Source organism: Salarias fasciatus, chromosome 10 (genome assembly GCF_902148845.1).
Source record: "Salarias fasciatus chromosome 10, fSalaFa1.1, whole genome shotgun sequence".
Taxonomy (NCBI): domain Eukaryota; kingdom Metazoa; phylum Chordata; class Actinopteri; order Blenniiformes; family Blenniidae; genus Salarias; species Salarias fasciatus.
In genome coordinates this window covers 3,158,702-3,229,158 of record NC_043754.1, presented here as the reverse complement: position 1 = coordinate 3,229,158, position 70,457 = coordinate 3,158,702, and the positions used below count along the sequence as shown (strand labels likewise).

Here is a 70,457-nt window from a genome sequence, read left to right as displayed (position 1 = left end):
AAGCTTCCCCAGACGGCAGAGACGAGTCTGTCTCACGTACCGTCCTCAGCAGCTCTTATTTCTGTCTGGAGCTGAAAGTAACCCGGAGCGCTGAATTTAAAGTGGGGGTGACCCCCCTTTGGGCGGAGGTGCCTGGGATCACAGGGGTGGCCCGGAGCCCTGCCTGCTCGGAGGACGTCAAAATTAGACGTGAACGTGTCAAAATAAGAGACTTTATGGAGTCTAGACTTTCTGTTTAGTCACGGCTGTCATGTAAATTCTTGCAGAAGTAACTGGATTTTAACCAAACTGCACTTTGTCTGTGATGAATACCGAGTTCTGTTTCAGATTTAGAACCTTCGTCTCCCTTAACGCCGCATTTTGAGTCATTACACAATAAATGTCCTCCGAATCAAGCCAGGGGCGTTTTTCATATGAATAAAGAGCTATTCTTCCTCTGAAGGATCTGGGTTTGACTTAGCTTTGTAAGCCTGATTAAAGCTGACGTGTGGTTTATTACTGGAGGGATCCGGGCGCCGCTGATTGGCGAGCGCCCGGCGTTATACGTCTTGCTGGAATAGACACCTTGAAAACGGCTGAGAGCCTTAAAAACAATGATCTTGTCAGGATGCCCTACATCGAGTCGCGACAGGGTTTAACTACTTCATTCTTTACCCTGTCGTAAAATCAATGCTCATATTGCACTCGGTGGTAGGAAAACACAGCAAATCGGGCGGCGCTTAGAACGGAATGAACTTTGTGCCATCACGACTCCATGATGTGTGTGTTGAGATTTCTATCACACGTCAGCATCTGCAACACGCGTGTGTTTTATATTAAATATTACAATCGGCTGCTGGGATCTCTGCGCGGGGCTGCAATTTCCCCTGAAGAGGCCTTATCCGGCTGATCTGCAGCGCAGGACCTGGTCTCTGGTCCCACGTCTGGGTCTGCAGGAAAGCGCTTTCACGTCACCCTTCACCTCCGACGCTCACATATTGAAACACAGATAAATATCCTGTTGGGAGGCGGCGAAATAAAGCAGATTTTAACAATGGCTGGATTGACTCGTAACACCTGCGAGAACTGCGGCGTCTAAAATGTCACCGTGGTGTCTTTTTCATTTCCTGCTCAAGTGAAGGCGTTGCCTTGACCCGAGGGGTCAAAGGTCGCGCCTGTTCAGCCATTTCATATTTATCCTCCAGAGAAAAACAGTGATGTGAGGTGACATTATGTAATGTGGCTTCAACATTTTGAATTTCTGTAAAACAGTCTGATAAATCAAGGTTAGCTCAGTTTTATTCCATGTTTACACTTAAAACTGCAGTTTTTCAACTTTTTAGAAATTACTTATTATCATTATTATTATTATTATTATTACCATTTAAAAAATTAATCTATAAAATCTGGATGAGTCTGATACATGCAAATGTTTTCAAGAGAAAATCGGAAACTTTCTTGTGTTTTTGGTGTGCGTTTACATGACAACAGTACCCGGAGTCACTGAAAACACTTCGTCTCCATGGAAACGCAGGGAAAACATTTTTACCAAACATATTCTGCACCACAACAAACCAAAACTTTGCACTATTTGCCCATTCCGAACTGGTCAGAATGTGATCTGAGCTGAAATGTGTTTCTTCTTTCCTGAATCAGATGGATTTAACTTTCAATAACTCATCAAAAGAGGAAACAATGACGTTCAGCACTATAAAGATAAAAACTGAGAGCATCTCTTGTGTATCCCCATCATTTTAATCTGAAGTTGTTTCTCGTCTTGTGCTTGTTTTTCTCATCAATCACACAAGATTTTAAAAATTAAACAGATGTCATTTTTTTTTTGGAGTTAATCAAAATGACCAGTTTAAACTGAAGGTGGATCTGAAATTGGCTTTCTTCAGAGCCTGTCTCTGCTTTTAGACATTCATTTATTCCTTTGTGGGTGTGGTGTGTGTGTGTGTGCGTGTGTATGTGTTAACGCCACAGAGTCTGAAGTGTTCGGCATTGAAGTCCAGCTTGTGCAGAAACTCCCCGGCGAGGAGAAGCCCAGCAAAGCGAGCTGAAGCAAACCTGGCAGGAGCGCAGACGGACTCCAGAGGGCAGCACACGGGAGAGCGCCGTGGACCCGGATCAACGCTCTGTATCCAAAACACTGCTGCGATATAGTGTGTGTACACACACACACACGCGGCGAGCCGGGAGCCAGCTCGGCCCTGGAAGAGGCTTCGCTTCAGCCACATGGCCGCCGTCGTTGAAACGTGGGAGAAAAGGCCTCGTCTCCAACTGCTGTCACCTCGCTGCTCGTGCGCACGGAGCTGAAACGTCTCCAAAGCTCTCATCAGAACAAAAACACAGTTTAAAATAGACAAGAAAGACACAACGCTCCTCTGATCCGCTCTGTAATGCAGCGCTGCTCGGTTTTTATCCGGCGTGGCTTCACATGTGACAGCGGTGCCCACGGGGTGAGAACATATCCTGGGGCTCCGGATCGTCAGGCAGGTACAGGGCGTGAATTTTAACGAGTGCATGTCTAAACAGGAAGTAGCATTAAAAATCAGGAGTTTAAGCAGAGTGTGAGGGCAGGAACGGGCTGCATTGGGCTGTGGGTGGGGCTTCTGGGGGCACTTAAGGACCGCGGCCTCCTTTCACAGGGCCGCTCGGAGCTCTAAAGCTCCCGATACCTGTAAATATATGAGTGAACGCAGCCTCAGTCAGGGCTGGAGACTCTTCTTATGATCTGAAAAAAACATTCAGTTTAATTCAGATCTCTTACATGAGTATGAGAATAGATTAGAGCAGAATCCCAGAGGGTGGTTGATTTTTCTTTTGCAGTAGATCCTCCCTGAACTTGTACTTTTACTTTGAAAATTTTTAATAACCTCCGTTTGATGATAAAATGACACCTGATCAGTGGGTTGATTTTCATACGTGTTCACCTAAATCACCTTACCCACAGATCTGAGGATTTTATTAACTGTTCACTTTGATGTCTTAATATATTTGAAAAAATCTTGGAACTAACTTCATTGTCCCTTTATATTTTAGTCCACAAGTTTTGCGTTTTTATTTATTACGGAAAAAAAAAACTCTTCAAAATGTGTTTTACACAGTCAGAAAACACCCAGTGTGTCACTCCCACTGTCTCCTGTTGTATAATTTGGGAGTAAATTAAGGTTATAATATATTTTGAATCCTATTTGTTCTGTTTTCTGTGTGAAACTTGCATTTTGAATGTGGAGAATTCAAGGTTTTTCCATCCAGTCGAGCTTATTGCCTTCAGAAGTGTCTTTTTATTTCATAGATGTTAATTTTAAACTTCCATTTCTCCTGATTGTTTGTGTGAACAAACAGAACCAGGTCATTTTAGTTGATTTGTTGTTCAAATGTGGCTAAAATGAGCCTCATCGCCTGTTTTTTTTTTCGCTGCCCCAATTTGACAGAGATCAGTCTGTTTCATTTGGTTCTTAATTCATTCTCACCCTCCTATAATAGATGTTCTTTTTCTTTCTCATGTTTTCACGCTCAGGCGGAGCTGTGTTGTGCACGCTCTGTCCTCGTGTTTATTACCGGACCAGACGATGTGAAAGGCGGATTTGAAATGTCCTTTTCACCAAACGGCCCCCGGGCTCACTTTCAGGATCCGTGTTGAGGTCGAGGACGTGCACGGACCGCGGTGCACGGCGGCGTCCCTCAGAGGTCAGAGTGCCGTGGACCCAGGCCTCCTTCACCCCTGTTTGGTGTGTGAGTGAACCTCTGTTATGCTCTGCTGGTCAGTCAATATTTCAGCGCGCCGCACACAGAAGTATGAAATATTAATTTAAGGCACGGGGCTGGAAATTGAAAACAGGCCTTGTGATTTATAATGCTACTTGATTTACCAAGTGGAATCGTTTTCATGATTCATTTCCTGCTGCTGGTGTGGGCTCTGCCGCTCCAGGAAGGAGGATGTTGCCATCTGCTGGAGTTCAACATCCCTGCACGGCTCAGCAGCGCTCGCCCTCCATCCTGTAAACACAACATGAAATCACACGGAGCACGATTCCACTTGCCGTTTCTCGAACGCGGGGCGTCTTTCTCACGGCGCCCCGTCCCTGAATCTTCCTCCCAGCCTCGCCACAAACTTCCTGCCATCAATATTCATCTGCACCAGTTAGATGACACAGTTCATGTTCACAAAGCCGCCGACTGCATCACTTCCAACTGCTACAACAATGCTATTCCTGAACATCTGAAGGGTGACCCACTTCTCCGTCTCTTCCATCTTGAGCTGAATTAATAGCAGCTGACAGATTTGAGGGCCCGGTGTTTTGGGTTTGGCGCTGTTATTTTCTCTGTCGGAATAATTAGGACAGAAACACGGACAGGCGGATCCGAGGGAACTTCGACACGCAACGGGACGAAACCTGCAGCGCTCAGACACGATGCGAAGCAGGTCGAGGTCAAGCGAGCAGGAGCGTTTGTTCCCATGCAGGGCCGGAGCTGAGGTGGTGGAGAGGGGGCCCACGTCCCCGTCTGGTCCTGATCTGAGAGCGAACCGTCCACTGACTGACGACAGGCATGGAGGAGGACTCCGGTCTGATGGAGGAAGGAATTGATGCAGCGCGTTTATTTTGATATAAAACAGTGTTTGACTGGAATATTATTGCACAAAAAACAGACATATTTGAAAAGGAGTCAGAAGAGGCATAAACTCATTTAATCCGGTCCCTGCTGCTGCTGCTGCTGCAAAAAAAAACAAAAACCTTCACTACCACGTGTTACAGAAGGAAAATCAGTATTATTTTAAACAGAATTCATATAGAGACCTCTGTGTGAGATATTTTGACATTTTTCACCAGAAAAACGTACAAACGATAGAAGTAAAAAATAGATCCATTTGTGGAACTTAAAGGGGCTGTATCATGCAAAATTCACTTTTTGTATGTTTCATCCTTGTTATATAGTTTTATACTCATCAAAAACACCCCCAAAGCGGGGTTTTCCTTCGTGTCCGTGTGTTTGAGCTTTCCTTATTTTTCTCCTGAGAGGCAGCCCCTCCCGTACCGTGAAAACGGTCTGTCTGATGTCATACGGGGAGGAACCCCCCTCCCTGCAGGCCCTCGGTCCTGAAAAGGCTGAGCCAATCAGCGTTGCCACTTTTTGTATCTCCGATCGTCTGAAAGCAACAATCAAGCAAGAGTCTGAAGGGTCTGCGCTTGGTGAGTTTCTAACAGGAAAAGACGTTTTCGCGTGTCTTTGCGTGTAGAGAAGCTAAAGCTAAAGAGTTAAGGCTAACCCTTGGAGAAGCTAACGCATGACGTGTTTGTTTTGAAGCGCTGATTGGCTGAAGCACGCTGTCAGTCAAAGTCCACAGGGGGAGAGGCGGGATTTTCATTGAAACAGAGCGTTTTCTCTTCCGGGTTTCAGAATTGGCCCCAGAAAATCTTTTATTTCACACAAAATGACTTTTCTTTAGTGCCAAAAATAAACTATTACCACGTGAATGCCTATACTAGGGTTTGGACTAGCTAAAAAAAGCTTGATACAGCCCCTTTAATGTCAAAAATCCCTGCAAACACAAAATTAACGAGACCCTGCTGTTTGAGAATCATATCTTTAAATGTGAAATTAAGCTCCAACCTGAAAGCAATATGAACTCATAAAATGTGATATTTAACAGATAATCTACCAGGTGACTGTAAATAAATCAATAAACCAATAAATAAATTGATCATATCAATATGGCACAGGATCTGATCATTAATTATATTAATACCAGTACCGATGCTCATCTTAATAATCATGGGTAGGAAATACATAAGTCACATGTGAACAGCTTTTGCCAGGGAGCCAGAGCGATGATCTCTTTTATCGAGATTTAAACCCAAAACCCCAGTTTCACACCGACCTGGACCACTGCTGCATGACCTGCTAACTGCACGGAGAAGCACAATGTACCCAAGAAATGTCCAACTCAATATCAGGGTCGACAGTGAAAATGAAGAGGTCCTCTTCACATATAGGCAGAATTACGGTAAATGAGCAAAACCGAGTGACATGAAAGCCTTTCTTCTTCCGCCATATTTAATTATTCATTCTCATTCACCCTTAATTGTGTGTAAAAGTTAACTTCAGTCATCTTCTACGACCAGCAGATCATTAAAATCATTTCTCTCTGGTTTATTGTTCCACAGGTTTCATGTTCTTCTCACTTAGAGGCCTTCATTTCGCACGTATTCCTACAGCTGCAGTACAACACCGAGTCCAGGCAAGTAAGATAAAACGCACTGTAAATCAATAAAACAATTAAAATTCCTTTAACCAGAATGAAAAACATGCATTCTTCATCGTCCATGATGAAGACTATTTGAGGCTTTTGTTTCATAAAACAAGAGAATGAAACAGCAAATAAAATCCATGGAGCTTAATTTCATCTTTCTACATTTCAGATGCTCCCATTCCTCCACTTTGTGCCACACATACAAACTGCGGATGAAATAAGGGCTGATATTTCACAGAATATGAGACTTTAAGAGTGTATCAAAGACTCACTTACTAATTAGTCGTCATTTTATCGTCCATCCATGTTTAAGGTATCAAAATGACTGCATACAAACACTGAAAACATGTCATCTCTGATGTATTGAATGTCTGCTGGAAGCAAAGACACAACAGGCTCAAATAGAAAAATTAATGTTTGGATTTCACTTTATTATTGTCGATCACATATCTGGAGGAGGAGAGCAGCACTAAGTACTCACATTACCAATAACAGATAGTACTGAAAAAAGAAATATTTTTAAATACTTTTAAAAGTACAATTATGCATGACCAGGCATCCCTTAATTAATAATGTTTAATTAAATGGAAAAACAAAGAAAGTGACTAAAGAAAAAACAGTGAACCTAACGGCTGTAATAGCAACCATATAATGAAAAGGAAAAATTAAAAACAGCTTGAACAAATACAGACGGTCCCCCAGACATACTGCAGTTACATACGGACTACAGCACCGGTTGGAGCTTTTTTTTCCTCATTAACGTCCATTTTACGTCTCCATCACTGCTTCAAACACTAACAACCCCAGAGCGACTTGCAGAGTTTTAAAAACACCAAGGACAGTCCTGTTAAAAGCTTCTTTCCATCATGTGAAGGAAGGGTGGGACTAAATAAACCCTGCATACGAGGATAAACTGTGAGATTCAGCAGATCTTCCAATGAATGGCCAATGTCAGCTTTGTATTTACTATTTAACCTTGGAATTGATCAATATGTTGATTCACTTTGCTGCTGTTGCCTTGAATAGATCATGTATTGTTAAAGTTTTTTTTTTAAGTTTCCCATCCCTGCACTGCCAGAGATGAAGAGATGAGCGAGCTCTCCGGGCTGCAGCCCACCGATCTGAACCACCACAGAACCCTGGAAGAGCGGGTCACACAGAGGGTCAAAGGTCAGAGTGGCACAGCCTTCTGCTTCAGTGTTAAAAATCTCAAAACACATTTGCTTCGTTCGAATGTGATATTTCACAGCCTGACATGCTGACATGTTTTCTTTTGAAATGTATTAAGTGCTGAACTATTAGAATAAACTGAATCCTGATCCCTGGGCACTCATTTTTGGAAATAAACTACTCTTAGCATTAAATATTAACATTTGAACATTTATTCTGAGAAAAAATGATGGAGAAACCAGATGAAACAGGATTTGTTTTTTTTCAGGTATATTTTAACAAAGTTTTTTTTTTTTTAAATAATTCAGTTCACACAGTCTTTTGTTATTTGATAAAAACTACAAAACGTACATTTGACTGAATCATCTATGCAAAGTATGGACGATTCAATCAGTGTGGTAGAAGTTCCACTTTTCCACTTTTCAGTTTGCACTTAGTGACACCAAACAGCGGGGCAGGATGATCAATAGATGATCGATAATAAAAGGCACATAGAAAGTTGTTCAGCAAAACAATGCTGGTTGAATGTCTTATCAACAGTGCGGCTATCCAATCAACTATATGTAAAATAAAGTCCATCCAGCTGATTAAGTCAGTGATGATCCAGATCTCGTCTTGTTATCAAGCTTTCACAAGCAAGAGAAAAATGTGTTCCCCAAACTATGAGTCTGCTTGTTAAAAAGACGGCATGATTATCAGAGGGATAAAGATCAGACAAATACTGACGTGCTCTGAATGTTCGTCATCATGTCTCCTCTGCTGATGGAGACCTCTCGTCCCGGCGGCTGCTCCGCCCTGCTCAGCTCACATGGAGGACGTTCGCTGCTTGAGCAGCAGCTGTCAGAGCTGTCAGAGGATGTGTTACACATCTATAGACAAAGTCTCTTGACTTTTAAAATGACCAGCTTGAAATCAGTGACGACAAACTGTAACATGAATCACATATTAGAACTCTGAGTCAAACAGGTTGGACTGACTATTTCTGTTGTATCACTTTTATTAGTGACCATTTGACATTCATCTTTGCTTGGAAACTATGGAGTTCCCATGAGCATTTCTGCAGTGATGCATCCTAACGACCACACGTCAATGGCTGGTCTAAAGGAAGTCCCTGCAGAATCTTTGGAGATCTGGAAAAGTTGATTGTTACACAACTGAAGTTAATGACTTTGATTTAAAGTGGCTCCTGAATACGGTGGACCAGCATGATGTTATCTGGCTTTAAGACTGTGTGAACCACTCCTGTGACCTCCAGGAAACCCAGAGCTACAGCCAGCTGAAGCTGAAGAGACAACTCTAAAAATTAAATGCATAGATTTAATACCTTCTGTTTTATCAGAGTTTAGGAGTTCAGGTTCTGCTGTTTCGTGACTGACATGAAAAGGGTCTGTTGTCCATTAGTGTAATCTTTACATTGATGGACTTCCATCCCAATTTTTGAACTTGGCCGTCAAATTTAATTTCCCAAACGCCTATAAGTTTTGTTATTTCCAGATTATTCATTACATTCAGAAACAGTACTCTCAATTACTTAACCAGCCCCCAAACTCTAGTTTAGACTCCTTTCTATCTCTGGAGACAGACTCCTAAGAAATTTATTTCCATCATTTATGATTAGATCTCTGCAGTAAATCCAACATGACAGGACACCCTTCCAGCTGCATGGAGTCAGGACCTTGGGACTGATTTTACTGATGATGAGCAATGAAAATATGCATCAACTGTGATTCACACAGCCTCTTTAAGTGCAAGACACTGTATATGTCAGTGTGACGTGTTGCCTAGCAGTCACCATACCAATGCAAAGCTAGAAGAGTGCTATGTTATGTTCATGTTCAAAGCTGTCTCTGTTGTGGTCAGAGAATGGAAAGATCTTGGGTAGCATGACTGATCCTGACCCCTAATAGCCCTCTTGGAGTCCCACAAAACACACTGCGGTCAAAACACTGACATGCCAAACACCTTGAAAAGTCGTAGCCTTTACTATTCCACTTGCCAGAAGGCTCATCCTTCTCAACTGGATCCATCTTCTCTCTCCTGCACTAGCTGAGAATACCATAAGCTACCCCTCTCAAAAACACGTTTGTTAAATGCTTTATATTTAACTATATTCACTAAATCTTTAGAGAAAATGAGCTCTAAAGATGGATGAATTTGAATTCTGAGTTTTGTTTTTTACATTCTTCATGCTGGATTCTCACATATAAATGGGGCATTTTTCTTTAAATCTGTAAAAGCACAATATTTAAGAATAAAACTCATAGTTTCGATGTCTCGCGTGAGCCTAGTTACGTCAATATTGATATTTTCTTTAATGAAGCATTCTGGATTGAGAGGCGCGGGCCGTGACGTCAGCACGCCAACAGACACGAGCCATCGATCCCAGCTGCGTGGAGCAATGTTTTCATGCGTACGCAGGGCTCGCGCTCCGTCCGCTCGTCACAGTGCCATGGCGCCCGTGATGTGTGTGGTGAAGGAGGGCTCGTCGTAGCTGCAACCCGCCCGGTGTGAAGAGCATCCAGCCGCGGTCCGTTCCAGTCCTGCCCTGAATCGGAACCCTCTCCGGACCGGCCATGACCGTGGAGCAGAATGTCCTCCAGCAGCACTCTCAGAAGGTAGGCGTACAACTTACAGGCTAGCGTTAGCATTAGCCTAGCTGCATAGTTGTTTTAAGGCTCGGGGAAGTCGCCCACTCTGATAAAATGCTGCATTTGGTGAGTTGGATTGACACAAACTGTCCGCTTTCTAGAGCAGTTGTCCCACTTCCTACCGATAATCATTGGTATACCCTACGCTCAGTGTGTACAGTGTGTGCAAGGCCTAGCGTAACCTCGGCTCATTATTTTGCTAGCTAGCTACACCGAGTTAACGGGAGCGCGTGAAGTTGAGTTTGTGTGGGTCGGTTGACGTTAACCAGTCTACTTGTTAACCGGTGATCTGGTTAGCGACGTGTACGCAACACGGTGCTAACGCTAGCAGCCGATGCTAACTGTGTCGTCAGTGGAAATAAACAAGGCCAAAGTGACAGTGCGTCGCTAACTTGGCACAAAGTGAATCTTTTTTACGCTCATGGGAGGCTTGGTTACATCCTCGGGGGTCCTTAAGGACGCAGATCTTTGATTTGAAGAGGCGGCCAGTGCGCCTTTACGTACGCAGATGTTTCTGAGGTTACTCATCACATAACTGAGCTGTTTGTTTACAAAGCGTGGCCAGCGGCGGAGGTGGGAACACACACCGAGCCGCCGCGGTGCGCTCCAGGCTCCAAGGCGGGGGGAATTCACATAACAGCACTGGATCTCTCACTCCTGCTTCAATACTCCGTTACTCCTCCGGACTGGATTACCACCACTGTGGCCAGCATCAACTCTCCCGTTAGTTATGTAACCAGCTGACCGATATTACATATCTGCTTGGCTAGTTAAACTGAAAACAAGTAAATAAATCTACATGGGTGTTATGCAATCTCAGTGCTTTCAGCTTCTTCTGCAGAGGAGGAATGCTCTGCTAAAACTAAAAAAAAAACCAGAAAAACAAACCATCATCCAGCAAGACATTCCTCTTATGATAGAAGCCACATGATTCTGGAGATGAGTCGGTCTTTAAAATAGCAGTGTAACACTAACCTTATTACAGAGTCTCACCTTCAGAAAGGCTGAGGTCATAACCAGGACTGGCAGTTAGATGGGAACACTTTGTATTTTCAAGTAAATAGTCTTTATATAGGTGTTACACAAACTTGTCATCCATCAAAACATGAATTTCGTGATTAACTATTTTCAAATTCAGAGTTTAACTATCAGCTTTTAGTCAATGTCACCCAAAAGATGAGGCATAGATGCTGACATCTTTTTCTCTAGAGACGAATCGACCGTTATAAACTATGACTTACAGGGTGATATCTGGGCAAAAACCAACAATAGTCACCATTTTCAGCTTTGTATTCTATATTCCAAATATATCGTTTGTGGGACGGACAGCAACATCACAGTAGGATATAAATGATGCCAAAGACTGATCAAGACTGACAAATCACCCCAGAAGTCAGAACAACAGAGATTTATTATATTAGTCCAAGAAGAGAAAGAGCACTGTTAATTATAAGCGTCAGTATGACAAACTTGACTGTTTCAGGTATTTCAGGTCATATCTCAATACTCAACAAAAGTATCGCTTATTTAAACTAACAGTGCGACTCCCTTTGAGATGAGGTATCGCTTTGTATCAAGCAACTTGAAGATGAATTTTGGAACTAGATCATTAGTGTGTAATGATTACAAATATAAGGTAATCTATCAAAATTAGCCATTGTCTTCTTTAATGGGAACTGTTAGTCATGCTTATGGCTTCAGAGTTTCTCATTTTTGTCCCATGTTGGTCTGATAGACGATGCAGTTGTTCTCTGTAACACTTAAGCTAATTCAGTACATGTTGGGTTTTAACAAAATAACTCATGCGTTTTGCTCATTGTCATGCTTTATTCTCCGATGTTGAAAGGAAAAGGCGTCCTGCCGGCCAAAGGCTTCTCCCTGACCCGATTTCTGTGCTGCCTTTACAGTGGATTAGTGTGTTTTGGGAGGTTCTGGGTGTGGTGCTGGTTTTCATGTGCTGGCTTGTCAGTGGAGGTTATACGAGGTCAGGCTGAATTCATCGTGTGCTGTTATTATTTTTTTTTTTCCTGTTGATGTTCTTCCAGGCTATTTGACACAGTTCGAATCTCCTGGTACACTCAGTGGGAGTGTCCCTCTGTGTGTGTGTGTGTGTGTGTGTGTGTGTGTCCACGGAGGTTTCTTCACCCACGCCAGGCGCTCTGCGCTGCTGTTCACAAGCTGCCACTTAGAGGCCCGGCGGCCGCTGTGATGAACAGCTCTTCCAGACATGTCACATGGAGATGAGACGTGTGTTTGTCTTCATGTCTGAGTAAGAGCTCCTGTGTTTGACTCGGCCCAAATCTGTCACGAGGGGAACTTCCCTCGCTCTTCATCAGACCCGCGTCTCCCCATCTGTCCAGTCGGCGTTTAAGCCAGCATCGGAGCAGACATTGACTCACGTTGTGTTATAAACCTACCAAATAGAGTTGGGTTGGTTTGTGTGTTTTTGTTTCCTGGACTGAACTCTCTGAGTCTTCATTCGCCACCTTTTTAAGGTTTTATCTGACTTCTGTCTTTTTTTTCTGTCTTCAATAATCTGAATTTTTGAAGAACTGAAAAGTGAGAAGAGGAACACGTTCTGACTCAGGTTGAACTGCAGAACTCAGTGCTTCTTTTCCAGAACTGCAGGAAAAAGACGATGATCCGACACACGACATAGTTTTAAAACTGCTGTTTTTATTTGTTACTAGCAAACAGTTAGGCCAGAGGTCACAAAAACATTTTAGTTCAGGGGCCACATGCAGCCCAATTTCACCTTGAGTGGTCCAGACCGGTGAAACAGTGTAAGGATCGTCCAGTTATCGGCCTGGCCGATAATATCTGCCAATATTGTTCATTTTTCTAATAATCGGCATCGGCCTTCTTTTCCACCAATAGCCGATAAAATAAATTTATTTAAAAACGTTCTCTTTGGATCATACATACAGCCGTCTCTCTCTCTGCCTGAAGTCACTACTCTGGGCTGTGTAACAGTGTCCCACCCACAACTAAATTTTGACGGCAAAATGTTCATTTTTACTGCAAATGAATATCGGTTCGACATATCAGTTATCGGTTTCCATAAGTACCAATAACTGGCATCAGCCCTAAAAAAAAAAAGCCGTATCGGTCGATCCTTAAAACAGTGCCATTAGAACCTTTAAACTTACTTTTCAAGTTTGTTTTGACATGATGAAAATGTCTGTTATAACAAAATGAAACAGTTTTGAACAAAGATGACTATAACCTCATGATAAATCAGATTTAATGAAACTTCTGCTGCAAAATACAGTGAAATGTCCAAAGAACTTCTCCTACAGCTGCTGCATTCTGCATGTTTTTCCACACTCTACTATACTCTATACACTTAAGACCAATGCTAATTGGCTTTCATGACAACTTTACTGATATCTCAGCTCAGCTCTCAACGCTGCGTGTCCACTGCCCTTTTGTACAATTTGCTTGGTGTTTTGACAAGCCGGGTTGGAGCTTCTGTGGGCCACTTTTGGCCCACGGGTCTTATGTTTGACACCTCTGGATGAGAGTGTTCACCTTGACACAGTCATAAAGTCGCTTGTATCGTCAGTTCCGAGCCTCCACAGTGTCGCAGAAACAAGCCACGGGCCGCCCGGTCCCGCTCCCGCTCCCTGACGCTCCCCTGAGCTGCTGCCTTCGCTCTGAACGACGGCGCTTTGAAGGAAAGAAGAGTGAAAACTGTGCAGCCAGCAGCTGGAAAGCAATGAAGCGCTTCCCCAAAGCCGGTAGATTGAAATGTAGCAGCTTCAGGATGGCGTCGCTGAGAGCTGCTGTGTTCCAGGGCGGCTGCCTGGTTCGTCTCACTGAAATGCAGCCTGTTTTAATTTCGTTGTTACTGCTGAGCCGATGTCTTCGGTGTGGTTTAGGTACACTCAGAGTGGGCGGCAGCGATCCTGTGCTCGTGATATTCCACATTATGAAACGACACCAGCCTCTTCTTATTTTTTCCTATTTTCCTTTAAAGGAGAGCTGTCAAACATAAGGCGGGCGGGCCACATCTGACCCGCCAGAGGATCAGATTGGGCTGTAGATGTCTTTATAAAGTGTAGAAATGACAGAGACTGCTCCTATTTGGTCCGTCATTATTTCCTCAGTTTCATCAGATTGTGTGTCATGAGTTAAATAAAGAAAATCAGATATCAGAAAAAGCTCTTATCATGAATCACTGTGGTCATTTGGACACCACTCGTCTTCAGATCTGGCTCAGTGTTGAGTTTGTCAGTTTAATTAAACCCCACAGCTCCAAGTGTCTTTAGAGAGAAAACGAAAGGCAAAAAAATGTTTTAACAACAATTTATACATAGAGGAATCAAACAGTATCTTCAAAAAGAGGGAAACTGTTAAAGACAAAAAAGTTTAAAATAAAAGCATGAAGTAATAAAAGGTAAACTCATTTAATCTTTACTGAGTTATTCTTCTTCATGACCCTTGATTATTTTACCTAATTCAACTACAAACTGAAAAGGTGATTTTTATGCTTCAAGTTCACCAAAATGTTTCTCTATGCAGTTTTTTTTTCTTAAATCTGGTGACTACATCTTTTACCTACATTTTAATAGATATTAGATCACAGTATGAAGGTTACAATTCAGTCTATCATAAATGGAGCAACTAAGATTTAATTTTAAGTTCATGAAGGTTCATATGAGGCCATACTGAATTGGAGCATCATCTCATCACAGTCTGGAAATGCTTGATGGTTTTTGGCCGTGTGATGAAATGTAGCCTGGTTAATCCAGACGGTGAAGCAGAGCGGGGTGTTTCAGGTGTGGCTGCAAAAAGTTCACATCAACTCCTCGTTTTAGATGATAATCTCACTCAGTTGGATGCTGGAGTGTGAAGAATGTCACAGTGTTTCAGGTGTTGTAGCTTTCAGTGTCTATTTCAGACTTTCTGCACATTTCACACAAAAAAAATCTGAATTATAGGCGTCAGTTGATTATTTCAGGGGTGTTGGGCCTGCGGCTCCGGGGCCACATGTGGTTCTTTAGCTGCTCTGTCGCGGCTCCCTGGAGCTTTCAGAAAATGGTGTCTTTGAAAACATTTTGTTTTAGTTTTTATTTGCATTCCCACTCTAATTTTCAAAAATGTGCTTGTCTCCGAGACAAAACGGATAAAGGTCAAACAGCTAAAACAACCAGGATAGATGGAATTGCTTTAATCAAAAGATAAACTCGATAAGAACAGTTAGAGAAAAAAATAAATGATTGAAATTCATATTGCAGCTTTTTTCTGGAAAAGGAAAACAATCTTGAAAATGAAAGAAAAAAATTAGAAGAAAAAAAAGGAAAAAATAATGCTTGTGTTTAAAAATCTGTTCTAACCAAAGTGGCTATAAACTGCTAAATGGTTAAAGAGGCCAAAATAACCAGGATGCTGAAAGTAACCATAGTGGTTATCCATGAAGTCCATGAAAAAAGGTCAAAAACAATAAAAATATCCACAAAACAAAAAAATGTGATAAAATATATCTAAATCACAGTTATGACACTTCATCCATGCAGCCTCAGTTTGGTTTTTTAAGATATTTTTGTTATATTTTTGTGACTCGCATGTTTTGCGACTCCAGATGAGCTTCATTAGTTGCTGCAGCAGCTCCGTTCCAAGTGTGTTCTGTCTGTATCCATTACTCTGGAGCAGGCGGTGGAGCAGGGCGAGCCGTGGCAGCCGCGGTCTGGGGGTCTGTGTCGCCCTCATTCCAGACGTAAGGCCTCTGCCTCGGACGCTGACACGAAGTGCACTCCCACATTATTTATAGAGCATTTATTCCCGCACCTCCAGTGCAGGTTAAGTGTGTGTTTTAAGGTCACGCGGTGCAGCTGGGTTTGACATCAGTGGTCCATCACGCCACTGAGGCCGCCGCCTCTTCTGGGTATAAAATCTGTTTTGACTCCTCTCTGAGTTGCTCTTCCTAAAATAGTTTTTTTTTTTTTTTTTTTTCCCTCTTCTTCTCCGTTCTTCAGCATCAGCAGACTCTACTAAACCAGTTGAGGGAGGTCACTGGCACCACAGACGTTCAGCTGCTTCAGCAGGCCCTGCAGGTACCCCCCCCCCCCCCCCCCCCCCCCATCCCCCAAACCCATACCTTAAAAAAAACCCCGTCTGAAACCCCCCGACAGCTCATCTCCACCATCTGTTCATCGCTTCTCTCTGATTACAATCAGCTCAACACATAAACCGCAGTGGGGTGTGTGTGTGTGTGTGTGTGTGTGTGTATGTGTTACTGTGTGGCCGCTGACGGCTATCCTGCGAACCAACAGGTGAGCAATGGAGACCTGGCCGAGGCCGTGGCCTTTCTGACCGAGAAGAACCCCAAGGTCCCCCAGCAGGATGAGACCACGTACTACCAGACGTCGCAGGTTTCCAGCGACAGATACATCAGCGTGGGCAGCCAGGCGGACACCAGTGAGCGGCGCCTCCTCCGCACGCGCAAAGCATGATTCACGGGAGGGGAAGTGGGTGTTCAGCCTTCTCTTTTTTGGGTTTGTTTTCTCGGCGCAGACGTGATCGATCTGACTGGCGACGATAAGGATGACCTGCAGAGGGCCATCGCCCTCAGCCTGGAGGAGTCCAACCGCGCCTTCCGGGAGACGGGCATCACCGACGAGGAGCAGGCCATCAGCAGGTGGGATCAGACAGATCACACCGTAAAGATACAAACCGAACGGGAACTCGGTGACGGTCAATACACAACGCCATCCTGTAGCTGCCTTCAGGAGAAGGGGTGCAGCCTTCATGTCTCGGTGCCTCACTTCTGTTTCCTGATCAGTGGCCTTACGTGGAATCTTAAACTGACCACACTGCCATGTTTCTCTCCGCTTGTCGTTACTTTCAAGGCCAGTTTCACATCTGGCCAGTATTTTATCTGAGAAAGTGGTTGTTGATTCTGATTCTGAAGTTATTTTCACCAGCCGACCTGACTAAAAGTAGAAGAATTTTTATTGGGGGAAATCAGAGAGGAGAGTGATTCAGCATGATGAATGAAGGGAAGAATGGTCAAACAGCACGAGAATGTGAGGAAGATCTGAGTAGATGAAGTGTCTGTGTTGATCTTAACACCCTTTTAACAGTCAGATGAGTGTATTTGTCTCTCTGTGCCACCTTGCGGCCCATTAACGTGAAATCTGTAGAATGTGAACACACTCCATATTTATCCCTTCATCCACCTTTCGAAGCATCAGTGGCGGGATTCAGCCGTCGTGTCTTAGCAGGTCAGAATAAAACACAGCTTCCGTCTCCCTCAGAGTCCTGGAAGCCAGCATCGCCGAGAACAAGGCGAGTCTGAAGAGGACGCACACAGAGGTGTGGAGCGACTCCCCCAACCCGTACGACAGGAAGAGAGTCGACAACTGCCCCGTGGGGCTGAAAAATGTGGGCAACACCTGCTGGTTCAGCGCCGTCATACAGGTGGATGGACACACACACACACACACAGTTAAAACTTGGACATTTTCTCCTTTTTTTTTTTTTTTTTTTCATATCATTTAGAAAGTTATCAAGGTCTTTATTGGTGGAATCCATACCGATCTGGTCCAGAGCTGTCAAATACGTTTTGATTCAAGGGCCAGTGTCAGTGAATTTCATCCCGACTGTCTCAAAAACTGTGTGGCACGCCGGTGAAGCCAGCGGTCGAATGTGACCTCGGCTGAAATATTCCAGATCAACACTGGATACGTCCTCACATGGTGCCGTGGCGCTGGTGTGTCATGTTTCCCCTCAGCGCCGCCACCTTTCAACCTGATCCAGCTGCACTTAGACCAACACAAGTAAACAACATTCTCCTTTCCACAGAAAAATGGCTCAAACCACGACTGAAAAGTGCTAATTAAACATCAGGGCTGACTCGTGGCGTGAGCTCTGCTCATTGCTTTTCCCCCCCAGCTACATTTTATCCACGCTGGGCCGCAGTGTCTGCAGCTTTCACTGCATGCTTCAGACACTCGCTTCATCATAATCTCTATTCTGCAATATATTAAAGAAATGGCTTGTTCCTGTATTTCTCCCAGGGCCTCGGGCTGTTCGCCTCAGTATCTTTGTCTGTAATTCAACTTGAATTTCACTTGTGGTGAAGCGGCGCTGGCAGGAGGATGTGACACGCTGACTTGAGTGGGCTGTGAATACCAGAAGGGAGCGCCTTAATGCAGCTGCACAGAGCGCGAGCCGCTTGATGAAAACGTTCGGCTTCGTTTAGAAAAAAAAAAACAATGTAGAAAACAAATGGCTGTTTTACATTTGCAGAGCAGCGTCCATAAACTAAAGGAGCTGTGACTTTATTCCAGCTATCACAGCACGCCTTCGTGGTATTTATATTCTCTGTGATTTACAGTGAAATACTGACACACATTTATTATGATACTCGTCAATACGGGCTTCTGAAATACGATTTCATTTATTTCAAAATCTCATGTAGTTCTACAGAACTTTGTTCCGTAAATCATTTAAAACGAAATGAATAGCTCCAATGTTGTTTACTATTTATTTCCTTTATAACTCTGTGGTGGAAGAGAATAGTGTACACTTACTAAATAATGAGCCACTGATCCATTTGAAATAAAAGCTTCTCAGGAACAGAGCTTCAAAATAATAGATAATGACACGAAATGCCAGTAAACTATATCTTAAAGATGGGCTTTAAAAGAAGCAAAACTTTTTTTACTTGCTTGTATTGTAGGAATAAAGAGAGAAGTTCACCTGCAGGTTTATTGAGTTTAACAGTAAAGAATTAACACAAGCAACATGCTTGTACCAGATTAGTATTTTCATGTTAATTTTACTTCTAAACAATCTTTATGAATGATGCAAAAGAAATAAAGAGATCAAATTATAATTTGGTATAACATGTAACTTTAGGTGTGATTTGATGAGATCATGTAATATATCTCCACATTATTTTTCGACAGTATATATATTTTTTTTTTATATTTTTAATGTGAAACCTTTCCTCTGATCTTGGAGACATTATGATGCTCTGTAGTTTGAATGATATGAATCAGCGGCATCATTTATCAACAGTATGTAGAAAAGGCTCTAAACTCTGTCTTAGGAATTAAGGTTCCTTAAGGATAATGTAACTCCGAAGTTAATGCTGATGGTGTGGAGGGGAAAAGGAAAGTGGTGGGACCGGAGCTGGATGAGCTCCAGGATGGCTTCACTTCTTGTCTCTTGATCCAACATAGGGTGTAAATCATGACATAAATCCATCAGTATCTGTTGCCCCCCTCCGAAAACCCCCCAAAAAAGTCTTAATTGTGAATCAAACCCCGGTTTTTTAACTTGACAGGTGAGCGTATTTCCGCTGAGCTGGCAGATCCTAATGCTGAGTATTTGTTCTAAGACAAACCCACATAGTGATGTGTAATCACATTATTTTGGCTGATGATAGAAAGACGTGAGACCGGTTCTGGTCTGTTTGCTTTTGGTTCGCCTCTGCTGTGGAATGGAGCCCGTTGCTGCCTTCTGATTGGCTGTCACCGCTGTGTCTTTCAGTCTCTCTTCAACTTGCTGGAGTTCCAGAGGCTGGTGCTCAACTACTCCCCCCCGGCCCGAGTCCACGACCTGCCCCGCAACCAGAAGGTGAGACTCCGGCGCCTCCGCTGGCCCAGGAGACGCCGCAATAACGGTGTCAGCGTGTGGCGTCTTCCAGAGGCGCTCACCTCCGCCCCGCGTCGGCCTTGTTTACGTCTCCTGTTGGCGTCGCAGCAGCCTCCTCTGTGGTCCATCACGGTCCGCGGCCCTCCGAGCTCCGAGGCTTTGACCTTCTGGGAGACTTGTTGCCCCCGTTCAGCTCTCGGGTCGCCACAGCTTATCATCCCAGCCCTGCTACTTCACTCAACTCTCAACTCACACGCTACACGGCGTGATGCTGGCCTGGCGCTCCAGCGGCTGGACGCACAGCGTCCTGTGAGACGCCGTAACGCGTCCGTCCACACTGGGTCCCTCACAGCAGCCCAGTTTTTTTTTGGTTTTGGCGTCTTTTCCCCGCAGACAGCTCAGCACAGGGTTAACAGCCTGCTGCTAAGCTGCTCTAAGCCTCTGCAGTGGCGCAGTGCTTCAGGGGCAGCATCTCTTCATCTCAGCTCCTTTGCCTCTAATCGCTGACTTTTTACCCCGGCAGCGTGACACTCTTAAAGCCGGGAATCTAATCTGCCGGGCCCTGACTCACCAGCACGGGGAAAAACAAGTGGGACGTTGTATCTGTGGCGACACGCTGCAGTTTGGAGATTACCGCTCGGAATGACTCGCCGCGCCGCTTTGATTGAAACGTGTGTGTGGCTCTGTTTTAAACTGAGAGCGGAGATGATGGGAAGAGACTCACTGTGCAGCACCGGCTTCCACAGTGAGACGGTTTAACGTCTCTTCAGGTTTCAACACATCTGAAACAAAGATGACTGTGTGTGTTCAAAGTTGGGACTCAACAGGTTTCCTGGGGATTCGCACACCTTTTTAACCCCTCTAGTTTTCCTCTAAGATCATAAAACCCCTTTTCCAATCTGGGACCCACAGAAACACTGATGGCCGTCTTGTCTTTCATTTAAAAACTTCATTTAAAAAATTCAAAAATGTTTTAAATTTAATTTAAAAAGAATCTCCACAGTCTGATATGACTGTTTCCAGTTTCACCTCACTGTGTTCTCAGATCCAGGCGGGAAACTCCTCAGTTCAGACCAAAACAACAACAACCGCAACATTCGGATGTTCGAACTTTCATGTTCATGATCAGATGTTACTCTTGAATGATAATTTATCTTCTCATCTTTATCTGTCCATCCTGACAGTTTACTCTCTGTGTTCAATTGAAAGATACTTAGTTTAAAATGCTTTATTTGAACATCACGTTTCAGCTGACCCTTAGAGAAAAGCTGATTGTGCGTGTGTGTGTTAATGTGTGTGTGTGTGACAGGAGCACAGGAACCTGCCCTTCATGCAGGAGCTGAGGAACCTCTTCTCCCTCATGGTGGGCTCCAAGAGGAAATACGTGGACCCGTCTCGAGCTGTGGAAATCCTCAAAGACGCCTTCAAGTCCAGCGAGTCGCAACAGGTAAATCTCTCTCGTTCTGTTATTGACCACGACTCGTGCCTTTCTTTTTCCAGTGTTAACATTTAAACCCCCTCTTTCAGTCCTGGCCAGTCACCACTCAGCTCTGTGTCTCAGCTGTTCTCCTGACTCAGCTCCATCGACTCCCACACAGTTAACCTCTCTAAGCTGTTGACGATCAATCATCAAATCCCCATCATTCCCTCAGCGGCCCGCCAGCAGAAAAATGATATTGACCATCAATTAGCCGCGTTGTGCTCTCATCCTTTATTGCGGCTCACGCGTCAATTACAGCGAGCGGCCGGGCCGGCCGGCTCATGTAGGCCGTGCGCGCCGAGCCGCTGCTCTTTGAGGTCAACAGAGGTCGGCCTGCGGGCCTCCGGGCTCATCCGTCATGTCTCCCCTCTGCGAATTAGTCAGGTTTTGGAGGCCTTGACCTGAATTAGTGGCCACATTGATGTGTGTGACGGAGCGGCCCGGGGGCGGCAGGTCGTCTTTGAAGTTCAGTCTGCGAACCGTTTTCCACCAATCCCCAGTCCTGGTCAGCGGATGACAACCATTTGACTGATTGGACGGTTTTACTGTGTTAAGTTGAGTGTGTAAATGTGTGTGTGTGTGTGTGTGTGTGTGTGTATGTGTGTTCTCTGCCCAACAGCAGGATGTGAGCGAGTTCACCCACAAGTTGCTGGACTGGCTGGAAGACGCCTTCCAGATGAAGGCTGAAGAGGACAGGTGAGCCGAAGCGCCAGAGTCCAAACGCACAAACAGTCGCTCCCCCGGGGTGTTTACTCCACGCTGTCTCTCCCCAGGGAGGGCGAGAAGCCAAAGAACCCCATGGTGGAGCTCTTCTACGGCCGCTTCCTCGCCGTCGGCGTCCTGGAAGGTGAGGCCAGCTTTTAATTCCAACCAATAAAGAGAGTTAAGCGAGAAGTGGCCAGAAAATCAGAGAGGAATAAAGCGCTCTGATTGCAGCAGCCAGGAAGCGAGCGAGCCCTTGCCCCTAGTAATGAAAGGTGACCTTGCCTTAATGAGATGTGGTCTATGCAAAAAGGAAAAAGGAGGGGAAAAAAAAGAGAGAGAGGAGAGAGCGGTTTGCATTGATCGTGCGAGACCTTGACGGCTGATTGACATTGCGCTTATTATGCATGACAATACTGGCCCAAAGCCACGGAAAGCGGGGCCGGTGGACTCCGCTGCTCATAAAATGACCTTAATGCCTCATCTGCATGTCCGCTGGCCGGCTGCCCCCCTCCCCCGCCCTCTCCCCTCCCCCTCCGCCCAGTTTTTGGGTGGTGGCGGGGTTCTCCCCGGTGCTGGGTGCGGGGAGCTCGGTGCGGCGTTTGAAGTCGCCCCGATGAGTGAGTGACTGCTGAACAAGTGAAAATCAGCACGGATGCACACGAGAGCGAAACGTCTCCTGCTGCGGCTTCTTTTCCCGAGTCCTGGGCTTTAACTACGCCGAATATGATCCAGAAGCCACACGCTAATGTTGTAATTACTGAAAGATACCAAGGAGAGCTGCTCGATTTAGGTCTAGCTCGTGTTTATTATAGGTATTGTGAAAAATAAGATCTGAAGCGCTTCAAACATCCTTCTAGCTTGTATTTTACTTTTAATTGTCTTGAAGTATCAGTGTTCTCACCACTGATTCTAGAGTTTGTTTCTCATATATCTTGTCAGGGATTTGCAATATTATTGACCCGAGAATTAAATACCACCATCACATCCAAATAACCTGATCTACTAATGTGCCAAAAATGAAGCTTTTCTGTAATCGTGCCTTATTATAACTAATGGAAATGTGTCATGATCTGTTCAGTGTTGTGTGTTCACCTGTTAAAAAAAGCATCGCATTTTAAATATTTGGATCCTACACTGAGCTTTCACGATCAGACCAGGAAGTTAATGAGTGTGACAATAACAACTGTTAACAACAGTATAATGAACATTGTCTTTGTTTATTCAACGCGCATAATTCATAGTTTCACTGCGATAGGTTGGTAAATTCAGAGAATCTCTTTCACAGAAATGTCCTTTATGATTTCTTTCTGTCGCAAATAAAAGATGGAAGACGCTCTGTTAGTAGGAAGTCTTCTATCAGATGTTCAAGTCCCCTGATCAGAACTCTGAAACAAAGTGCTCCAGTTGATAGGAAGAAGCAGGACTTGACTGATGTTTCCCCTCACCACGAAGCCCTGCTGTGTGTGTCTGACTCCGCAGGGAAGAAGTTCGAGAACACGGAGATGTTCGGCCAGTACCCGCTGCAGGTGAACGGGTTCAAGGACCTCCACGAGTGCCTGGAGGCCGCCATGATCGAGGGCGAGATCGAGTCGCTGCACTCGGCCGAGAACTCGGCCAGATCCGGGCAAGAGGTCAGAGCCGCGCAGCGAGCGTTTCCATGGAAACCGAGCAGTTGGACTGTGGGGAAATTGTCGATTGGTGCTTGTTTTCATTCCATGTTGTCGCCCTGTGATGCTCGGTGTTGTGGATACTGGAGGTGATGGACGCTGTGATTCAGTGTGTTTGTGTTTAGGGTGTTAAAGCTTTTTTCTGAGAACAAGTCTGAAAGCAGGGAATGATCAGGGCGTGTTCTCCTTCCAAATGACACTTCTTTGCCGGTCTGTAAGTCTGTGACTGCAGGAAGCCACGATGACCCAGTAATGTGCTCTGCTGCCCTCCCCACCCTCAACTAGAATAATACCTAAAGACATAAAAACACGACGACCAGACCCATCGTTACAGATAACGAGCCGACTTCAATCTATCGACTCCATTTGAGGGAAAAACAGATTCAGAATCAGATTCGTTAATGATCAATATCACAACTGAGAAACTTCACCGTCCATGTAGTCGTCATTCTTCGCTACTTTCTGAAAGGGTTGTGATGAGACGAGACAACCAGCATGTCATGGATCCTCTCCGAAGGGTCGACCTCTTGACCCCGTTGTGACGCCGCTGCTATTTCAGGTGTGCCCTCGGCTTCGAGCGGAGCCCCGGCGGCGGCGGCGGCGGCAGCCCTCAGCAGCCGGAGCAGCTAATTACCCCGACGACACAGGAAACACATCAGATCTGATTACAGGGTTTCCCCGGCGTTTTAATCAGCAGAGTGTCGGACAAGTTCCTGTCTGATTCACTGATTCAAAAGGCAAACGGCATAATAATCTGATGGCTCTGCACTCAAGTGACAATATTACCCAGCGAGGGCCTTGCTTCCTCCTTTGTCTTTTTTTGGGCTCTTTGAAAACCTTTTCAAAACAAAAGCTTTTTTTTCTCTTAACCATCAGTGCCGTAATTGTCAAAACATGCGCAGTGAATGATTGTTTCTTCCTGTTTTTATATCTGAAAGTTCTTCCAAGTTGCTGTTTTTAAATAGTAAATAGAAGCTCGTAGTTCAAGTGTGTAGTTTGTACTGCTGTGATACTGAGGATTATTGTAATGACTGGCGTCTCTGCACAAAGCCTTGTTTATCAGCTTTTATTTTTCCGATCAATAGTTCTAATACCAAATCATGTCAGCGCTAACAGATGAGAAGTGATTGAAACTGCGTTAAACAGAAAAGTTGCAGGAAACATTTCATTTTCAGTTAATGCGGTTCATTGTTCAACACCATCTTAATATGTGTTGAAGGTCTTTGCTTGATTGTTTTTGAAACGTGTGAATGTGCCCTCAGCTTTTTCCAAACTGAAACCCTGTTTACATGACATTTCAAGTGAAAACGCGTTGTTTTTGCATTTCGGTTTTCCGAAAAATTTAATGTTAACACGGCTATGTTTTGAAAACAGTGTCACTTTACACTGAAATAATGCACTTTGTGTTTGGACACTGCTGGATGCTGCTGATTCGTTTTATAATGAAAACACACACACACACACACACATGCACACGTGCACAGGAAATAATGGAAAATTCAGACAGCCAAAGCACCAGGAAAGTTTCCAGTTTTTACTTGAAAATGTCGTGTAAACAGAGCCTAAATCTAACGCTAATGATGGTGTGTGTTTGTGTTTTTTTTTTCAGCACTGGTTCACAGAGCTCCCTCCCGTGCTGACCTTTGAACTCTCCAGGTTCGAGTTCAACCAGGCGCTGGGCCGACCGGAGAAGATCCACAACAAGCTAGAGTTCCCCTGCATGCTCTACATGGACAGGTGATGGCCGCTCCGTCGCCGTGGAGACGATGCTGTTCGCGGTAGCGCGACGCTGACGCTGCGTTGTGTGTGTTCTCAGATACATGGACAGGAACAGAGAAATCACCCGGATCAAGAGGGAGGAGATCCGGCGGCTGAAGGAGCACCTGACGCTGCTCCAGCAGCGACTGGAGAGGTACGCTCCGTGATGGTCGCCACGGCTCTGGATGGCGGCGGCGGCGTTTCTCACTCCTCACCTCCTCCGTTCTCTCTCAGGTATCTGAGTTACGGTTCCGGCCCCAAGAGGTTTCCTCTGGCAGACGTCCTCCAGTACGCCATGGAGTTTGCCTCCAGTAAGCCCGTCTGCACCTCGCCGGTGGACGACATCGACACGTCGGCGCCCCCCGGTGGCACAACGGGTCAGCCGCTTCCGCCGCCAAGGCAGGTCCCTCCGCCGGTCGGCTGCAGCATCTGAGCTGGAGTGGCGGTTTTGAGCCGCTTCATGGTTTCTCGCTGGTTCTCGCGCCGCAGCACAGCCGAGCAGGACTCCCCGTCCCCGCTGGAGAGCTCCGCCCCCGCCTCAGGTCCCGCCGCCGCCCCCGCCGCCGCCCAGCAGCAGAGAGTCCCCATCCACAAGCCTTTCACCCAGTCCCGGCTGCCCCCCGACCTGCCCATGCACCCCGCCCCGCGCCACATCACCGAGGAGGAGCTGAGAGTGCTGGAGAGCTGCCTGCACCGCTGGAGGAGCGAGGTGGAGAACGACACCCGCGGTAGGTCCGCCCGCCTCGCGCTCCGCCGTCGGCACGCCCAAACGAACGCAGTGGGTCACACCGGGTTCCCCTCCCCCCCCAGACCTGCAGGGCAGCATCACCAGAATCCACAGAACCATCGACCTGATGTACTCCGACAAATCCATGATGCAGGTGAGTCCCGCCATCTTGGTTTTCAGCGTGGGCGGAAAAAGACGCCGTCGACCCGCTTCCTCATCTCCGCGTCGTCACAGGTCCCGTACCGGCTTCACGCCGTGCTGGTCCACGAGGGCCAGGCCAACGCGGGACACTACTGGGCCTACATCTACGACCCGCACCAGCGCTGCTGGATGAAGTACAACGACATCTCGGTCACCAAGTCGTCCTGGGAGGAGCTGGTCCGCGACTCCTTCGGGGGCTACCGCAACGCCAGCGCCTACTGCCTCATGTACATCAACGACAAGAAGCCATTTCTCATAGAAGGTACAAAAAAAAGAACTCCTGTACGGTCTGATGGTTGCTTTTACGCAAGTGATGTAAATGTTCTTATTCTGATTTGCGTTTTGCCGTAATAACAATAAGATGGATAAATCTTTCATTCATTCTACAATTTGAACATTGACAAATGAAGATAGTTCACAACTTGTAGAAATACACATTGCACATATCATACAATGTTATTTTACATTGTGAACACTGAATTCATGAAGTATTGACATTTCAAGATTTATAAATATGTACTAATCGCCAAAATACGATGCTGTCACACATTTCACAGGACACAATTTACAGTTTAGTACATCAGAGCGCATCGACACACTGTGACTGCGGTGATTATTTAGATTTATTTTATTATGCTTTGTTTATACTTTAGATATTAAAAAAAGTGCACATTTAGTTCAGTCTGAGTGGCACCAGTCCACCGTGCTTGCCCACCAGGGGGCGGTGTTGCAGTAAAATACGAGTTACTTGCGGAGAAGACAGAAGTAAAGCAGCAAAATGAATGAAGGAGACTGGATACTTATTCCTGCAGAACCTTCAGACCGACACATCACAGACGTCTCTGCTGCTTGGTTTTTCTCTCAGATCCACTGAAATGAAGAAATGTCTTTATTTTCATGTGCTGTTTAGCGTCTGTTTTTAACCCATGCCGAGTGAGCCGTGGCTTCAGCTCTCAACCTCCTCTCCCGTCTTTAACCTGTCGGTGTAAAGCAGATTAAGAGTGATGGACTGAAAACGGTTTCAGGAGCTCGTATTAGATTTAGCGGCAGGATTCCATACTTTAGTGCTTTAATGTCTGGATTTGGGTTCGTTTTAGCAGCCGTCCTCCAGAGAGCAGATCCAGAGAAACGCTCTTTCACCCGGCGCCGTTCCCTCACTTCTGTAAATGTGTTGTGTGTGTGTGAGTGGGAGCTGGGGATTACTTTTTTGTTATTTACTGCATTAAAGAAGCCGGATTGATCGTCTCCTCGCGTCTCTGCTGCAGAGGAGTTCGACAAGGAAACGGGCCAAATCCTCAGCGGCATGGACAAGCTGCCCCCGGACCTGAAGCACTACGTGAAGGAGGACAACGAGCAGTTCGACAAGGAGATGGAGGAGTGGGACACGCTGCAGGCCCGCAAGGCCCAGCAGGAGAAGCTGGCTCTGGCCACGGCCGCCGCCGCCGCCGCCGCCGCAGCAGCCGCCGCCTCGGCGGCATCCAGCACCTCCACCTCCTCCTCCTCGCCTCAGCCCATGAGCACCGAGTCCAGCCCTCCAGACAACGCAGGTCAGGGTCACGGCTCGCACAGTGCAGCCTAGAATGTCTAATTTAGAATCAATACATGGCAGGAAGATGAACACAGAAATGCTCCCAGAAGACAGGAAGCGCCCTTGATATATTGGCCTTATAACTCCCTGCAAACATGTGACTGTGTGTAATATCTGCAGTACATCATGAGCGTCATGCTCCCTGTTTAGCCCTCGGCGCTGAGCGTATTTCTGCTGGAGGATGGCGCTCACGCACTCTGAAATGCAGCCGCTGTCCAGCCGTAATTCAGCCACGCACGTAAAGCGGAGCCCCGTTCGGTAAACTACAATAAAAGCAGGATGTTGAAGCATGTGATCCTTTATATCACATGTGTCAAAGTCGAGTCCCGCAGCCTGCAGTAGATGAAGACATTTACTCTCATCACTCCAGAATATCGTCGCAGGAAATCAGCCATTCACTCGACGTTTGTTCTCGTTTGGACTGATCTCTAAAACCCTTCGTCACAGAAGTTTGTTATAATAACTGGGATATTAACTTATCAAATTCACTTCAATTAGCATATTTTCCCATAAGTGTGTGAGCAGTAGATCACAGGAATTATTAAAAAAAGAAAACGCATGAGAAAAGAAGGTAAATAATGAGGCTTTAATTCCAAGTAGTTAAATGCTAACCCGGTTAAATTTGCACCAAATCTGAATGGAATCTCTGTCAGAGAGGGACACAGTCTTTCAAATGAGCTAACAGACTCCACTGTGGTTCTGTGCGGCCCCCCCTGCAGCCCCCCAGCAGGACCCGGAGTACATGGAGCAGCCGTCGCCCACCAACGACTCCAAGCACCTGCAGGAGGACACGGAGCGAGCCATCTCCAGAGCTGCAGCCGAGCAGGAGGAGAGGAGCCCCGAGGCGCTGCTCAACGCTGTGCGTGACACACACACACACACACAAACACACACACACACGCCTCACTGTGTGATCAGCCGCATCCACCTGATTCACTGAAAACTTTGGTTTCCCCCCTCCTGACCTGAAGCAGGTGTTTCTTCATCGTATTAACCACGGATCCTGTTTGGATTTCAGCTGCCAGCTGGCGACGTCTGGATTTATCAGGCCTCATTCAGAAAGAGTTCTGAATAAGAGAGTTTTTCCTGGATGTTTAATGCGAGTAGAAGCTGCTGCAGTCAAACTTTCTTCTCGTAAATTTGTCAGACTTGCTTTTTCACTAAAGCATTTTATTTATTTTTTTATTTTTTGTGTTTGTTCCTCTAATAGTAAATCATTATTTTTTGATCCTGTTTTATTTTGCTGTGAGGCCTGATAACATCTACAGTTTAAATTAATGACGTGAGAAAACAATCTGAGACCCAGACAGGACCGTCTTCTCCTCTGAAGCTTTCAGTTTCTCTTTTTAGCACACTTTCCACCTCAAAACGTTTCTTCCTCCGAACTCCTGCAACTGAGAAGCAGCGCAGCAGTTTTAGTGCTTCATCACTGAGATTTTTATCTCGGAGCTGGTGAAGTTCTTTGATGTGATCAGACTTCTGTGAATGATTTTCAGTTATTGTAAAGACAGATTTACCAGCGTTGTTCGTTAGGTTCAGACTCTGGACCAGGAAGTTGTTGAAACGTTGATTTAATGAAGTTGGAGGCTGCTGTCGGTTTGAATCCTCTCCTCCTGTGCAGCATGTCTGCCCTCCGACCTCCGCCCTCCCTGCTCCACCTGTCCCGTTGCCTCCGCCTCACCCCCCCCTGGCCCCCGAGGCCCCGGCGGGCCCTCCCCCTTCTGACGACCCCCCCCGGCCAGCGCACCGTGGAGGTGGCCATCCCCCACGTGGGAACCTTTGTGATCGAGTCAGAGGAGGGGGGGTACGACGACGAGGTAGCCCCGCCCCCGGCGCCGTCTCTCGCCTCTGGGTTGGTTTGATGCAAAGTGCTGCACGGCGCTCCGCTCGCCCTGCTCGAGCGCAGACCCGTCACCCGGTCTCTGCGCTCGGCCACTAAAACGCCCAGCAGTGTCGCTCTAACAGTGCACGGACCTGCAGAGTGGTGTGCACGTGCACGAGCACGTCGGTGGCTTCCTGACCTGTTGTTCTGTTTTGTAACGTGGTTCCTGCTTCCCGGGCAGACAATGATGACCCCCAGTATGCAGGGTATTATTATGGCCATTGGCAAAACCCACAGCGTGTTTGAAAAGAACGGGCCCGAGGCCGCCTTCTTCAAGGTACTTCCTCTTCCTCTTCCTCTTCCTCTGTGTGCCGTCTCTGTTTCCACACAACTCTACGCTGCAACACAGTTCAGTTTAACCCAAATGAGCCTCTCTTTTGTTTAAATAGGGCAAGAAATGCAGGATTATCTCTCAAAATGTTTTATTTCAATCAAAGGAAACTGAAATCAGTGGGTGCAGATCTGTTTTCATCAAATCTGTAAAATAGCTAACTCATAAATTGCGGATACTTTTTCATAGTGGAAACCGTTTGTCTTCTGTTTATGGTATTTTGTCTAATTTTCTTTTATGGATTTTCATCAAGAAATTGATATTTATAAGGTTGGTAACATTAAAATCTGTGAAGTTGCAGAAAGTTCTCCGTGGTGAATGTGTTAAACTGGAATGCAGAAGTTTCCCTTTCATTCAGGCAGAAGCAGGAAGCGTTATGATTTGTAGTGTATGTTTAAAGTATAAATAGATTCAAGAAAAACATCTGAGGAAGAAAAGGTAAAAAAGGGATTTATCATTTAAATCACAGATAATTAATGAAGCGTTGAAGTTGAACTTTATTAACTTGACACAAAACATGACAGATCAAAACAAAAAACTCTAATCAGGATAGAAAGTGTTGCAGATCATAACAGAAGGACAAAAACATAGAAAGTAGTTCTTAAAGCAGGATGATTTTCTACATCGTTTTGTGTTTTGATCTTTTTTTTCCTCCCATTGCTCTCTTTTCAGGGCGAATCTCTAAACAAGCATTTTCGCTTCGATTCATTCTCAGCACAGTTTCCACCGTGCAGGGATTTTCTTTGTCTTTTTCAGTAAAATACTTTTACTGTTAATTGAATTTCCATTCTGATCATTTCAAACCTGGTTTATATTCCTGAGGTGGAACCGAGGAACATCCTGTATTTTTTTTCTCCTTTCCTCCTGAAGTGTGGCAGTGTTAACTCGTCCCGGCTCCTCTTCCTCTTCCTCTTCCTCTGCTCAGGCCATCAAGCTGGAGTACGCCCGGCTGGTGCGGTTCGCCCAGGAAGACACGTCGCCCGAGAACGACTACAGGCTGCAGCACGTCATCGTCTACTTCATCCAGAACCAGGCGCCCAAGAGGATCCTGGAGCGGACGCTGCTCACGCAGTTCGCCGACCGGAACCTGGCGTTCGACGAGCGGTACGCTCACCTCTCACCTCTCACACTCCAGCGTCAGGAAGCAGAAGAAGTGTCAGCGCTGTTCAGAGAAAACGCAATCCAGCTTAAATAAGAAACCAGAGAATCGTTTCTCTTCAGAGGTTCCAGTGAGTCGTGTTGCTCCGTCATTCTAACCCCACAGATTCAGCTCGGCTCTGAGAGAAGTGGGTTTGTAGAAAGGAGAATCTGAAGGCTGCAGAAGTGACGATGTTCCTTCAACCAGCCTCCGTCTGAAGAGAAACTCTGCTGCTACTTCAGCTCTTTCTGCAGATTCACTCAACTCAGTTTTATTTTGAGTGCGTTGGAATAGAGGACATGGTTTTGGGACGTTTCTCTGTAGAAACATGGGAATTACTTTGACTTTTTCTCGGATATCTCTCCTGGTTCAGGTTTTGTAAAAAGAGATTTAAAAGGGCAGAGAGCTCTGGAATGAGCTGGACTTTCAACAATGAGCTTTGCAAATTGAATTCTCTCCACAGAGCACCGCTGATATGAACATACAGAGATTTCAGAAATAAGAAAATATTGAGTTTTTCATTAATTAATTGATTCAAAGCTCATTTCTAAAGACACAACTAAGAAAACTGGCAGGACTATAAAAAAGCAATAAGAGCTGCAGAATATATTACATGATTGTTATTTATATTATAAAAGACTTAAGTGTAATAAATTATGTGATTCTGATTGATAGCTAATAATTTCACACCTGGTGGGATTAAAAATGGTAAAAGTAAAAGGGATCGATGTGTTAAAAGCTACCGGTGGGACAAAGGTACCGTCGTTAGTTTTTCCCCTCGTGTTCCCGGCGATGTCCAGCAGAGGGCAGCAGAGCCCCTCCTCTCTGCTGCTTCACTTCCTCAACTTCCTTCTGAAGACACATGACCACTAATGGCTTTTTTAATAGTGCGTGCGAGCAGCAGCCCCCCCCCCCCCCCCCCCCCCCCCCCCCCCCCCCCCCCCCCCCGAGCCGGGGCCGCCGTCGGTGCGTGCGACGCCTCTTTACCGTCTCTTAAAACTTTTCAACTGTGCTTGTTGCCCTCAATCCATATTCATGAGTGAAAAATTGATTTCTCCCTCCTCCTCTATTTTGAGCGAGATAATTAGATTTGTGTGTGCATGTGGCCTGGATAGGAGCCTCCGGAGGAGCGTTTCACTTCTCCTCTCAGCGCTAAAGAGTGATTCATTAGGCCGCCTCCGGGCCCCGGGGCCGGGCGCACCGCCTCACCTCCCCTCTGCTCGCCTCGCCACACAGGTGTAAGAGCATCATGAACGTGGCGCGTGCCAAACTGGACCAAATCAAGCCCGAGGAGGTCAACATGGACGAGTACGAGGTGAGAGGAGGCGCCGTGCACGGCGGCTTGTCGCAGCTCTGCTTGTTGAGTCTCACAGCTGTCCGTCTCCTTCAGATGTGGCATCAGGACTACAGGAACTTCCGGGAGACGACCGTCTTCATGATGACGGGGCTGGAGCTCTTTCAGAAAACCAAGTACGACCGGAAAAACAGCTGCAGTTTAGAGTCACTGATACTTCGCTTTGTTTGTTTTGAATGTTGAGCTGTTTGAGGGGAAGCCGCTCCATGCCCCCCCCCTCCCCCTGCTGTGACGGGAGGCGTCCAGCAGGGGGCAGCAGCTGCCTGCCTCCTGCCTGTGCAGCGGGGGTCACTGAGTTCCTTCCCTCTCCAGCTCCTGGCCGATGCCGCTGAGTGTGACTGATGTGTGTGTGTGTGTGTGTGTGTGTGTGTGTGTGTGTGTGTGTGTTTGTGACCCGCAGCTACGTGGAGGCGCTCATGTATCTGATCTACGCCTACCAGTACAACAAGGAGCTGCTGTCCCGGGGTCTGTACCGGGGCCACGACGACGAGCTGCTGGGCCACTACCGGCGCGAGTGTCTGCTGGTGAGACTCCCCCGAAGTGACTCAGCACAGAGCGAACGCAGCGAGACCCCCCCCCCCCCCCCCCCTTTCCCCCCCTCCGCCGCTCTAATCAAATTGCCTGCGCTGAGATATTGCTTTGGCTCGCTCGCAGCCCACAAAAGATTCCACTCAAGTTTTTTTTTTTTTTTTATCTGATAGCGGCGGATGAGAATCTTTTGGACGGAGCCCCGTTTCATTGGCCCCCCCCCCCCCCCCCCTCCCCGCCCCGCTCCGCTCGCCGCCCCGTTATTATTGGTTAAAGCTTCATTTTTGGTCTCCTCTCGGCTGCACTCGGTAACCTCACACCAGCATTGTGCTCATAATGTAATCATCGGAGTGGGAATAGGAAGCAGGAGGCCGGAGAGTGTAAACACATTACCATGAGAGCCGGGCCGCGTCCCCGGCTCACCCCGGCCCCGGAGCCGGCCCCAGAACCGCCTGCCGGGTCGGCTCAGATCTGCAGCCAGGGCCGCTGGCTCCGGCCGCTCGCCTGCGAACCTCCCGCTCTTGTTTTAATTGAAAACACGGCGAACGTTGACACAGTTAATGCGCCTGGACGGGCCTCTCCTCTCAGGACCCCGGTTCCAGGCCGGCTGGCAGACAGGCAGGTGGTTTCCTCGAAGAAGAGGTCGGGGAGTTTGTCGGTGACGGCGAGGCGGCTCCGGCCAAGAAAAGCTCCGATCCGCACGGCGGCGGAGCGCCCCGCTCCGTCTGGGCCGCAGACCGCTTATTTAACAGGAAACTTCTCCGTGTGACACTCAGCAGGCAGAGAAAGGTGAAAAATAGTCAGGTCAGCGCAGAAAGTTATGTAAATAACTGCAGTGGAGGAGAGGAGGGGCAGCTGGGAGACCGACGTCCCGACACACCGAGGGAGACGGGAGTCTTTACACAGCAAGACCCGGGAAACACAACTTTTTGAAAATGCTCCCTCTCCCAGTCCAGATCCTCCTGGTTCCAGTCCTGAATCTCCTGGACTTGCTGGTTTCAGAGTTTGACAGTCACTGTAACAACAAGCCCGTCGTCGTCCAGCATGCAAGCAGATGATTTATTCTCTGTTTGTTTGGATCAGTGCGAAGTGTTGATTTGATTTTGTTCATGTTGGAAATAAAAGCTGAAATGAAGAAACCAGGACTGGAAAGGAAGCAGGGAACAATGTCGGAATCTAAAAGTGTGTGTGTGTGTGTCGCTGTCACACCAGCTGATGAAAATCCAAAAACAGGAAGTTCGAAGTGTCCTTGAACGTTCATAAGCACAAACAGAGTGAAACGAACCTCGCAGCCTTTTCAAAGGACTGAGGGATCAGTGTGTGTTTCTGTGTGTGATTACATATGTGTGTGTGTGTGTGTGTGTGTGTGATCCGGATTTCCTCCCTCCCTCAGAAACTGAACGAACAAGCGGCCGCCATGTTCGAGTCGGCCGAGGAGCCCGAGGTGTCGACGGGCCTGGGCATCATGAACGAGCTGGTGGTGCCCTGCATCCCGCTGCTGCTGGTGCACGACGCCGAGCGCGACCTGCTGGCCGTGGAGGACATGAGGAACCGCTGGTGCTCCTACCTGGGCCAGGAGATGGAGGGTGAGTCCCCCAGCCGAGGTCAGAGGCCAGCAGCCCAACCAGACGGACGCGGTGTGATGTTTTCCAGATGAGCGTAGCCTTCAGTCTGATCGGCTCTTCAGCTGCAGATGCTTTGAGAAAGTTGTGCTAAACGCTGATGCTGCGAGTTTTGGAAGCTTTCTTAGTTTTATTTAATTAAAACGATCAGTTGTAAAACATCCAACATGGCAGGTTTATTTTGAAAGCAGCATTCGTGAACCAGGAAAATCTAAATGCTTCACAAAGGAAAACAAAACATTTAACATCAGAAACATAGGAAGATATTAAGAAAATAAAAGCAGCTGAAGGCAATTAAAACAGACGTGAGGTGAGGAATCTGATTCCAGCAGGTTGAAATCGAGCTTTTAAACTATTGAGGAAGTGTGACGGAAGTAAATTAACTTTGATTTGTATTCATCAATAATAAAAGGACTAAAAGTCTTGTAGATTTTCAGGATGATCTCCAGAAACAAAACAAAAACAGTGCAGCTGGTTGTTGTTCAGTGAAGTGTGGTGCTGATCTCTGCATCCTGCCCCCCACCCCTCTCGCCCCCCCCCCCCACAGCGAACCTCCAGGAGAAGCTGACCGACTTCCTCCCAAAGTTACTGGACTGCTCCACAGAGATCAAAAGCTTCCACGACCCGCCCAAGCTGCCCTCCTACTCCACCCTGGAGCTGTGCGAGCGCTTCGGCCGCGTGGTGGCGGCGCTGGGCCGGCTGGCGCCCGCCGAGGGGAGATGAGCCCCCCCCACCTCCCCTCCCCTCCCCTCCCCTCCCGACGGGCTCCGATCCATGGACCTCTCTTAACCCACGCCTTCCTTATCAATCCAGGGGTCACTCGCTTCTAGCTGTTACTCCTCTGTTACTCCTTTGCTGCTATCGGTTTTATTATTCTGAATATTATTTCACTTTATTTTAAGCAGAACTCGCAGAAAGAGGTGGGGTCGGGGGGGGGGGGGGGGGGGGGGGGGACAAAAACGATTCAACAGGGAGACGAGAAGCTCGTTCTGCTTCAGCTTCGCATCAAAATAAACAAAAACAGTTTTGAGGGTTTTTTCATAGTTTATTCTCGTTGTCGCCGTTTGATTGGAGCATCCCTCCCTGGCCACGCCCCTTTCATAAGCCCCTCCCCCAGCCCTGCCCCCCCCGCTGCTCTGCCTCCCGTTTGGTACAGTATTACCACCATTTGTTTTATTTTTCTAAGGAAGGAAGCGAAGGGGTCTCCTGTCTGCTGGACTGAGCGACATGTTTAAAGTGCTGTGGTAGACGGCCGCGGCCTTCCTGCGGCTTGTTAATAAACTGAGAGAATAAAATTTTATTTATGGCCCTTTTAGGCCAAGTAAACACATGCTTTGTGTCCCGTTTCTTTTTTTCTTTTGTTTACATTAAAAAAAAAGACCTACTTAGATGATATAAAGATAATTAAATCCATTGGTTTATTTAATCAGTTTTGTTTTGAATTGTTGAAGGAACAGGTTGTGTTTGTTTCATATGATCAATCAGGAGTAGATTTATATATAAAATCTTACAGGATGTTTATTTCACGTTGCTGTCAGGGAGCATCGCTACGGCATCAACAGCTCCATTCGAAGTGATTTAATTAGTTTCATTTAACTTTGAGAAATTTTTTTCGACTGGTCTGAAATATTCTGTTTTCAAATTTTTTGCAAAATATGATCAAAGGTTTGCAAGTCTGATTTAGACATTAATCAACTTCTTTAATGATCCGGCCCACCAAGACAGCAAATTGTGAAAAATCTTCAGATCAACTTTTTTTTTTAATCTTTCTGTTGAGATTGTTGTAATTTTCTGTATAAATCATCAATATTTATCAGCCAGTCCAGTAAATCCAGCGTCGACTTCACTCTTCAATTCATCTGCCTTCAGCAGAGGAGTTTTTCCTGGAATGAATCAGACCAGAAATATGATTAATAACTAGAAATATCTGTCTTTACAGCATCATTCATGCCATAAAGCATTTATACTTCTATGCATCAAATGTTTTGTCATTACATCAACTCAGTTTTTCACTGTTTCTGGTGTAACAGGCTCAGTCAAAGACAGCATTGCAGTCTGAGCGTCTTTAACGCTCATTTATTATCCTCTTACCTCCGCCCTGCCCCCCTGTGGCCGTCGGTGGAAGTGCTCCTTGGTCCAGGCCAGCAGTTTCCTGGAGACGTACAAAAATAAACGCAGGTATGGATTTATGGTGATGGTTAAATACATGATAAAGACAATAACTAATTCTTCAGAAAGGCATGTAGTCTGTTTAAGTAAATATGAGAACAAATTTATTCTAAGAAAAATTGGAGCCTCTTAGAATTTAAGCTTTAATTTTTTTCAGTTTTTCTAATAATTTCAAGTTGTGGATTTCATTGCTGTCTAGATGTGAATTGATGCAAGTTAAAAGAGCCGTTTGGGGAGCTACAGCGACTCACTGCTGCCACCTACTGCGCATAATTAACAACCGTAGCTTCACACGCAGCACCTTTAAACTCTTCCACATCTCCAGATCTCCTGGCAGTGAAGCGAAAGTTGAACCACCTGCTGAATGAACCCGAGCTGAGATGTGAACTTGTTAAAGTCCCGTCATCTTCGCACACCAAGAGGAGCTGAAGGGAGAGAGCAAGCTCGGCTCTCGCTGCTTCCACTCAAACGAGCGTCTTTATTGGTGCAATTACTCCTTCATTTCCAGGAGTGGCGTTAATTTCCGGGAACGTGGAAACAAACAAGTCATATGATGTCAGGAAGGATCTGCAGAGTGCTACCAGCGGTGCGCATACTTTCAGATGAAAGTCATCCATTAAAACGCTCTCAAATGGCCTTTGTTTTCACTTTTACTCCCAGCAACAAGTGGGCAACATGAGGATGAAATCAGCCCCAAAGAATGTCTCTTTGTCTTTCACTTCATCATTTTCTCCTCTGGTTTCACTTTTTTCCTTCCAGTCCTGAGTTTTATCAGGAGATATTGATCATACCGACGACAGGCAGTCCGAGGAGTTACTGTTTATTAGTATAGTTTTTGATCTGAACACAGTAAACAGCCTGTTTTCTGTAGTGATACGTAAATAGCTTTAATGACATTACTGTAATTGAGGAATATTTTGAGTAATTGAAGTTAGAGGATGATTTTCACCCCCGAATACCGTATGTTCTGGACTATATGTTGCCCCCTTTTTTCAGCTTGTTGGGCTGGTCTTTTCTATTAGGATGAATTGTCGTAATATACAAGTATATACCACTGTGGGCCACTAGTTGTCACTGTATGACCACAGAAAGCTGCTACACAAAATCGTTCTCTATTATGACTGGAAATGAAAAATGTCCACAACAGAACTGAGGGTAAAAACAGAAAACAAAGAGCCGCATGTTCCCCTTCGTAATGATGTGTTTCTTGATTTCTCCTCAGGTGCTTATAGTCTGGAAAATACGGTATTTTACAGACTCAGTCAGGTTGAACTTTCTTCTCTGAAAAGCACAGCCGTCCCTCCAGACGTTCTCCCGGTCCTCAATCAGGAAGGTATAAATAATCTGACTTCAGAATGAGCTAAAACACTTTTCGATCTATTTCTGCAGCTTTGTGTCTGGACTTGATTTGAACCTGCAGACCTGCAGGGCCTTGTTCCTCACAAAGGAGATCACTATCATGTCTTTGCATGTGTGGTTGATATTGATGGAAGGAAGCTTTTATCTGCAGTGATGACAGGATCAGGTCTTTTTTTTTTAAACAGATCTGTTTTGTGATGATGGAGCCCTCAGAGTGTGTGTATGTGAGTGTGTGTGTGTGCGTATGTGTGTGTCCTGACCTGGGATGAACCTCCGCTGGTGTGTACAGTTTCGGGTCCACGGTTTACGGCCCGGCTACTCCAAACAGTTTCTCCCTCGATGTTTTCTTAATTCAGCGATCCGTGTTTTCAGCTGCAGATATTTTGATTGGCCGGGATTTTTAGAAGACACGTTCGGTCCTGTCCGAGCTCAGGTTGTAATATCTGGATGAGTTTTTTAATTCCTATGGTTTGAAAGCGCCGATGTCAAACATTTTACAGTCCCGTGATCGCAATCATTCTGTGAATCTCAGCAGCATCAGTTTTCTCTGCAAAGCAGTGCGTCATCATCATAGCGAGAATTCCTGCAGTCCTGAAAGACTGGGCCTCTTGGATGGTCTGTGGTGTTTGCATGTTCTCCCTGTGCTTGATTTATGTCCAGGTCCATTCAGATCCAGCTCTGCAGGTTTGATAACGCCAGCCGTGCAGATGGATGAATGGATGAGGATCACACGGAAGGGTTAACTGATGGCAATCACAGATGTGCAGCCACAGGTTCTGCTCCTGTAAGAGTTTAAAATGAGCAGAATTTCTCAGTTTTTCTTTCAGGAGAAGCAGAAGAAGATGCCCGCATGGTTTCAGCCTGTCTGAAATGAGCGTTCGTGATGGTTTCTCTGTACCTGCCGCCTGATACCCATCGATCAGCAATCCTCCTCAGGTACGACAGTGAGGCCTCCGGAGTGCTGTCTCCCGCTGTCCTGGTTTCACCCTGGCCTGAACACCACCAGGGCAGGATTTCCCATCAGCCCCTCCGTGTGTGGTTTGTGTGAAACCACCTTTGAGTTGGCCTTTTGATAGACCGTCTAAGTAGACCTTGTTGGGTTGCGAATGTTTATGGGGGCATTAATTATCATTATTGGCCATGGCATCCCCTAATTTTGCTCATTATTTCTATTGACTGGCGGAGGGGCACGAAGCCAGGCCCTGCGATGATTACAGGGTAGGAACGGTGGCAGTTTATACGCCGCATGATACTGACGGACAGCCTTAATTAGTGGTTTGAACTGGTTTTCCAACTGCATTCAAATTCAAACCCCCAAAAGACCCGATTCATGACCTGCTGTTGTCGGGAGGAAAAACAGCTGAGACAATATACACACCTCTGCCAAGTCCGGCTGGTTATACATTCAGGGAGTACAGTGCTTATGTAAAGCAGTCGTCGGACGTGTTGCCGCTGCAAGTTTACTGAACGGTTCGAAAAATGACCTCAGTCAAAGAACTGAGGAACTTTTCTCTGAAGTCTGAGTCATTTTCATTGAAATGGGCCTTAAAAGTAATGATTCCTAACAAACTGAGAGGCTCCAGGAAGACACGTTTAGCAGGGATCCAGTCAAAGACCTGAAGGTGTAGAGCGGGCGTTTCGTGGATAAACTACAGCAGTGACTGACAGTCATCCAATGCTTCCAAACGAAACGCCGATTCCTCCCGTCGGTGGACTCCGCGCGCCGTTTCAGCAGGAGACGCTCGTGGTTCTGCGGGACGACTGGGAGGAGCAGCCCGACTGTAAAAAGTCTGCAGTGCCACCGCAGTGACAGTCCGTAAAACACCGGGAGTCTGGCTTCGCTTCCAACTTTCACAGCTAATAAAGTGTTACGCAATCATCTCTTTCCCTTCTGAACGGGCGTTTCAAAGCCTCGCCGTCCAGCTGAGTCAGCGCTTTGTGCTTCAAGACGACTCGTCCCTTTAGAAAATGTGCCAGGAAATAAATAAACAAATATTGGGTGCAGCCTGGTGCAGCTGCGGGTTCAGACCGGAGCCCCTCCCAGCGTGACGACCGTTCCAAGTTCACGCCGCCGGCGGTTCACGCACGGCGGCGTGAAAAGAAAGCAGCGGAGAGCTTTCTTCACGTCGCCATTCGGAACGCATTTAACATCTTTGTCTGCGCGGCTCTTTAATCCCCGTCGGACTGAATATCAATTAACGGCCGCCTCTTTTATGGTGCGGTCTGAGAACAGCCCACGGTGAAGAAAGGGGATTTTAAATTGCTGCCTGTTCACTTAGCATTTATTGGAGCCTTCTGAGGGCCCCGGCCCTCGTTGGGCCGTGTTTTATGGTCGGATAAAAGTTGTGCGGGGAGAAAAATGCCGTCTGGGCTCAGCGCCAGCGGCTGGTGTTTCACAGCGGCTACCGCCTCACGCCGCGACGTGATGAGAAAGTTGGTGGAGGGGGGGGGGGGGCGAAGCCTCTCCAGGTGCCACTGCCATGGAGACGCAGCTGGGCCAAACAAGGCCTCCATCAGCCCCGCAAACAAAAGGTGAGGCGGCCGTCTGACGGGCTCATTACCCCGAGCCCGGCAGCCGCCGCCGCACCGCTGAGACCGGCTTCTCCGGGCCGCCGGCGCTAATCAACGCCTCCCCGGTAATGAGGGACGCCGGGCAGGAGTCTGCTCTCACGGGATTGGCTGGCCTGTTTCCGTCGGTTCCCGTTGCCAAGGAAATCAGCATCTCGCTGTTAGCAGCAGGCGGCGGTGTGTGTACACACTTCTTCAAACACTCCCAACTTTTTAAAACTTCAGATGGAAGTCCGGCCTTGAATCACCGAGCGTGACTCTCTGGATCTCCGATATCCGTCACATGGCGACGCTTCACGTGTTCAGAAAAGTTTCTCGTTTACACGGCGAAGGCAGGAACACTGAAAACTATGTAGTTAGCATGCCAGGCCACAAGGTGGCGCTGCTGGTTGTTTATGTAATGAAACCAGACACACGCATGCATGCTGCAAAGAGTGTGGTTACAAAGTTTGTTTTTTTTTATTCGGAATTGGTTTATTCAGAATTAAGTAATTCAGAATTGTAATCATGACCTTGTGTTGACATGGGACGAGCGAAGGATTAAATCCTCTCTCACGCCGGGGTCTGCGAAGAGCTTTGATTGGACAGGGGGCGGCCATGACGTGCTGACGTCTCCCAGAAGTAAACAGCGTTTTTCTCGTCTTCCTTTCTCGATTAACTTTGACACTGTAGCTTTGAAAATGTCCGCGTTGTTAAGCGCCCGTCGATCGAAATAAACCGTCTCCATACGAGTCGAAACGCGGACTGCGAGCCGCCATCTTGGAAAATTGTTTCATTACAACATAGCATAAATACCACAATGAAGTCGCCTAATTAGCATATGATTCTGCTTCCAAAGGGGAAAAAACCCGCCGGTCAATTTGGATTTAAACTTAATTCTGATAAAAAGTTTTCAGGCGTTGTAGCGAAATTAGGCTTTATTAGGAATTTTACAGGAATAAAAAGTCCCACGTAAACACACGGAGCATAAACACCACCTGATTCTGCTTCACTCAGGTGCAAAACTACAGTATGCAGACGAGGCTGTGGCTGACGGGGTTCTGTTAACCTTCGCTGATCTGCTGGACACTGGACCGCTTCCACGTTCCTTCACCGTGAACGCAGCACCGAGCTCCAAGCAGCACAAAAATGTGGAAGTTATTGAATAAATCAACGTTAGATGATTGATCAACTGGGTCACAATTCAAGGCAGAACACTGCAGACTGGAAACTTTCCTCGTACATCCTGAGTAACTTTGTTTGATCGTTCCTTCACTGTGGATTATTGTTATTGCCGCTTTTTGACTGTCCTGCTGTAATGAGATGTCTTTTGGACACCGTTTTTTTTTTTTTTTTCCCTCCACATCAAATCATTATTTCTTCACTTCTTAAACACTGTGTCAGTAAAGCGACTCAGCGTTTACGGCGCTCATTATATTTTCCGCCGCTCGGACTTTGTGGGTCGTTTAATTCCTGCTGACGCTGCTGAGAATGATCTTTTGTTCTGGGTTTTTGATCTCCGCTCGCGGACTTTCACTTCTGATCTTCTTCTTTGATGCAGTTGATGAACACTTCCTCACCAGCGAGTTCTCGCTTCACCTCATGTGAAATCAACGGGACGGCGATGAGGAAAAATTTACAGTTTTACGAACTGAATCGTGCACAGAAGGCTCAAAGAATGGGACTGTTTCCAAAGCTACTAATGCTAACCGCCCCTCCTGTGTTTACAGGTTAATGCACTGGATTAATGCTAATGTTAGGTTGTTTAGAAGTGCTGGAAGAGCGGCTAATGAGACGCCTCAAGGTGACCCAGAGGTCACTGACAGTCACTGCATTTACCAACAGACGGCTCTAATGATTGAAGTGCATTGTGTGAGAAATGACCCTGCAAACCAGCTTCCAACTGCTTCTGCGTGTGGTTTTATACCTGCAGTAAAAGCCGCCGCGGCCTCTGGTGCATCCCTAACTTCTTAATTAGCCTGGATGAGGTAGCCCCTTAAGTGCTATTGAATACTTCTCTTTCAGAAGCAGCCAGAAAGGAATGAAGTCACGAACCCGGAGTGAGGGAAACGAAGCAGCAGCCGTAACCACTCCAGACAATCATCAAAAAAAAAAAAAGAAAGAGCGTCCTGGCTGGAAAAAAAGGGGAGCGATGCATTTAATATGAGACGAAGCACTCTCCTGGAACCCGGAGCCATTAATCATTACCTTTAAGCCTTTTGGGTGCTCGGCCTGCTTCTTCAGTCCTCCACCTCGTGGCCCAGGCGCTCACTGAAGATCATTGTTCCTGCTGCCAGCTCGCTTGGCACATCTCGCTTTAGCTTCGGAGCCGGCGGCTGTTTGGCAGCGGCGGAGAATAAGCAGTATTGGAGGTATTTATGAGGCTGTCCTTAAAGAACCTGCATCTCTCTCTCTCTCTCTCTCTCTCTCCCCCTCTCTCTCTCTCTCTTTTTAAGTATATCAACAGTCTGACTTGGGAACATCGGGATGTTGGCAGCAGCTTTGATGAATTGACTGATCTGACTGATGCTTTCAGGCCAATCGTGGCGACTGTAGCGGCGTTTAAACGCACCAACATCGAGTGAGAACTAACCTCTAACAACCAGCGCCGCCAGCCGCACAGCATCAGGGAACATGGACGTTTTCGGGATGAGAAGAGTTTCAGAGCTGCTGTCTCTCTGTATCCTGTTCCCTATGGTCTGCTACAAGAACTGCATTTTATCCCCTAAAATAAACATTTCTCTCAACGTAACACACCGTCCTAAAAACTCCTGTATCTGCTGCATTATGCATGATTTTACAAACTTGCCCAGAGAGCATTTCAGTATCAACATGTAAAACACTCTGTGCTGCTTTTTGCTGTCTATAAATACAGATTGATCGGAAATATCTGAAAAAAACAAGCCCGGAATAGCTCTGCGTCTAATCTGCTCACAAATGCTTCTTTTCAGAGGAAAAATCCCCCATTTAGGGATTAAAGTGTCGATTTTGTTTGTGAGGCCGTTTCATTGTTGAGATCATTAAGAAGTTTTTTCAAACCTGGATTTTCCAAAACTTTTTCAACATTTATTTCTCCAGTGAGACTTGAAAAGAGACCTATTATTTCTATTTATAGATTTGTAGACAGTAGCAGGGTTATTTGTTTTGTTTTGAATGGTTTCAGTCCATTCTTAGGAATAATAAAATATGTTGTGTAACAACTGAGGGATCATCTGAATCTCTGTCTTCCAGAAAGGAGACAGTGAATACCCTGAAACTATAACTTTTTATATATTTCAATAAACTCAACTACAAGATACTTTCATTAAAAAAAAGAGTAAAACTCACATTTCATCATTTCTTTACTCAGCTGGAAAAATAAAATCAGTTTTTTAAATTTATTTCAGTGTGATTTTATTGACACATTAAAATAATTTATTTACAACTTTCAGTTCAACAGTTCTGAGCAGATTCTTAAGAAATAAAGAGGTTGTGGTATCTGGACACTTCATGACGACCCTCCATCATGGACTAAAGAGAGGAGGAGAGATGAAGAGTCTCAAATCCAACAAACACTGATCCTGGACATGTGCACATCTGTCTATGTTCAACAGGAGAGAATGGAATTGATTTAACCTGGGCAGATTTAAACGGAAAAATGTGGAGGAATAATAAATTAAAAACTTTTATCCAAATCGACAAATCTGAAATCAAAAGTGTCGCTTTCCTGAGCTGCAGGTGGAACTGCAGACGCTCCTGAGGCTATTTGGTTTAAAAGGGTGATATATTCTCATGCTGTTTGTTCACAGCGTGCAACCTTAATGTGCGTTCTTCTTCATTTTTTTTAAATGCATTTCTGTGGCAGGTTTACATCCAGCAGACCCGGCACTTATAACCGTTTCGTTGTCTGTCATCTGGGCGGGAAAGGTTTAAAAAGATCATTTTGGCTCATGCAACCAGGAGAGTTTTCTTGTGGAGTGCTGTCTGTCTCAAGTTTTGTCAATGAGAAAAGGAATCTGTCAAAGCCAACTGAAATCTGCAAACATATTCTCAAAAATTAGTCTGTCTGTAATTAGGTTTTCAAATGCGTGGGGGGAAAAATGTAAATTTGGATTTTGAGAAGATATTGAGATTGACAGACAATTCTCCATGCCAAAATATGACAAATGGCCAGAAAATGCCCCCATAATGGGAAACTTGAGAGTGGGTGTGATTGTCTGTACATGTTGTTGCTTTCAATTAAAAAAAACAAAAAAGAGTGGGTGTGGTGAAGAGTTTAACATAAAAAAAAACTGCAGTATTTGAACCAATTTCCACTCCCCTAAAATAATTTAAAAATTATTCAACACTTCAGTTTTCATTGTTTCATAGTGAGAAAGGTTTATCCTATCCAGCATGACTTTTTTGGTCATTTATATCAAAAACGAGCTTCATAATTAGCGTTAATAAGAAGCTAATTACTGTTAGCCTTTATGCTAGCAGGCCTCACTGGGAGCACGAGGCGTTGACGTATCCTGGTTGGTATTTAGTCCAGAGATTAATTACAACAGCTTATAGGGACTGACATTTCATGAATAAATCTTTTAAAAGCATTAAGTTGGAGGACCCTCCTGTCCCTGGTTGGATCTGAATGCAGGTGAGTTCAGCATAAAACACAACTCTGAATTTATAAAAACTTTATTTTTTTCAAGCTTTAACTCGTCATGTGGACCTCTGGTCCTGCAGTGAAACACTGACAGCAGTAACCTGCATTTTATTCTTCTTTCTGAGGAGTTTATTGAGCACATGGTGAGAAATAACTCATTTAATCCTGGTTATAAATGGATTTTTTTAACATATTGTAAGCTGGCGTTGTTTGGACTTTCTTGGAAGATAATAATACAAATAAAAATTGTTTCCAATACATTTTAATATTATGTTGGTGAAATTTCATATTAATCACTGCAAATTTGGAGATAAAACCTCCCTGCATCACAGCCAGGATGTCAAACATAAAGCCATGGGCCAAAACCAGGCCACAAGAGGATACAATCCGGTCCGCCAGACCACCAGGAAAATGGTCGAAATGTCAAAGAAAACATTGATTAAAGCAATTAAATAAAATGCTGTCTTGAAAGCTAATAAAAAAGCATCATCCTGGAAGCCATGCTCTCAGAGTATTTAAAAACATAATACCAGAGAAATGGGGAAACCTTTTTTTGGTTTTCACTGCATTTTGCAACAGAAGGTTTCATTAAAATTGGCTTTTTGTTGAAATTGTAGTCATTTCCATTAGTAATTGTTTGGTTTGTGCAGTTTAGTCACATATGCTCGGTGCCACAAGAAAGAAAAATGATAAAATCTAAATTTAAAAGTCATTATAACATAATATTTCAGCAGTCAAGATGAAACTGGAGTGAACATAACTGATGAACTGAAATGTGTTTGGCAGCTTTGATTTCTGGTTTTTAAAGGGGAGTTTTGGTAATGCATCCTTTATATTGAAAAATGGAAACAAAAAGCCACTAAAGCTCTTCAATTCTGTTCCATCTATAATATTTGTGCATAATGTCCTCAGCATTAACTGTGTTTCTTTACAATGCTTTGACTGTTTTGTGGCAGACTGATTTCTTTTTTTGCATATATTGTTATATTTGTTCTTATGTTGAATTAAAAATGAATCGGATAAATCAGAGCGATACAGTATTCCTAGATATCAGCGTTCCAGGACACTTTAACAAAGAATAGAATAGAATTTTATTTAAACAAGTAGCTTAGGTTCAAAATAAAGACTTTAATGTCTCCTTTGGCTGCACCTTTAGTTTGTTCCTTCAGTTTACTGAAAGAAAACGGATTCTCTGATTTGTGTACTGCGACTGAAAAACACTAGAATTAAAGATTTTATTTGACTTAAAATATTCACGTCCTGGACGCAGACTTGGACTGTATTAGATTATTTTCAGTAACTTTGCCAAAGCATCCTTCCATCCATTTGGATTCAGTTTATTTGTATATTCAGTGAGAACCTAGTCATCTCAAAGCACCATTACAGATTTTAAAAAAAGAAGGAAAAGCTCAATTTTTAATCATATTTGAACTCGGTGTCATTTGAAATGACTCCAAACTCACGATGAGCAACGTCAAGAAGAGATAAACACTTTAATTTATCTGCCATGTTTCTCATAACGCCATGTGCTGGATGCTCTGGGTCTTCTCAAATACAGTCAGTAGAACAGAAAATGTTCTAAAGTTCTATTGACTTGACTCAAAAGGAGACTTGTTCTGTTGAGATTAATCTGGAGCTCCTGAAGGAAAGATGGGAATGTTCCCAGAAGGTGGAATCATTTTCACCATGTTTTGTTTGGATATAAGAAGAAAATACTCAGAAAATGCGGAAATGTTGAAACAGTAAAGCTGCAGTTGTTGAATAATTGTAAGAAGGAATAAATATATTTGGATCAAATTCATATAAATCGGAATTAATAAATGTGTGAGAAGAAGTGAATGGGAAAAAAAAGAAATGAATATAATTAAGCTAATACACATGTTTCATGTTGATCATTTTTAATGTAGCTGTTTATGTTATTTGGGCTTTTGTTCATTTCGTACTGGTGGAATTGTTCCTGTCGGCTCACATCCACAGTCCGGCTGGATGAGTGCAAAACCTCCGCTGAGCTCACTGACGTCCTCCTGCTGATCGCCATCGACCCACACATGTTAAATTACAGTTAATTTCACAGCAGTCCCCTCAGAATGTGCTTCATCTGCAGTCGATGCTAAACAGCTTTTCTCCTCCTGTCCATAAAGAGCGAGAGAGAGAGCGAGAGAGAGAGAGAGAGAGAGAGAGAGGAGACATCCGGCAGCGCTGTGTTTGGATTACATTCAGGCTGTTTCTCATGTCGGACTCCGCTAACGGCGAGTGTTTGCGGGTGAAGCGTCGTGTTGACGAGGCGGGGTTCCATCAAAGGTTTACAGATCGGTAATCCTCTCTGAGATCTGACGGCGATGGCGTCACTCGTCCGCCGTCAAACAGACGGATATCCAGACCGAACGTCCCACACAACCGGGTCGAAGTAGCCGTCTGAGTCCGCCGTTCCCCTTTGTGACTCGGGTTAAATGGCAAACATGTATTTCTTCTTGGACATTCCGGTCTCCATCTGATAAGAGCCTCCAGTTGGCGTTTTAATCATTTCCTTTGACTTGAATTCCTTTCCCGACACAAACAGGACTCTCGCTGTTTATTTCTGTTTCTTCCCGTTTCTCAGGTCTGGATTCAAACGCCGAGGCTCCTGGGACCAAACCGATACGTTCTCCACCTGCGGGGGGCGGCAGCGGGCCGAGGAGGCGTCGGGGCCGCCGGCAGTTTGAAAAGACGAAGAAAAGGCAGGTGAGAGAAGAAGAGCTCAGAGCGATGGGAGGCCAACAGGTTAACTTCTGAAGACGAGTCCTGGCAGCTCCTGGGAGTCGACTGCAGGGTCTACAGAGCTACGAAACTTCAAAAAACAATCTGAAAGAGAGAAACTTTTAACCGAGACCTGTCTCATATCACAGATTCCCCCTCTGTGGCTAAACTCTAACCGTTAAAGCGATGATCTGCAATTTGTTAGATTATAAAGATCCTTTCTAGTTCAGCCATAGCCTGAAAAGACAGAAAATTGTGAAGTTTGATGATTTAATAACAGTGAAACTTTAAAATTATGCACATTTCTATTTTTAATTAAGTATGCCTTTGGTCAGGATTGAATTTTTTTCTTTTTATTTCTGGAAACAGAGGCTGGTCTTAGCTTCTAATGCAGAGCCGTCAAACACATTCAGCCATATTTCATCTTGAGTGGGCCGGTCGGGTAAAACGGCGCCATATTAACCTTTAAATCTAAACCTTAACGGTTTTCTTTGTTGTGGCGCGGAGGATACGTGATGAAAACTTTGGTAATTTTCACAAATTACCACTGAAAATGACCACAATCACAACGGAAAGCCAACTTTAATGAAACCCTCTGGTGCAAAAAGCAGTGAAATGTCGGGATAAACCGTCTCTCGCTGTTTGATTCTGCGCGTTTTTCTGAACTCGCCCTGACAGCTTGACCCTGGCGCTAGCTCGACAGCCGCGGGGTGGCTCGCTGTGCGACGCCTGCTCCTCAGTGTGGAGCGAAATCTCTGCAGAGGTGTGCCTAATGCTTTGGACAGGTGGCACTGTAAGTGTAGAAGTGGATTGTCCCTGAATTAAAATATCTGGTGTCGTCCGTGTCCCCCCGCTGAAGAGGCGGGACCTCCAGCGGAGAGACGGTGAACTGAGTTTCACCTCGGAATCCGGAGTCTCAGCTCAGCTGCGCTTCACGGCGTGTTAGCGAGCTGAAGTTGGATTCCAGGCGGGGATGAACCCGACGCCGCCGGACTCTCCTGTTTCCCCGCCGATAGGAAGTGGCGCGACGGCTTATCGGTCCGATAGGAGGGAGCTCGCCGCTTCGCATTTCCTGTTCCAGCTGGAGAATTCGCACTGGAACAAACAAATATCTTCCCAAAAGAGGCGAACATCTGTCGTGAACACGGTGCATTCCAAAGCCTTTTAGCCGGACAGAGAGCGAGCTTTTGTTCTTTTTAATATAGGTATAAGAATGTCGCCATTCAGCCAGTGTCCCCGGATCGTGGCTGTCAGTTTGGTTTATAGGTGAATGGAAGTGGCTGTCAGCCCGACAATGGTGGAAAAACGCATTCCTTCTTGCTTTTGCTGGATGAAATAACCCGGAGGAAGCGGTGAAAGTCAGGACAGAAGGGGGCCCGAGATGAAACCCTGAGGGACTCCCCTCTGCCCGGCCTGAGGAGCGAGGACGGGAGGAGTTACTCGACGAGTCATAGTTACTCATCAGACCTGCATTTTGAACTGTGGCATCAAGTCTGCCAATTCAGGCTCCAAGACTGGCACTTTCAAAATAAAAGCTAATCGTAGTCGTGGATAGAAAATGTCTTGACTTTGGTGCATTTGTTGAACCTTGTTCAATTTAAATAAAAACAAAATGCAGTGATTTGCAGACCTCCAGAATCCCCATTTAGTAGTTATATACCAGTCTTTTGTTTTAATTTCCTGGAGGAACGTCCTCTGATTTGTGGAAATGTCTCTTTATGTCCCCATCGTGTTGTTTTAAAGCTGCGTTGTGGTTCAAACCTGGAATATTCAGGATAAAACCTGAATATTCCGGCCGAACGCGTCCCTGAACCCTGAGCGTCTGGATCCTTCCTGCCTCGTTTCAGCTGCTGTTCATGATGGCGTCGAGTAGGTCTTCTTCCCCTCGGCTGAGCTGTGTTTGAACTCCACCTTCTACCTGAGGACTGTTTCTGACCACAGCGATCGCAAAGATCAGATCGTCTCAAACTAGTTTCTTAAACACGAGTTCACTGGACTCAAAACGGCGTCCGATCACCACACCTGATGCCGGCACCTCAATCAATACTTTTTCACCATATTTTTGTATTTTTTTTAACAAATCCCCTCACTGTGAGTGTTTAAAAACACACGCGCGCGTCCGTCGCCACCTCTTAATCACCCAGTTATGCAAGCTTCATCAAAAATGTAAATATATGGCACCTGGGTGTTATGTAAGCTGGTGAGCGTCCATTTATGCGAGGTGTCTGTATAACCTCATTATGCGTCCCTGCAGCTGGGTCCTTTTAGCAGGATGCATAATGTATATTATTCCTTTGACGGCGTCTGGCGGCGGCCGGCGGCTGGAGACCGAGGCCCGGATCTGGTGAGCCATCGGCCATTTTCCTCTAACTGAGACGTCGGAGTGCAGGAGTGATGAATGCTGCTGTTTCCCTCGCAAATGGTTTTCAAGTGCTTTAAAAAATACAGACGGGATTTTTAAAGCTTAAAAAAGAAAAAGTGTATATTTAATCGGCGCTCGATTCTTTTAAGCCTGTGGAAGAGAAAAAAAAAAGTTGTGTGATTTTTTTTTTTTTTTTTCTTCCCCCGGCTCGCTCGGAGCGTCTTTGTGCTGAGGTGGAGTGTGAACGTGTGAGACGGGGAGACGGAGCGAGGGCAGGAGGGACCCGTATTAGCAGGGGACACTTGAATGAACCTGAAGAATGGGTTTGTACATGCAGAACAGCCACAATACCGAGCGCCGACTGGCAGACAGTACCGGCTTCTCCCATTCAAACGCCGCAAGCCGGCCTGATTGGAGGGATTTCAAAGCCTGTTTGGCCCAAAACGTCCAAACAAAACCGAGCCCGGTCCCGTCTGTGTGTGTGTGTGTGTGTGTGTGTGTGTGTGTGTGTGTGTGTGTCGGTTTAACCGCCGATAATCCCAAACGTGGAGGAAAACAAGTTTGAGAAATGTTTTAAAGCTTCTCGGTAACTGAAACTTCAGAAAATCCCAACAATCAGGTTTAAGAAAAAACCCCATTCAGTGTGTTTTTAACGTGTTTATTGCTTTTTTGCTGAGGAGAATTTCAGCTTCGAGGCCGTTGTGAGACAAACAAAGGAAAACAGTATCAACCTTTTCTTCTCGTTCTGTGGCAGAAACAACGTGAAGAGCTGAGATTCTCCAGAAGCAGAATGAACTCCTTCAAGCAGTCAGAGGCTCAAATTCAGAGCGACGTGTAGAAATATTCAGCAGGAGAAAAATGAGAAAACAAACAACAAATGATGATATATTTACATCATAAAGAATTTACATTTTAGGAAAAAATGTCACAAATGTTGTGGCCATAATAACCAGTGTCAGAAATGTTAACATGATCTGGATGGAAAGACAATCAAATGTTCAGCATTTATCTTCCTTTCTAGTATTTATCTACATTCTCTAAATGTGTTGATGTAAATGTGTTATATCTTATTAAAAAATTATAAAGAGATATGACTACATCAAAAAAAAAAAAAGCTTGGTCTTGATGAATCTACTTTCTGAATGAATTTGACCAGATATGTAGTAGGAAGCATAACGCAGCTTTAAATTTCAAATAAGGGCTTTTATTTTGTAAATAAAGCAGAAATGTGGGTCCTGAAGTTTTTCCAAATCCAGAGAATGTCTCCGAGCTGATCTCAGCCCTGCGTCTGTGTCGGCGGGGGATCAATCGGGGATCAGTCGGACCTGTGGTCGTCTGAAGAGACGAGAAACGTTCAGCGGCGGAACCGAAGCGAGGCCGCAGCGTTTCCTGGACGACGCCGTTATCTGTGGTCAAGTGGCCGCCGGGCCGCCGTTATGTGATCCGCTGAGGCCGGGGCTCAAGAGCCGGCCCCCACCAAGTTCAGAAGACACCACACAAACCCCTGCAACACACACACTCACACACACACACACACACTCTGGTATGGCGGTGCATGTGTGACCTTTGGGTCAAGGTGCAGCGACTCTGAGGTTTGTCTAACTGGGCCTCTTGAAACTCTTGCTTTGCATTCCTGCGCCCCGGCGGAGGGGGAGGTTTCAGCCAGGCTTATTACCAGAGAGAGAGAGAGAGAGAGAGAGAAAGAGTGATAGAGAGTGAGAGAAGAGGGAGGAGGGAGGGAGTGGGGGTTGAAAGAAGCTGGAAGGTATTATGGAGTGTTTCCTTGCCTCGCCTGGAAGCGACCGCCCGCCCGTTCCCTCCCTCCCTCCCTCCCTCCCTCCCACCCGGCCGCTCGGCCGGCCGGAGTTCTCTCCACAAAGTAGAGGAAACGCAGCAAACTTGAACCTGCTATTCCGCCGCCGCCGCCGCCGCCTCGGCCTTCCGAGCCGCTCGCCTGTTTTCTGTCCGCGAGCCGTTACCCCTGTGTGCGGCTCGCTCACCCTCCCTCCCTCTCTCTCTCTCTCTCTCTCTCTCTCTCTCTCTCTCTTTCGGCTGTGTGTAAGAGGATCACTTTGTTTCCGTTGGCTTTCTCCTCGCTGCTGCGGACGCTCATGAAGGAGAGGATAGAATCTGAGGAGAGTCTGACGGGGCGGCACAGCTGCAGCGGTTCCCCTCCATCTCCACACCGGGACCGATGCCCCCTCTCTTCCCCCTCTCTCTCCCTCTCTCTCTCTCTCTCGCTCTCTCGCTCCCGCCGTGTCGCACTCTCCCTGCCTCTCGGAGGAGTGGGGGGTGCCATATGGGAGCTCAGAAAAATGGAAGTGGATCGCAGAGAGACAAGAGAGGGATCTTTCATTCTGCGGCTGGGATGTCGGGATCCGCTCGGTGAGTGCTCGGCTCTCCTTCCTCTCGCTGCACTTTGGGAAGTTTGGTCCGTACGAACCGGCGCTCGGTCGATATTCCAGAAACGCACGTGTTTTTTTTTTTTTTCTTTCCTCCTTTATTCCCCCCGATTCATCTGTTGCCAGCAGTTACCTATTTTTGGTTCGTGTGGTCGGACTGGCGGATCAGATTCGGAGCCTGAACGAAACGGTGCGTTCAAGTTCACCGGAGCAGTGATTTTTGCGAGCAGAGGGGAGAAGTGGGGCTTTTTTTTTTTTTTTTTTTTTTTGAGGCTTTTGTATTTGCACCAAGTTTTTAAGGGTCAAGGTAGAGTGCTGTGTGGGTGCGATGGAGGCGGGGTCGGGGGTGACGGGGGGGTCCGGGGGGGTCAAAGAGAATGGCACGGGGTCCCAGCCTGCTCACACAATAGCTCAGAGAACTTTTCTTTTTTTTTTTTTTTTTTTCTCGCGGTGACATTGTCCCCGAGCGGCGTGCGCCTGCTGGTGTCCGGACCGCGGCGCCGGGGTCTGGTGGCCGAGGTCTGTGAAAGTGATCGGTGCCTCAGCCGATTCACTTTTTCACTCAGTCGGGGAGGGAGAGGCTCTTCTGAGACAATAAACAAAACGGCGTCTTGTTCTGGAGAAACTCTGTTTTCTCTGCCATGAAGGCAGAAATGTGTTCTTGACCACAAATCTGACAAACGAAGCCTTTACCACGCCGGATTCTATCGAGGTTTAATGAATAGCTTTGATTGTTGCAGACTGGCAGAAGTGCTAAAAGGCCGTGGCAGATGTTGAAACTGGTACAAACTAAACTCTGATGACGGAGTCTGAAGGTTCACACGTTCTTTAATCCTCCTTTTTTGATGATTTTCCAAAGATGCCAGCGGTGGTGACTCACAACTTCCTGACAGTTTATCCTTAGATTAGTAACTGGTAATCTACTTTATGCTAGCAAATGTGATCAAGTTCACATCCTGACAAACTTCATTCTCTTTCACACTAAACAAAAGGAAATTCTAAAATTCTCTGCAAAGTATCTCTTGTATGAACGTGTTAATGGGTTTAGTGTTACTTTTAGACTATTTTTTTTTATTTTCCTGCTTGAAATCAGCAGCCGATCGGAGCCTCGGTGTCTGAAGATGTTTCGGAAGCTGCTGAACTTCAGAGGCCTGCTTCATGCGCCTCACCTTGACGGTTCATTGGCAGTTCGGGGGGTTTTGACCTCAATCCCCGGCGTCTGCGAGGAAAGCAGGACTCGTCTCCTTCTGCGCCTCGCTCGGCGCCTCCCTCGCTCCCTGCATTCATTAGACCTTCTCCGTAACATGGGAGCGAAGCGTCTCCGCTGGCTGTTAATGGACCTATTTCTTTTCTTTTTTTTTTTTTTTCAACGGGCCTGAATTGTGAGTTTAGCCTTCAGTCTGCATAACGCCTGTTTTTTTTTTTCCTCCCTCCTCCTCCTCCTCACAGGGAGGCTTTGCTAGATTCCTCTCTCCACCACAGCTCCTTTATAAATACACACAAACGGCGTCGGCTACAGAATCTAGTTCTCTATTTTCAGCATGTAGGTCACGATCTAATGAAGCAGCAGAAGCGAGCACCTTCTTAATGAGGACTGGAGGAGTTCCTGTCACAGAGTGGTCGTCTCGTTCCGGAAGGCTGCTGCTCCTGCGTCGGCAGGAATTACCTGCTCAGCTCTGACAAACACAGCTCGCGTTTTTGGTCCTGATATTTACACCTGGAGGAACGTGGAGAAGTGTCCATGAATTCCGACTCGCTGCTGCTTTATTTCCAGAGGTTTGTTCTGCTTTGGTGTTTAAACCAGACTGAGGGCTGCTGGAGTGAGCAGCCATCGTCATGGTCAGGCTGAGGGCTTCAAATGAAACTCTCAAGAGAAGGTTTTCTGGATATCTTTGGCCCACTTGCTCTCAGATCTGATTTTCTGCAGTGTTTTGTGCGTTCAGAGCCAGGTTATCCACACAGTGACATATTAAGAGCACAGTCGGTGAGCAGAGGCTTCATTCACAGGACGACACGTGGGTTTCCCTCTGGATCGGTTATGCAGAAGTTCAGGAGGACAAGGTGCATTTCACACATTTTTCTTTTCTGCCAAAGCAGAACTGCATGATCTCAGTTAAAATTTAACCCCAAAAACTTACACTCATGCTGACTTATCAGTCATTAATTTCTTCAAGCAGGGAGATTTATTCAGCCTCAAAGCTTTTTGTTGAAACTCTATTATTGTCCAACTCCTTCAGATCCAACACTGACACCTACAGAAGGTCGTTTTCACCTTTTCTTAAATCGGCCCATCAGCTGGAGGTGAATTATAGCAGATATTTCTGTAAACTATCAATACATTTTTATCACAGAATCTTCAGACTTTCACTTACTGATGGATATGATGGTAGCAGTGTGTTCTGTTCGTGATTAATCAGGATGTATGGAGAAGGCTGATAGGGGGACAGGTGAGGGAGCTGAACAACAAGAACTATCTCAGTCAAGCAGCTTTGTTTTGTTTTCACTCGGCTTCGGGGCTGCTGGAGGCTTGTTTCATCGGTGGGGGTAATTTGCTCCCCCCGATTTTAATTCAGGAAGCTTCAGGAAAACTCAGAGCTTTTTATATGTTGTGATTTGAGTCCAGTGATGGGAAATATCAAGACCTCCTGGTGTGGCTTCTCTCTGAGACACGACCTGGGAATCTGTGTTGGTTTTCAGCCTGAATGGGTGGAACAATACTCCCTTCATGGAAAGCATGGAGTTTATCTCTTCAGTTTGTTTTTCAGCACAGCGGCAGTCGAGCTCTGGGCTGTTTGTTGTCCAGGTGAAGACGTGTTGTCAGATAACCCGCCCGACCTCCCCGGGCCAATTCCAGCCGGTCCCTCATGCCTCCTCTGGTTATTAATTAGCCCGGGGTTGCTGGGCGCAGGCACCCAGAAGGAAAAGCTCACTTAGTAGCAGTGATTTATTAGTTGTTCGCCTGAGCGCTGCCATGTGAATGACAGAGGTGCCATTCAGGAGGAGAACAGGGAACCCGGAGAGCAGGCAGGATCCGACCGCTTCGGGAAGCGGGAGGCGGTTTCCTTTACTGCCACTCAACCGGGAGAGAAACGGCGTGATTTACATTTCAGCGCCTGCTGCCAAGGAACACTTTGGTCATTTGTGCAGCAGGTTCATACTGCCACACTGTAAATCACTTCATATTTATTGGTCCTTTTAGGTTTTAAGGACTCTCCGGTCCTGCTCTGTGCTCAGCTGGGCAGTTAAAGATCTGGAAACAAGACACAGGAATCCCAAAGTTCAAGTAAAGAGCTCTTGTGTTGATTTAATTCCGCTTGTAATCAGAACTCTGCCTAACTTCAGGATCTGAAGGCCGAGATACACGGGGCCATAAGCTGCATGCGTGCCGAGTCATTTAGAAATCGATGGGGAATCCATCTTTGTAAATCAGGTTGTGCTGACTCCGATTACGACCTTAATGCACGTGCGGTAATTCTGTTACCATGTTTTCATGACAGTCTCAATAATCGGAGTATTGCCTTACTCGGGTTATGATCAGATTACCAGAGTGCATGTTAAAGTAGTGAAAACCCTTTTTGCTTTTTCTGCTCGGAGGAAAAAAAAAAAAAAACCTCTGTGTCCCGTCTCCGTTCTGTCCAGGAGGCTGTTTGAGCTGCGGAGGTGAAGGAAAATGCGAGATTTCCCGACGATACGCCTCAGTTTTCTCTTTGACTCGAGGCCCACAACAAAGCGGAGTTAGACTTTGTGGAGTGCACGAAGGGATCGGCGTTTCGCTGACTCATCCGTTCGCACAGTGTGCGACTGTGAAGTTCCAGGAAGGAGTATGATGGGAAGAGGTTCGAGAACAACGGCGCAGCTGTTCATGCGGCCCGAGGAGTTCATAACCCCGGAGGCCGAGAACGCAGGAGCCTTCCCATCGCATCCTGCCTCTGCACCTCGCCGCGCAGACAGTCCACACCCTCAGATAATCAGGACTGGCGGCGGCTTCTTTATCGTCCCGTCCGGCCTGATCGTCCGTGTCATTATCTCTGAAGAGGAGGTCCAGGATCCGTTTAGAGCAGGTGGTTCCACTTCTATCACCTGATGTGGGTCGTTTTTTGTGAAAACGTCTAAATCTTTTGAACAGGACAGAAATTTTATTGCTGTCAGAAGAAGGTTCGATTAGCATCGAATCACATCGAGACGAAATGTTCTGCTGCCGCCTCGATAAAAACAGGAAATCGTCTGTTATGCAAAGGATCGTCAGAGAAGTCAAGAACAACTTTCTCTGGGAAGGACGACAACGAAAAGTCAGTGAGGATTAAAATTAGGGGTAAAAACTTTTCCAGCGACAGTCCTGAAACATGTCTGAGGTTAATTGGTGAACCCTCAATTGGACATGTGTGTGTGGTTTGTGTGTCTCTGTGTGATGGATGGGCGAGTTGTTCAGGCTGTAACATACGTCCTCCTATAGTCAGTCGGAACCGGCTCCAGTTCTGGAAAAGTCTTTAAAAAACCTTTCTTTCTTCCGTTGTGACTTAAGCCGAGCAGCATTTCTTCAGTTCATCACAGTGAGACACAAACACACACATCTGGATCATCGTAGGAAAACACACACACACACACACAGAAAAACATGCAAACTCCTCTTAGGAAGACCTGAAGGCCAGGACCGGTTCTCTCTGTGAAACGAGACCCCCTTTTTTTATTGATCACTCGTCGTTATTCTTGCATTTATTTATGTGCTTTAATAATTTTAATTGCATGTTTTAAATCCACGAGGGAAACACTGCTGACGGAGTTTGTTCGAGAAAAGCTTTAAATAACAGCAGTTCAGGATAAAATCAATAAGAGACTGCATTTACAGTCTCCTTGAAGCAAAGCCAAACGTTTTCCTAAATAAAAAAACGCATTGAAGAAAATCTGATCAATATAATTGTAAATCCTAAAGCAACCTCTCCAGTTTTTTTGGTGGATTTAAAAACAATATTTTAAATGTCCTAGAAAGTGTAAGGTGTAAAAGTTGGTTGATTTCATCAAGTTTTTGTTACAAATGTCAGCTGCAGTTGTTTCTGTGCGATCTTCACACAGCGCTGTGTTTCTCAGTTTTGATGGTTCTAAATGAATGAATCCATCGTTTGCCATCACAGCAGCTTCGTTATCAATCACTGTGTCTGAATTTCAATTCCAGGTTTAGTTTGCAGTGTAGTTTTTGATCTGATCTGTATTTTCCTCGTAATTCACGTCCACAGTCGGCTTCCCGTGTCGCTATATTCTCCGTTATCCGCTGTTTTCTGAAGATTCCGGCATGGCGGCCCTGCCTTTGTGAAGCATTGTCTGAATGGTGCTGTAGAGAGAAACCTGCCTCTCCATCGTCTGAAAACTGGCTGCAGCGCCTCTGTGAGAACCGCTGGGTTTCTGGACTGTTGTGTTTCAAGCGTGTTCCCAAACACGCTGATAAGAACCTCATTATCTGTCATTGAATTGTTTGTTACTGCTTCTACCAACCTCTACGACCAAGGTCCTCTGGTCCTCCGCTCTCTGGCAGTGACGTGAACAAAGTGCTTTAAATAATACCCCCAAACTACAACGTAACTTAACATTTCTTTCATTTAATTTCCTTTTTCTAAAGTTTATTACATTTTTGGCTTGAAGCAATAAACTGGGGGTAATTTTAGAAATAAGTTTAGTCCACCTACAACTTCATTTTGACAATGCAGATTGCAATCAATTCATATTTAAACCTAAGATAAATAGTGTCCTGGTAGGAGGGAATACTTACTCCTGATACTGAAAGCCATTTAGTGATTACAGGTTATTTAAGATAGAAGGCTGTTCCCTCGGTAAGTCGCGTGTTTTACTTTTAGTTGTCTTTTCCTGTTTGAAATCAGGATAATGCTAAAGCTCCTCTTGCCGACTGGAGTTCGATGAAATAGTAACCTCTAGACAGCAGCGCTGGCCGATGTTTGAAGTCAAGAAGTTTGTGAGCAGAACAGAGAGAGAGAGAATTTAAATTAGTCACTTGTTTCATAATGGAATCCTGCTTCACCACAGCCAAGAACAGTTGGTCAACAACAATCCATCACTTTTTATGATTCTTCTCACCATCATGGAGTTTATTTTTAGCCCTCTGGCTTCAACCTTTTACCTCTTTTATTTGGAATTCCGCTTCATAAACACCAAACCAGTCGCTCCTTTTTTTTTTTTTTGCCGATCACAATTTAGCAAACTCATCTTTACAGCACGGACGTTTAATTCTAAGAAACACAGTAACGCTAACTTAAAGGACTTCATTCTCAGCATAAAGCCTCGTTAAGTGTAAACAAGGTTTGTGGTTTCATCACAAAAATTACCAGCAGTGCCCACTAGTGGCCCCCAGATAAAACTACACTGTTAACAAAACCTTGGCATTGAAACACAACAGTTTTCTGAAATGAAAATGCACGTTGCCGTGTAGAAACGGCCAAAGTCTCCACATTTTCAGTCTAGCTGTTGGGAGAGATTCAGACGATCTGCACTCTGGTATTTTTACTCGAATATCTTCTCTTGCGGAGTCATACTTGCAGTCATGCAGGCCATGATTTGTCACTGGGCGTTTTAAGAGTCATGACGGCTGTTTTAGCTTGATCCATGCGCTTAAAGAAAGTCATGACTTTACGAGCCATTAGCGCGAGTTACTGTGACGAACGGCGTCGAGGGCAGATGGATGCGAAGCGTCATTCAACACTGAGATAATGATGACAGACGATATGCATCATAAGTCAGTCATTACTGAATTATTAATGGCCGGGGCCAAGTCGAAGGCATTACCAGTGGAAAATAAGGCAGATGTTTGCTGCTCATTGTTCTACCCGCTCTTCGTTAGAGCCTATTACTACCATGTGAAACTGGAAAGCAGAACAACATGTTGGTCTTTGAACTCGACGATATCCAAAAGAGACGGCCAAAGCAGCGGTGTTGCAGCTCGCACACACACACACACACACACACACACACACACACACACACACACACATGCAGCATCGGATTCTGGCGCAAACGGCCCCCGATGGGTCGGCCGTAAAGGGCTGATGTCATGTCTGCGATGGAGACGGTGCGTCCCTCCAGCGCCGGTCCCTTCCCCACACGGAGCAGAAAGGCGGAGAACAAAAGGAAGGCAGGCACCAGGAAAGATAGCGGTGTTATTTATTTTTTTTTTTCATCCTTTCATCCTCCCGCCTCCAGTCATCTGGATATCTGCTGTAGAAACGTCTCCGTCGGCTCTGCCTCTTCTCATTGTCTCTGATTTGCTTTGCTCTCCAGCTGCAGTGATGGAGGTGCGAGAGTGAGACCGAAGGCAGAGATTCCATGAATTATTAACAGCCGACTGTCTTAAAAAAAGAGGCGACCAAGACGTGGCAGACATGACGGGTCTCAGCGCGCCTCGGCGTCTTCAAACTGCGCCTGTCTTTCTTTCCTAGAACAGAAACACAAACAATGATTTCAACAATGACTGGATGATGTTGAGTCCAGTTTTTATTGCAACCAGTTGGGTTATTTTTTCAATTTAGCATTTCAAGGAAATATTTTTTTATTCTTGCTATTTAGGCTCCAGATTAACGTGATGGTCTCTCCATGTTTTTGTTTTTACGACGAGCTGTTTTTCATCCATGCTGCCTGTGCGCAGGTGAATTAGTCGCCATGAGTCACTGGCTTCGTCCTCCGTCACGTTATAGTGGCTGATAAGCAGTAGAGTCATTTATGGAAGTGTAATATAGAAAATCAGTGGCGGAGGCTGCAGTTATTTCACCTGATGTTGGTTTGCTTGTATCCACACACACTTTCACACAGCCTCTCCCGGATGATAGCGGCCATTTCTCTTGTCTTCTTTGTTACTTTTTGCTAATTTGCATGAGCTGTACTGCATGGCACTGCCCCTACTGGTCATCACTGGTACTGCTCATTTTGTTATGCATCTGGAAGCATCTGGTAACAAACAAAATTTAGTGTTGACCATGAGTGTAAATATAAAAATCACTCAGTGTTTTATTAATGATCTCGCCGAGACCCACATATGTCACGATCTTTAAAGACTTTCACAGCATAACAAATGAAATCTGTGTGATTCCGTTCTCCCTTTTGTGGCAATTTTCTTATAGTATAAGTGTTTTTAATCTTGCCTTTCCTGACGTCAGTTAGTTTTTGCTCCATTTCTCAGCACCTAAGACGATTCCAGAGGACAGGTGGACGGAGTGGGGTCTGAGGTTTAACCTCCTGTATTGGACATCGTTGTCATACAGGTGGAAGGTTTTAGTCTCAGCTCATTTACAGAGAGAGCCGTACGTCATCGGCGTGCCTGTTGGTTTACGTGGAGCCGATGCCGGTCGTCTGCACTCGCTGGATTTATTGGCGACAGTGTTTAGCTGATGGCATGAGGGTGATTAGTGGAAGGTGCTTTTGAAGTTTTGCTTTATAAACACCTCATTCCCAAAAGTGCTGATCCGTCATTGTGCTTCGATGGAATCAATTTACATAAAGTTCCACGCAACTTATTACCTACATTTTTTTTTTTTTGGTTTCAGCAATTTTAGAGATGCTTTTGTTGGACGGCTGCCTGCTCGCCGGGTCAAGAGATCACAAGCAATTTGTCTGCCTGTCTGAGAGCCAACGGGAGTTCGGCATCCTTGTTTGCAGGCGAAGGGGGGTGCAGGGACTTCTTTAGCGTGTGTGTGTGTGTGTGTGTGTGTGTGTGTGTGTGTGTGTGTCCTGTGTTTCCAGCCACACGACGCTCTTTATTTATAACCAGCAGAAGCAGCGCGACTTCTTTAACCACCTCAGCCTGGCGGTGGTCACACAGAACGCCAGGGGTTGGTGGGTGGGTGGGTGGGTGGGGGGGTGTTGGGGGGGTGCTGACCAGAGCCGAGGGGCACGCTGGGAAATGGCTTCCATGCATTTCCTCTTTGACGGCAGCGCGGCGAGGTGCAGCGGGGTTGTCTCGTCAAAAGCTGTGCTGCCAGCAGCCTCAGGAGGAGGAGGGGGGAGGAGGGGGGAGGAGGGGGAGGGGTGGAGGTGTCGGATAATGCAGACACAATGGGCTAAGGCAAACATTAGGAGTGAGACAAAGGACACTCCAGTCAGGTCATGGGGGGGCGACGCGTCCCATTATCTGGGGAAGTGATCTTAACTGAGGGACTTTTTAAACCCATCAGCAAATTAGCGGCTGTGGCGAGGCGCCGCCGCGCGCACGGGTCACGATCAAAGCCTTCGGGACTGTTGACGGGGGTGGGGGGGGGGGGGGGGGGGGGCTGCCACAGTCACAGTCACAGCAAGGGATGGCGCGGGGATCGGGCTCGCAACCCGGCGAGCTATCATGAGCGTGTTATCACTGCGGCGGGCGGCGTATTGACTCATGGGAAGCCAAGGATAAGTTCTTTCTCATCTGCACTAAAAACAGCACAGGCGCCATATGTCAGAGGTCAGCCGCGGGTCCCTCCGCCATATGCATCCACTGCTGCCTTCAGAGGAGCCAGGATTCCCCGCTCTGCTCCGTCACTTCGTTAAAGGATCTTTAGAAAACAACACTGACTACATTTCTGTTTGCTCTTATTGACGTGGCGGTGATTAGATTTCCATTGATGACAGAAATATCGCCGCTCACCTGTCGGGCGTGAAGCTGAAATGATTAGTCGGATCATGAAAATGATTCTTCTCAAGCTCATATTTTCTGACACCACCGTTAAATGTATTGTTTTTCCAGTTAGTTTCCTGTTCGGTTTCAGACTCGACAGCAGTGGAAGGCGTTCGGGCGAAAAAAATCGCTTTGAGTTGCGTCTAATTTATTGGAAAAGCATCTAATGACAAAAAAAAGAAAATCAATTAATTGAAAACACTTGGTAGATTAAACAAGAGAAAATAATGATTAACAGCTGGTAATTGGGCGTGCTTGGGTTTGGTTTGTTTTATTGTTTATTGATTACAAACCAATATTAGTTTTTACCTGATTAGACTTCCGCCGACTTTAAAGAACACAATTTAGAGTTGTTTTAAAACAAAAATATGCTCATTCTTTCTTCATTAATGTATTTTTTGTTAGTTCTCCGTGATGGTAAAGTCTTTTTTTTTCCACTTCGGATGATTTTGAGGAGAATGAAACCTTTTAGGCTCTCGACCAGATTTTACTGGAAAATCATTTTTCACTCATGTAAAACACGTTTAAAAGCTGACAACTAATCCATGTATTGAAAAAAGAATTAACTGATTAATTGAGAGTGTAAATAATGATTTGCTGTCCTAATTGAACAAACTGTCTTTTTTTTTTTTTTTACATTTTTAAAGCACCAAGCAGAACTTCTTTAAACCAGTCAGCAGTTTGATAAAATAAGAAAACCTGACCGGATCTTATTACTCGGATCAGAACGATTTCTTCAGATGTAAATGCGTTTTGTTTTCCGGACTGGTTGAAGGAGGGACTGCAGGTTTGGGATCTGCCAGCCGCCGCTGAGCGCTCCACACCTCCAGGTCAGCTTTTAGCATTTTTTATGAGCTAAACAGGCCTGTCAAGTTGTTCTGTAATTTATTACTGGAAAACAAGGCGTCAATTACGTGGTAATTACACGCTCTTAAAAGCTACTGCTTAACTGCTGGACGTAAGTAACGTTTACGCCGTTTGTCTCTCGGCGAGCGATTTAATTTACTTTGGGCTCGTTCAGACGACACATGAAGACAATTAACCTCTCGGCTCGCAAATGAGGCGAAGATCACTTTAAAAAAAAAAAAAAAAAACCCAAAACAAAACAGAAAGAAGAAGGCGAGCGAAAGACAAAAGGAAACAACTGTAAGCAGGAAAACAAACAACTCTATTTTGAGGGCGTTGGAAATGGCCGGAGCGTCCACATGTGGTCGTCCCACTCTGCGTGCGTCTCGCTCCCCTTTTGTATGAAACCCTACGCGTGTTTGTGTGACTGAAGGGCCATTATGGGACAGGCTTTTAAGGGAGATCTGGGAAGTGGAAACCTAATACTGCCCGACTGCTGCTCTTGTGTACATGAACCCCACAGCTGCTGGAGAGGGAGGGCAGAACGAGGGAGGAGGAGGAGGAGGAGGAGGAGGAGGAAGGTGGGAGGTGGGAGGAGGGGGGAGCAGGGTGCGCTCAGTAATTAGTTGTCTGGTTTTGTATTGACCAGTCTGGTGCTCGGGCCTTGGGGACTGTTAAATTTGCTATTGAAACTGAAAGGATTATGCACCCAAAAGAAATTAAACTGGAGCAATGAATAGATTGTGGGCCACGTGGTGGACGACTCCGTGTGTGTGTGTGTGTGTGTGTGTGTCTGTATGTGTGTGTGTTTTATTTTTTTTTCTTCCTCTCTCCTTCTCCTTCGTTCACCCAAACAACCTTCAATTTTTCTCAGACAAGCTTGTATTTTTCCTGTCAGGAGCCGCCGTTTTTCACCTCAGAGGGAAATTGAAAAATTCACCACGGGTTCGTGACAGATTTATGTTGCGATAATGACACCCTGGTTTTTAAGAGCGACCCATTAAAAATGAGCCGGTCGCTCCGTCAGACTGTCAGATCTGGAGTCTTCGTTGAAGCGAGTCGCTCCCTGAATATTGTTTCAGCGGGTTAGCCGTTGAAACGCCGTTTTGGAGGACGTGGTGAAACCTGTTCGGCTGTCCGGATCGTGGTCAGATCTGTGTCTCGGTGCTGAGCATCGTCCAGTGAGGCCAGGCTGCTGTTCAACTTAAAAACTTATCGGGTTCAAGATCATGTTGTGATCAGGGAAACAGCTCATTTAGCATCGTGGTGTCTTATAGCAAGGTTAACAGTGTCAACTCCCGTCAGGGGTTTATTTGAAAATTACATTAACATCAGAGTTTTCTGTGGTTAATACAACATGGAAACAGATTTTTTTTTTCTGGATAGTTTTTCCTCAGATTGTCAAACCATCATGGGTCGTTATTCTCCTGATCTTTTTTTGATAAAACAATCCTAAAAACAGAACAATATTCAAATGATTAGCAGGACATTTGCTTGAATGATGCATCTGCTCTGCCATGGGAATGTTGTCAGATCTTATGAATCGTTCTGGTTTCAAATGACTGGAAAACTGGACAACGTGAGGAGCAGCGGTTGAAACGTCTGCAGCAAGTGAAAGCTGAAGGACTCGCGCTGTTTTGAATGAGCTCGGGGCTTCAGGGGTGTGTATTGTGAGAAAGAAACTTCAGCTTGTTGCAGAGTATCTACATGTGTTATGAAAGCCAGCAACAAAAGGCCAGGAAGCCTTTTCAGTTGGGAACGCTCCGATCGGACTCAGAAGAACCCCCTCACAATCTGTGGTCGGCGCAAATTGGACCATGATGGGCCGTTACAGTCTCGGTAGTTTATATTAAACCCTCTTACTTATCAAAAAAGGCTGCTTTAAGGAATTAGTTCCCTTTAAGCAAGTGTCTTTGATTCTCCGGTACAGGAATGCCTTGAGGAGAAACTGTGGTGGGATGTATCGGACCACGGTGGGCCGTCACAGTCTTGGTAGTTTAAAGGAAAATCTTTCAGTTCTTAGAAATGCTGCAATCCGAAATGCTTCCTTAATCTGTGGCGACAAAAACGGCTCCACGGTGAGCCTTCGCAGTTTTCGTAGTTTATGAGAAAACTCCGTTTGGTCTGTTTGTTGGGTTAAAGAAGAAGAAGAAGAAGGAAAAAAAGGCGGCTTTAAACTGTAACCCAATCCCCTGGTAATGACTTCCAGTGTGTGCCGAGCAGGCCAGCAGCGCTCCGGGGACGGCTGGGAAACCAGGCGAGTGCAGCATGAAGGATCTCGTGCTCCGCCGAGTTAACATTAGCCTCCATCTGCATGCGGCGCTTGAACCTGCTGAACCGCGAGCCTCCGGCGCGTCTCTGGCTGGATGGTCCGGGCCTGATGTCATGTTCCCCTCTCGCTGTTTGTGTAGCTGGCAGAGGCCGGCGTGCCGCTGGAGAAGGTTGCGCACCATGACTCAGTGAAGACCACAGCAGCCCAGTGGGAAACCGTCCAACCCCTCTCTCCAGATTCTATCTCTTGCTTTGAGATTTGAAATCTTGTAGCAACATTACATGTTTTTAATCTGCCTGAGTGTCTCGTAACTTTTCTGATCCGGACCGGAGCGACTGCTCTTTGTAGATAAGGCGTACGGCGCGGTGGAGATGGTCTTTGTGATTGTCCCAGTGTAAACAGAGCAGCGCTGGGCGCAGGTGGCCGGCATTGGGCCTGATGGTAACCAGAGCGGACCGACAAGACATCACAGAAACTCTGTTATTTCTTCACGGCACGCCGCTCAGCTTTTACACATCTGAACAAGCTGTCTTCGACACAGATTGTTACTTTTGGCCCAGTTTGGCGAATGAAAACAGGCGACCCGACAGAACAGATATCACCGGTTTATTCAGAAGAATCTGAAATTGTTGAAAAGACGCTGCTGTTTCCCGACCTGATGCAGCCTGAACGGAAAGCCTCCGGACTCTTTCTTAACAATCTGATTGGCAGAAGCATTGCAGCTGGACACAGCTGTTCAAAATGAAAAAGCAGAAATCGGTTTCTTAGGTCTGTTCGAAAGCTTAAATCTGCTTATTTTAGTGCACTTACACCGCCAAAATCACTGTCGAGTTAATATCAGGCCTGCAGTGGTGTTGTAATGCTGACAGAAATACATCAGAAACTGAAAAGAAATGAGGAGTTGAACATCATAGTTACAAAAAAAAAAAAACAACAACATAAAAAGCCTAATACTGTGAGAAAAACAAGAATGGAGCTCATTTTGGATTATAAAAACCAAGAACTTACAATAGAATCGGACAATTGTGTTGGAAAAGCATCAAATAAATATGACTGTGGTCAAACTGAAATACTAATGTCTGTGATTTGATTCATACCACCGTGCGCGCACCCAGCTCTCAGCACTGGGATATGCTGTTCGGGGTGGAGGTCGAGTTGGGGTTACGGCTTCACCCGAACCCGAACCATCCCGACCACGTCTGACTTGAAGAACGTTACAGAGAAACCGTCATGAACCGACAGCCGCGCATCAGCTGGTCGGACTCAGAAGGACCGAGTCCGTATTTCTGAGGAGGCAGGTCTGATGATGAGTTTGCGTTTTCACATTTGTCCACTCACACACAGTTTGAGAAACTGTGGATGAATCACGGCGCCGATAATCCCGACTCCGCCTCAACCCTTTTCCGTTTCTCCATCATCAGTACAGACATATTGTACAAGCAGCAAGAAATAAATTCCTTAAAAAAAAAAAAGAGTGACCACACAGCGGCGTGAATAAAAAGCGTAGCGCTATCCAGCTCTCACGGTCTGAACCTCCCGCCGTCGCCGTTCTGCATTTGCTCTCCTGATTTGCAGCGACGGATGTTCCAGGTGCGTTTTGCAACGTGAGAGAAGTGATGAAGAGTGAGCGAACGCCGCGGCGAGAATCCTCCCTCTGCCAGGGACTTTGGATTGAATCTCCCCAACTGGTTTTGCATTAATGCAGTTAACTCACACACGGGACCGGCGTAATTAAATTACTCTGCGATGTTGTTGCTGTTTGCCTTCCTCTGCGGCGAGGAGTTGGGGTTAGGGCTCGCCGTTGATTACGCTGCAGTGCGGCCGGCCCTCCGGTAGACTCAGGCTATTACTTTTACTGAAGCCTGCACAAACAGTAATTAGTAACAGTATGCATAGTAAATTGCTGGTAATAAGTATAGAGCGAGACGCGGGAGATTGCATCCCTCTTCTGCTTCATTAGCATCACCAAAAGTTGTTGTTGTTGTTGCCCGAAACGCACAGATCTGAGGTCCGACAAGACCGTGAGCAGCGCCGGATGCTTCTCCCAGGAAAATTGAGAAAATGAAGCTTCTCTCTGCATAAATTGAACATTAAACAGATTTGTTTCCTTTTTTTTTTTGGAATTTAGAGTTTGCTGTTACATTAAAAAAAGAAAAAAAAGCTTTGGGCAAACAAAACGAGCAGCGTAATTATCTGTTTTGATTCCTTTTATTGGCGCACGGCTCCTTGCTGTCGTCACTCAAACGCTCCCAGAAGGATCCACAGGAAACGTGAAACAATAGGAACAGATAATACATTTGGCAGCTCGCGTCGACTCTCCTGAAATTTGTTTTCCTCGTCATTTTTGTGGACTATTAGGCTGCATTACATGAGGCCACTCCGGTGCATTAGGAGGTGAACCGCAGTCCACTTTGTCCTCCGAGTAGATTCATCTTCCCAAAACTTCCCCGCGATCTCGGAGTTTTACTGTCAGAGGCCGAACGCTGGAGTGACGAGTCCAGAAACGTTCACGATGCCGACGTTCCAGAAGAGACGTCCGTCATTCGAACCCCGAGAGGAGCCGTCGCTTCCAGAGCAGCTCCAGCGGCTTCCACTCCAGGCCTCCTCTCAGCGGACGCTTATAAACCCAGCTGCCTGAGGCTGCTTTCATTTCGGGGTCCCCTCCCCTTCCCCCTCCCCCTCCTCTGCCGCCCCCCTGGTAATAGATGGCCTCCTCACTCGGGGGGGGGGGGGGGGGTTTGAGGGTTTGAGCCCACCTTTAAACAGCCTCCGCCGGGGACTCGGGGGTTTGAGTCTGGCCAAACGCTGCAGACGCAGAACAATGGCAGCGCGCGTGCGACGGCGCCCCGAAAAGGCCGAGCACGTGACTGGGTGGGTGGGGGGGGGGGGCTCGACCAGGTAGCGGAGGAGGATGCAGGACGACGACCGGCGGTACGCAGACGCGAGCTTGTTTGTTCATTTTCTCCTCCACCTCCGTCGCTGTCTGTCTCCAGCATGCTTCTTGGTGGGGGTTGGGGGGGGCGAGGAGGGGGGGGGGGGGGGGGGGGTCAGTGGGTGGGTGGGGAGGAGATCCGCTTGATGTCTGTACATCACGTTCATTGCCGTGTCCGAGCTTCCTGCTGTTTGTCTTTCAGGACAAACCCTTTTGTCTGGATAAACCCTTTATACAGGCGGTTTCTGGATGGAGCCTGCTGCAGTGTGTGTGTGTGTGTGTGTGTGTGTGTGTGTGTGTGTGTGTGTGTGTGTGTGTGTCCATTCATGATAAAGCATCTCTAAAATATGTGTATGCAGTTTTTGATTCATAAGCTGCTGGACCGACAGCAGCGTTGACCTTGGCCGGCTTTGACTGTGTGTGAAGAGAAGATAGAGGGTGTGTGTGTGTGTGTGTGTGTGTGTGTGTGTGTGTGTGTGTGTGTGTGTGTGTGTGTGTCTGAAAGCTGTTTTCCCCCTTCTTTTTCATTATTCTGTCTAAATGTGCTTATGATGCTAATATTGCTGCAGTTCGCCTCAGAGGGGAGGAAGGATGTTTTCTCTCCCTGGACAAGAGTCCTGCTTGTTTTTTGTTTTTATTTTTTATTTTTCTCCCCTCCTCCTTTAGCATATTTCACATTCATATGGAAATAGTGTTGGGGGGGTTCGGGGCTGCAGAGGAGGGACAGAATCTCCCATCAGCTTGATCTGGTCATGAATAGCAGCCTGTGTTTGGGACTGACCCACAAGCTGCCTTTTTTTTTTCTTTTTTTTTTTTCAAAAAGGCCTCTGCTCTCCCCTTTCTCCAGCTCCACCATTTCTCAGCTGTGACACACACACACACACACACACACACACACACACACACACACGCACGCACCGAAGATGACGGAAAAGCAGACCGTCATGCGAGCACAGGTCCAGTCGTAGCAGCAGCTTCACGCCGGTGCCGCGGTTCGCTTCCCTCCGGTTCTCTGCTGGTTCCGTTAACCGTCGCCTCTCTTTCTGGACCTGAACCTTCATCCTGCCGCAGTGCCTTTCACCCTCTGCTTATATATATATATATATATATCACACTGCAAAAATTTAATAGAGTTTTCCAGCTTCAGTTACAGTTAAAATAGATTTGATTGAGAAAATACAGCAATTGTATTTTTTGTTTTTAGTTGTTTCTTTTCTAGAAATTTTAGCAGGAAATACAAACAGTTACTTTATGTTTGGAAATGGGAAGTGTTGGGCCCGGGCTGGGTTGAGACGGTCCCCCTCTCTCTGCCTCTCTGCTGTCTGTGAATTAATACGGCGTCTGAGGAGTCCGTCTCCAATAAACCGAGTGTGTTTCCCGGCCACTGGGCCTCCCAGACCGAGCGGCCGCGGCGGGATCTAACAGCGGGGATCCATCAAACGCCATTCGTCTCGCTGGATATTCCTCCGGATTAGAGCCCACCACGCATATCCCACCCTGGCTCCTTTACCAAATCGCTTTTTTCATATAAAAATAGCCGTGCAGACGTTTAGCCATCGTGAGGATGAGGAGATTTAACCACTTCAATATCTTATTCTCATTTTCATTTCAGTTGGGTTTTCTTTTTTAGATATTTACAATTATTCTTATTTAAATAATCAAAGCTTGTTCTAAAATAGGTTAAAAACATTATCTAATTATTATTGTAATTTATTAGGTGTTTTAAAATGCAGATTTTTTGATAGTGATGTTTTTAAATTAGTTTTTACACATAGTAGACACCTTTATGTTTAATTTATCTCTGTAAAATACATTAAAAGAATTAATTAATTCCTAGCATATTAAAAAAAAAGACTCGAATTGTATTTATAGCTTTTAATTTTTTTTTTTTTCAATTGCAGTTTATTCTCCCTTTTTTA

General features: G+C 46.0%; 1 protein-coding gene and 1 long non-coding RNA gene across 6 annotated transcripts; both read left to right on the top strand.

Annotated features, from left to right (window-relative positions):
* Positions 1-9,794: 9,794 nt before the first annotated feature.
* On the top strand, positions 9,795-35,971 carry usp25 (ubiquitin specific peptidase 25). 5 transcript variants are annotated; one of them, XM_030100417.1, is made up of 26 exons: positions 9,796-10,023; positions 16,035-16,112; positions 16,332-16,476; positions 16,573-16,696; positions 17,316-17,478; positions 19,558-19,644; positions 20,972-21,109; positions 21,762-21,838; positions 21,916-21,989; positions 23,327-23,478; positions 25,124-25,251; positions 25,331-25,426; positions 25,507-25,671; positions 25,762-26,000; positions 26,083-26,153; positions 26,234-26,462; positions 27,466-27,747; positions 28,508-28,637; positions 29,410-29,605; positions 29,852-29,947; positions 30,927-31,105; positions 32,376-32,454; positions 32,530-32,609; positions 32,894-33,017; positions 34,415-34,607; positions 35,191-35,971. In XM_030100417.1, the coding sequence occupies exons 1-26, from the start codon at positions 9,982-9,984 to the stop codon at positions 35,364-35,366; spliced, it is 3,543 nt and encodes a 1,180-aa protein (XP_029956277.1). In that variant the 5' UTR covers positions 9,796-9,981; the 3' UTR covers positions 35,367-35,971. The 5 variants fall into 5 exon arrangements, with proteins under 5 accessions (XP_029956276.1, XP_029956277.1, XP_029956273.1 ...); XM_030100413.1 differs by having other exon boundaries at positions 28,508-28,647; positions 29,410-29,640; XM_030100414.1 differs by lacking the exon at positions 29,410-29,605 and having other exon boundaries at positions 9,797-10,023; positions 28,508-28,647; positions 35,191-35,366.
* Positions 35,972-48,512: 12,541 nt separating this feature from the next.
* Positions 48,513-62,679, top strand: LOC115395058 (uncharacterized). Its single transcript, XR_003932230.1, has 4 exons — positions 48,513-48,605; positions 54,770-54,775; positions 58,881-58,884; positions 62,669-62,679. It is a non-coding gene; the product is annotated as an uncharacterized LOC115395058 (long non-coding RNA).
* Positions 62,680-70,457: the final 7,778 nt, after the last annotated feature.

Bases quoted from the DNA above. Each gene is read 5' to 3' on its own strand.
- usp25 (XM_030100413.1), top strand. From the start codon at position 9,982: ATGACCGTGGAGCAGAATGTCCTCCAGCAGCACTCTCAGAAG. The intron at 27,748-28,507 runs GTCAGGGTCACG...CCCCCCCTGCAG, and splicing joins CAGCCCTCCAGACAACGCAG to CCCCCCAGCAGGACCCGGAG. The intron at 32,455-32,529 runs GTGAGAGGAGGC...CGTCTCCTTCAG, and splicing joins TCAACATGGACGAGTACGAG to ATGTGGCATCAGGACTACAG.